The sequence below is a fragment of the Dipteris shenzhenensis genome, chromosome 23, assembly GCF_047967505.1.
Source record: "Dipteris shenzhenensis isolate YYH24624 ecotype China chromosome 23, Dip_SZ_1.0, whole genome shotgun sequence".
NCBI classification, from domain to species: Eukaryota; Viridiplantae; Streptophyta; class Polypodiopsida; order Gleicheniales; family Dipteridaceae; genus Dipteris; species Dipteris shenzhenensis.
In genome coordinates, this window is record NC_141618.1 from 946,605 (window position 1) to 1,018,693 (window position 72,089).

At 41.3% G+C, this 72,089-nt stretch overlaps 3 protein-coding genes across 3 annotated transcripts in view; all 3 read right to left on the reverse strand.

The window, feature by feature from the left end:
• Positions 1–21,341: 21,341 nt before the first annotated feature.
• LOC147886834 (replicase polyprotein 1ab protein) lies at positions 21,342–30,588 on the reverse strand. The gene is made up of 4 exons (XM_087394891.1): positions 30,000–30,588; positions 29,264–29,317; positions 29,002–29,127; positions 21,342–22,251 (listed from the first exon to the last, which is right to left on the reverse strand). The coding sequence occupies exons 1-4, from the start codon at positions 30,531–30,533 to the stop codon at positions 22,102–22,104; spliced, it is 864 nt and encodes a 287-aa protein (XP_087251017.1). The 5' UTR covers positions 30,534–30,588; the 3' UTR covers positions 21,342–22,101.
• Positions 30,589–34,815: 4,227 nt separating this feature from the next.
• On the reverse strand, positions 34,816–38,105 carry LOC147886835 (pentatricopeptide repeat-containing protein At5g27110-like). The gene has a single exon (XM_087394912.1). The coding sequence runs from the start codon at positions 37,650–37,652 to the stop codon at positions 34,968–34,970; it is 2,685 nt and encodes an 894-aa protein (XP_087251038.1). The 5' UTR covers positions 37,653–38,105; the 3' UTR covers positions 34,816–34,967.
• A 33,456-nt stretch (positions 38,106–71,561) lies between these two features.
• The window catches only part of LOC147886836 (aluminum-activated malate transporter 9-like), a 4,436-nt gene continuing 3,908 nt past the window's right edge, over positions 71,562–72,089 (reverse strand). The window contains exon 7 of the mRNA XM_087394410.1: positions 71,562–72,089. This exon is cut by the window's right edge and continues 303 nt beyond it. The gene's annotated coding sequence lies outside the window, so the exon portion shown is untranslated.

The following is a 72,089-nucleotide window of genomic DNA, read 5'->3' on the forward strand; positions in this document are numbered from 1 at the left end:
TTTTGGATGATTTGCATTCATTTTCCATCTAAAGATAAACAAATATTGCCATGTAATGCCATTTTTATACACCAAAAATTGGTATGTGGATGATAGCTTGGTGGAGGTTACCCATCTAGTAAGGGAATTTGACTTGTTGTTTCTCGAGCAATGAGACAAATAAATACCCTAAAAGGGTACGAACTTGCCAAAGTAGATGCTGTTTGACACCAAAGAATGATTCGTGAGGAGATTTGATTGGAATCGAGATGGGAAGAAGAAGTGAAAAGGGATTTTTTTACATTTTCTTTTCATTGAGTTCAACTCACCCTTCCTTTATAACCCCTTTCCTCCTCCTTTTACACTAATTAATACATTTATATCAATTTTCCATGTCGGGCCATGGATTGTGGTTCAGTTCAAGCATTAAGTTGCCTAGTAATATTTTTTGTGTATTCAAACTACAATACCTATATTGGATGAGTTGTCCTTCCAAGCATACAATGTTGGAAATAATGAAGTTTATGGAGTAACACTATATTAGGGAATTCCCAAAAGATAAAAATTTGGCTACATGGTCAAATCTGAAGCCCTTACTTGAAATTGTAATATGCCCTAAGCATTATATTTAGGAATCCCTACAAGTCCCACTTTCAAATAAGGGGTTAAAATTTTAGCCACATGGTCAAATCTTCAACCCTTTTTAAAATTGGGACTTGGGAAATTCCCAAATTCTCTAATATAGTGTCGAGTGCACAATATCTTGATGAAATTTTGGCAACGGTCTTTTTCTAAGCAATTGAATTTATATGCTATTTGGATGCCTTTATGAAATGCATATTATCTTGATGATGTGTGATAGTAATGATGGCCACATGGCTACTTCTCATTGTGGTATCAGGGCATCATCGACATTGGAATTAGTATTCTCACAAATTTTTTTACTTTTAAACCATCCTCATTGAGCTTGCAATCTTGTCATTTCTTTATGGACATTTTGGGTAGCATAGTCAGGCTAATATGCATACCCAAATACATTGACCAAAACAACACTCATAGGGAACTACCCATTTGCCAACGTACATTTGCATGAATATTCATTCCATCCTCATTAAAATTATTCAACAACATTACAATTGCCTAACATTCCATGACAAAAAACATAGGAGAACTATAGAGGTTCCAGCTATGTTATAGTGGCCAACCACTTGAGGAACAAATGTTGGATGCTACCATTGTACTTCTAATAAATATGCTAACCTTACTACATATTTGTGCACTAGCTATGAAGTTTCCATAAACGCTAGAAAAAAAAACAATTTCCTAACCTAATAGAATAAACTTTCTGTCACATCATGGTAAAGATTTGACTTGTCCAAAACTTTGGACTTAGCCCATCACACCATGGTTAATTTTTATAAGCTTGCTTGAAATTTGATAACCAGTACCTCAGACAAGATTGCACAAGTGCACATGGGCACTGCCTCCTAGTAAGTGATAAAGCAAGCACTTTCAGATGCAAAAGAGAAAGCAATGGTTTTGTAAAGGGCATTGGGCGATTAGAAGGAAAATTTTTATAGGATGATCTCCATAAATGGGAATTTGAAACAAGAAAGTTGATTAATTCTTTTAAATATTACACATGGAAATTCAAAAAAGAGTTTTAATCCTCCACTATAGCACTACCTCAAACGAGGTAGTGCTAATAAAAAAGATTGGTAGCTTCACCACTAGCCACACTGTTGGCTTGCCCAAGGGGCAAGGGATAAGCAAAGATTAGACTTACTCAAAAGGAAAAACTAGTATATTTCGAATTTAGGCAAATTGTGATTTCTAATTTGCGAAATAAGGTGGCTCTAGTTCACATTTATGATTGCAAAATTATAAGGGCCTATGTTTTTAACTGGCGAAGTCTTCATTTAAGTGGCATGGCAGACGGCTATTTTGGGCAAATTACTCGTAGGGACCCATTAGTCTTTTTAGTGCAGATTCAATTTGTGATGGATTTTTGCATGTCATTGATCAACCTTGCAAAATTTTTGGTGTGGCTACCGCTGGCGGATTAAGATGCAATAGCAGAAGTTGATCTTCTATAGTCAAACATTGATGAGCACAGAATGGCGGGCTGATTTTCATTAGGCTTTGAGCTAGGTTTTACACATTGGAACTAGGACCTTCAGCTATTTTTTCCATGCATGTGTATTAGTTTTATTTGGTGGTTTTAGTATGTTGGTTGCTGGTATAGAGTAAGAAAATTATTCTTATTTTGGGTAGAAAATTGATTTGTATTTGTATTAACATAATATTTGTACAATGAAGTTCCACATAGCCTTTATATCCTAGAGGATTCTCAGTAGGAGAGATATTTTAAACAAAATTGTGGAATAGAGAAGACAACTATCTGTGACAGATTGAACAAGTAGTCAGTCAAGATTTCAAAGATTTTCTTCTTTGATAGGAAAATAGGGGAGATGTCTTCATTTTGGAGGCTCTCAATAGGCACTTTGCAGCTGTTAAACGCTTTATGGTGTTCCTCCACCTCTTCCTATAATGGGCAAGAGCTTCAATGTAGCTGTTAAATGGTTTATGGTGTTCCTCTAGCGAGGCGATGACAATGTGGCAAGAGCGAGTTACATCCGTTCAGTGGTACGCAACTCATTTTGATAGTGTGTTGGGCATCTCCAACCCTGTCGAGGACACCATCGCCGAGTTGTGGTCAATGGACTGGCCAACCCATCTAGATAGATCACCACTCGACATCAACTCACTCTACCTGTGGCCTCCCCTTGAGCAACGGCAAAGGTTCAACCCCTTCGACCCTCCATCTCCTGGTCCACCTTCCTCATGAGCTCTTGCCCTTGATGAGGCAGACCTGAGAGTGCTCTCAACGGAAGTAAGAACGGAAGAAGGAGAGAGAGAAACAGAGAGCCACACAAGTTTTGGTGGGTGGAGAACCACCCTAATCTTCTTTTTCATTCATTTATATGTGTTTTAGTATTGTACATAACCGGGGTAAAGGTACAGTGACCTTTAACCCCCACAACCTCCCACTTAAAGGACAATGTGCCTTTAAGGGAGAACAACCCCAGTGAGCATACTATCCAATGCCCATCAATACACAACAATACTCAAACCACTGACTAGGTAGACTCTTCATCAGCATATCTGCAGAGTTATCATCTGTATGAACCTTGACAAGCTCTATGCGCTTGTCCTCAAGTACCTCCCTGATGAAATGGTACCTGACCTCAATGTGTTTGGTCTTTGCATGAAAGGCCGGATTCCGTGCTAGCTGAATAGCACTCATGGAATCACTATGCAATGTCGGTACACCTGTATGAATCCCCAAATCTCCCACTAGCCGATCAAGCCATATAGCCTCCTTACAACCCTTTGTGGCTGCAACATACTCAGCCTCTGTGGTAGACAAAGCAATGCACTTCTGTGCGCGAGACATCCACGACACTGCACCACCTGCAAAGGTGAACACATAACCAGAACTGGATCTCCTACTATCCACATGCCCTGCATAGTCTGAATCTGTGTACCCAAGTACACGCATGTCTCCTTTACCAAAGCATATGCACATCTCCTTGGTACCCTTCATGTACCTCATGATGCACTTAACTGCCTCCCAATGCCTCTTTCCTGGATTAGCCATATATCGGCTAACAACTCCCACTGCAAATGCAATATCTGGTCTAGTAGCAATCATAGCGTACATAAAACTCCCAACTACTGATGCATAAGGAACCTTGGTCATCATGGCCCTCTCCTCATCTGATTTGGGACTATCTATATGACTCAGTTTCACATATGGAGGCAATGGAGTACTCACTGCCTTCCCCCCCTCCATATTGAAACGTTGCAATACTTTTGTAACATACTCTTTTTGTGAAAGCCAAAGGAGTTTCCTACTCTGATCACGCGTGATGCGCATACCAAGAATATGACCTGCAAATCCCAAATCCTTCATATCAAAGGCCTCATGCAACTTGGCCTTTAATGCATCTAGCTCATAAGTATTCTTGCTAGCCAATAGCATATCATCCACATATAGTGCCAAGATTATCAAGCTATTATCCTTAGCCCTTTTAGTGTAGAGGCAGTGATCAATTTCACTCATTCTAAAACCCTGGGACTAAATGAAAGCATCAAACTTCTGATACCATTCTCTAGGCGCTTGCTTAAGACCATAGAGACTTTTCTTCAGCTTGCAAACTAAATGTTCTTTGTCCTTTTCTTCAAAGCCTTCCGGCTGCACCATGTAAATTTCCTCATGCAAATCCCCATGCAAGAAAGTTGTCTTAACATCCATCTGCATAAGCTCCATATCCTCTACTGCCACTAGTCTAAGCATGCATCTAAGTGTGGTCATCTTCACAACCGGAGAGAATATCTCATCAAAGTCCACACCCTTCTCTTGCTTGAACCCTTAGCAACCAAACGGGCCTTGTACCTAGCCACATCATCACCTGTGACCTTCATTTTGTAGACCCATTTACATGGCAATGCTTTCTTTCCATGTGGCAAAGAAACCAAGTCCCAAGTCTTATTCTTCATAAGTGAACTCATCTCTAATTGCATAGCATACTTCCACTTGCATTGATCCTCATGCATCATAGCCTCTCTGTAGCAAGAAGGCTCCCCGCAATCAATAAGCATCACAGAGTCTACCCCTGGAACAAACCTATTAGGCGGTCTAGACACTCTAGATGATCTTCTCAAGGGCATTTCAGCTTGCTGTCTTACCTGCATATCAGCCACATTTGGCTCATCATTTCCACCAATAGATGATCCATCATCTACCCTTGATTGTATACCTGTAGGAGTACTTGGTGGTACCATTTCTTGCACATTTGGTGCATGGACAACTTGCTGTCTATCAACATATGCAGGTGGATTCACATCCTGGAAAGTGATTCTCCTCATTTTCACATCCCTCATGGGTGCCTTATGCATCTTCTTCTCATTGAAGACTACATCATGGCTGCGTATGATCTTCTTTGCTTCTGGATCCCAGAGACGATAGCCCATCTCTACACTTTCACCATAACCCAGAAAGATGCATTTCCTAGACTTAGGATCTAGCTTCTTTCGAAGCTCTTTTGGCACATGTGCATATGCCTCACACCCAAATATACGCAAATGAGAGTAAGAGGGCTTCTTGCCACTCCATGCCTCTTCAGGAATACCACCATCCAAACTCTTACTAGGTGATCTATTAATCACATGTATTGTAGTCTTCATTGCCTCAGCCTAAAAACCACCAGAAAGACTTGCATTGGAAAGCATGCATTGCAACCTTTCTTGAATGGTGCGGTTCATCTTTTCTGCAATTGGATTTTGCTCTGGAGTACAAGGGGATGTGAGCTCCCTCTTAATCCCACGTGTATCACAGAAATGCTGAAAGTCATGAGAGAGATACTCTCCACCATTGTCAGTCCGTAGGCATTTAAGTGTTCTACCTGATTGATTCTCAACCAAGGCCAGCCATTTCTGAAATACCTGGAACACATCACTCTTCCGAGCTATAGCATAAGCCCACACTTTCCTAGTTGCATCATCAATGAATGTCACATAGTATTCAGCCCCGCCTAATGACCGTGTAGGCATGGGACCACATACATCTGAATGCACCAAATCAAGCATTTCAAAGTCTTTCTTTCCCCTTCTTTTATGGGCTGATTTAGTCTGCTTCCCATAGAGACAATGCTCACAAAATTCAAAATCAGAGAAACTCAAATGCGGTACATAACCCAAAGGGCATAAGAGTTTCATTCCATTCTAGCTCATGTGCCCCAACCTGGAATGCCACAAAGAAGTGCTTGGCTGCTCGGTTATTGCAACGACATGATCAAACACCCCTAATACATGTAAGGGATACAAAGTCCCACACTTGGCACCCCTGGCCAAAAGCATAGAGCCCTTCTGAATTTTCCAACTCTGAAAGCCAAAAGTGGTGTGAAAACCAGCATCATCTAGCTGACCCACTGAAATAAGACTCTTGGTCAGCTTAGGCACATGTCTCACATGTTTCAAAACAAATGCAGACCCATTTGCAAAAGAAAACTTTATGTCACCTGCTCCCACTATGTCACATGCATAGTCATTTCCAAGATGCACACAACCTGTCTTTCCACTGTCATAAGTGGAGAACCATTCCTTATGGGGAGTAACATGGAATGAAGCACCAGAATCCAAAATCCAATCCTGGGAATATGCATCATCTGAAGGGGTAAGCAACTCTACAGATAAACTAGACATGAAGAGAACATCATTGTCACTATCATGTGTGACTGCATTGATCTCCTCGATCTTCACTTTTCCTTTGTCCTCCCTTGGACTCTCTTCCTTTTGATTTGCACCCCAATTTGCATTCTTTTTCTTATCCTTTTGCTCTCTTTTCAGCTTGTAGCAATCCTTTTTCTTGCCACAGTGGTAACACTCAATGTTCCATGCCCTGTATTTGCTACGAGACTTCCCTCTTTCTTGGGACTTCCCCCTGAACTGTGATCTGCCCCTTTACACATTTAAGGTTGCATCCTGCTTGTTGCCATCCATAGACTTCTGACTAATCTCCTCGGCCAACAAGCTACCCACAACATCATCAAATTTCAGTACTCCACCAGGTGCAGAGTTATTGACAGCTGTACGGAAGGTATCCCATGAGGATGGCAATGAACATAAGAGAAATATTGCCTTAGTCTCCACATCAAAATTCATCTTCTGAGCCTGAAGCTGGCTGAAAATAATATTGAATTCATTCAAGTGAGAAGCAATGGAGACCCCTTCCTTCATCTGCAGCTCAAACAACCTCTTCATGAGGTAAACTTTATTAGAGGCAGTTTCCTTCTCATAAGTGGCACACAGTTTCTTCCACAAATCTTTCGTAGTCTGCTCATTTACTACTGTGAAATAAACTGACTCTGCAAGATGAAGTTTAATAGTAGACTTTGCTAATGCATCCAACTCATTCCAATCATCCTCAAACATATTTGCAGGCTTAGCTTCAATCCCTGCCAAGGGTTTAATCTGCTTCTTTTGAATAAGCACATCCCTTATTTGTTCTTTCCACAAAGAAAAGTTTGTCCCATCAAACTTTTTAATGCTGAAAAACTCCTTTTTAGACATAAAAGAGGATGCCATGATGCAAATGAAACAAAATCCCAAATGCTAGTGCCTGCAAGAGAGAATCACACCAAATACCAGGTGCACCCAAATGTGTATGCCACAGTAGAGTGAAATATCACCAAAACTCAAAGCTCAAAGCATCGAAAGATGCATCTAACTCATGTGCATATACTATGCATCCATATGAGCAAATCTGGCCCAAAAGAAAATGCCAATAAGTGCCAAATGACTCAAGCATAAACATCGTCCACTAGCATATGCATCAATAATATCTCATCCAAGAGAGAATAGCACTATCAGTGCATCACCTGCAATGTGTCAAAGCTGTCCCTCAACATAAAATAGCATCCATGTGCAAAGCGTCCATAAAAAATAGCATCCCATAAGGCAATTCGAGCCTATTAGCGCATCCAATAAGGACCGCAATGCTTCCAAATGGCCTATAAATCATCCACTGCAACCAAATGCACACCACGAATGAGCGCACACACTGCTCTGCAACCAGAGTGATCTGTCGGTTGTGGCACTTTGGCATGGTAACTTCCTTTAGAACTTGTCTTGTAATTTTAGTGTTCATGATAATATCAATGCGCTTCATCTCCAAGTCATGATGTTTCAAAATGGAATCCACAAACATTTTGATACTTGCAACCACTTCGTATTGTTGATGTGCTTCTTCATGACATTGGGTTTGCGAGTAGCGCACCGGGTATGGGGCACCTTACCAACAAATGTGCTCATTTCATTGATGAAGCAGTGCACTGCAAGCAACAAGAAGCCATAGCATTGTCTCTCTATGAGACTAGCTTTTCTTTTATTATATATATTAATAAGGTTTTTTTACAAAAAAAGCAACAAGTTGTTCCAACTGGCGGCCTGGATTTAACCTGTCTATTGGCACGCTAAGAACATAAATTAAGCTATTTGAAAATTAATTATTGATATGGCCCTTGAGGGGATCCCTTTAGGAGCAAGGGCTGTATCGACATGCCACTTGGCATGTGTGGCATGTCTATATAACCCTTGGCCCTAAAGGGACCCCTCAAGATCCATATCAACATGAAAGGGGACCCCTCAAGGGCAAATGATGCAAAATATATGAACAAAAACAAATACATTTTTCTTGGTTTAGGAGTAACTCGTAACTGCAACCACCACTAGAATAACTCTAGAACCAGCACAGTGGTCGCTCCAAAGCCAAACATCACCACCCTGTCAGCACTATGGTTGCGAATCTAGATCTTCAAGGATTTTTGTGAGTCAAGACTAGCACGATGGTTGTGAATCTAGATCTTCATAGATTTTTGTGAGTCTAGACCTACATGCTCGGATTTGCATGAGTCTAGACCAGTGTGGAGGTTATGTTCAAGTTGAGGTAACGTGACCTCGAAATGGTTAGTGGACATTTTGCTTAGAGGATAAATGCTTGTATAATATTTTATTGGGCTTCATGTAAATGGGCAAAGGAATCAATGTCAAGGTCCTTGATGAGGGTTGCACGGACTAGATGGGTCTAAGGCTATGGGTCTTAAATGCATTAAATGTGTAAATGTGCCTAGGGGGCAAGTGAATTTAATGTGCTCCCAATAGAGGGGTCAAAGATGCATTTAAGAGATACCCTAGAATGATGAAATGTGGCACACTAGATCCATCTAGGGAATTGGGGATTTGTGGATTAGCAAGCAGGAGCCTTAACGTGGAACTAGGTTGTGGTAGGCAGCCTTTTCGTCATGGAGGAAATTATTGGTAACTCGAAATTGAACCTGAATCCTAACATTTTATCAAAATTTTAAAGGAAAAAGGCGAATGAGTAAAGATGTGGACATGAGACACGATGCAGGGTCTGTTAGGACCCGATCTTCCCTACAAATGTTAGGGGTGGTGATTTATTATTGACTTGGCCATATTGTTTGTGCATCTTGGGAGTTTAAGCCACATAATTACATGAATAAGGTGATGCTCACAAGAGCTCATAGCTAATCCTCATTGCAATATTGTCACATGGATTACAATCATATGAATAAAGGTGTTGATATCTTTCGATCTTGCTTCTAGCTTAGATCTCCTTACTTCCTCGCATCGAAAACATGCATCAAAAGAGAGGAATGTTGTAAGAATTCAAATTAGCAATTTTGAATGGACCACTAATTCAAAATATATGTATGATAATATATAATATATAATTATTATAACCACACATAGTGTGGGTGGGGAGGCGGTGTGCTTCCTTCCCCAAAGAGTTATAATCCAAGGGAACGGGCCCTTCCCCGTGCACCAATAATATAAACGCCGAGAATAAGTCTTGCGAATGGATGAGATACTAACATATTACCTGAGTGTCAATAGTCATAATCATAGTCAAATGTGGTAAGTCCAGTGCAAGTTCCCTTTCTCCCGTCTTTTTGTTGAGGTTTGAGCTCCAGTTCCCTCCACCATGCCATCAATGAAACTTGTAAGCTTTGAATCGATTTGCAATGTCTGGATTGATGGAATACTGAATATCTGTGTCCACTTAATGAAGCAATTAAAAGGCATAAAGTTCTTCCAAAAGCAAAGGATAATCTAGAAAAAAAGCAAGGATAATCTGTGTTGGATTCTTTTTGAACAGAATAGGATTTGTCCTCGAGATCTTGCTCAACCCATGATTTTGGATTCATTACCTTATAAGTCTTAACTCTTTAGCACCACTCATCCCTTTCCTAGCTTCTTTCCTTCATCACTCATTGCTCCCTTTCCTACCAAGGCATACTATTGCACAATGGATTTGTAAGCCTCTAGGAAGGCATCGCGTGGTGGTTAGCAGATCGTCAAGCCTCTAAACAACCATATGCAATATCAAGATTAGAATTGGCCCTCTACAACACCTCTATAGCTGCCCTCTTCTCCCTATGACAATTGCATCTAAGTACACAAGCTTCAGGATCATATGAGCTGCACCCCTGACACCACAAGCGGTATCTCCGTCTGAGAAGCGCTGCATTAGAGAATCCTTGGGTGGTGGATCGAAGGATATGTAATACATGATCACACTATGATTTTCTTTGCTAGGGACTTGTAGATTGAATGCCCAAACGAACGGCAGCCATCATGCACGCCTTTGCATGCTATATTTGATGGCACTTTACTTGTACCTCTCAGGAGATCTACGGTAATCTATAGAGATTCAAACCCTGTTTTACATGGCACTTCTATGTGCAAGGTTGATGCTCAAGCTAGAGGGTGGTAGAAAGGAATTAATTAAGACAATCAATTGACTTGAGCTTCCATATAAGATCGTATTTCTGGCTTGACTTTGAGCAACTGAAGATTTTAAATCCTGCTCTAGAAGGGCACGAATGAAGGATCTGATTGGATGTGATGCCAAAAAATTTAGATGGAGTTATCAGAATGGAAGAGGTTATCGTATGTAGTCAATCAATACAAAGAAACTCAACTGCTAAGAAAAATTTCAATGGATATGTGAACCTACTTAATTGTTAAGCAAAATTTCAATGGATATTCGAACCTAGACCTGTAGACTATTGTTGTTGCTACACCTTCTCCCATAAATTCTTGATACGGTATTCTTCACTATGAGTCAATGAAAACGAGTCAGTCCCCATCAAATCTTGTACGAGATTGATGCCATCTTCAAACTTTGGATCGTGCCACTGAAAAGCCTGCGACTCTGGTTGCAACTCAAGAGGAGCATGTTTCTCGACTGTAAAGAATCAAAAGTATCGTGCATGAGCTTATCCAACATCATCTATTGTCAATATGCCATCGAGTTCACCCGACAAAGCCGATCCAAAAGTCTCTCGTAGATGAAAGTTTCTCTGCCAACATCTCTCATAGTTCAAAGCTTCGATATAAAAGCTGGTCATGGAGCTGCAAGAAGCAGCCAGTCATTGATTTCTCAGGTTCGATCATTGATCAAGCCACGAAATCAGGTCTTTGGAGCTCCTTTGCATCATACTCTCTATTCTCCCTAGCTACTTTTATCTTAGCCTTGGCTTGGTTCTATTTCACCTGCCCACAACTTTCTCCTAGTCCTGCTTACCTAGCCGTCGGGCACTTGCACCTTGTAGGCTCAATGATGAATGAAATTGGGGGTGCTGCTGGGTAGCAATATTTGAGGTACTTAAATGGAGGGACTAGGGGAGTCTCACGCTCTTATAACACTTGAGCTGTATATAATGGGGCGCCTTGAAGTATGCTAGATCTCGACCTTTGTCCCAACCGAAGAGCTTACAAACGAGTGCAAAGTTGCGACCTCATCGAAATTCCTGAAAGAAGACAAATCCCTCTCTCAACATCATTGCAATGTTCTCAACACTTACTCAGCCTGACGTTCACGCGTGGTTGCATGATCGAAGGCCGTCCACCTCTGAGTGGCAGGAGCCACGCTATGAGCAGCACAAGTTGGAGAAATGGCAGAAGTCCGGGCTGCTTTGGAAGGATGTTGTGGAGCCTGAATTGGAAGAACAAAAGCAATGCACAGTTAGGAATGCTGGACATGTACGCGAGAGAACAAAGTATGATGGAAGAAAGGAGATGGAAAGGTGAGAAACTCACCTTAATAAGCTCTGGCGAAAATATGGACCCATTTTGTTTCTTCGGTTGGGAACCGCACCTACTTTTGTTGTCTCTTCCCTTGCCATCGCCAAACAATTTCTTGATGTCCATAACGTTGAGTTTGCGAATAGGTCACATCTAGAATTTGATGATCGTGTTTTCTACAGAAGCCAAGGTGTCGTAAGGTGCCGCTTTGTTGGAGGACAATGCGACTTGGAGGGATATTTGCAAGCTGTATGTGCAAGAGATCTTGTCCTCCAAGAGCATATGACTGCACTAATGCCTCAGAGACGAAGAAATTTTTGTTCTCTTGCAGGATGTCAAAAAGCTGTGTGGTTCAGTTATACTGGTTCGGAAAAGTGTATTCCAATGGATTATAGACGTCATGACACGCATATTGTTCAATGAGTGTTTCGAAGGGTGACTCTTAGGTTTTGTAGATCTGATTACGCTCTAGCTTCAGAGTTCAAAGACTTATATCGATTTCTTATGAAAAGCGTTTGTATTTAAGCATTTTATGTTGTATAGTTTAAAAAGCATAAAACCTTCATAATTGAGATTAATTATAATCAATTTAATGGCTGAAATCAATCCAATCTAAGGGCTCATATTCATTACACGTGGGTAAACGAGATGGAAGAAAACAAAAACGTCTCTTTAGGCTGCCTGAGCTTACTGACACAGAGAGAGGTTGGGAGGATCATGATAGTGCAATAATCGATGATACAGAGAGAGGCTGGGAGGGTCATGATAGTGCAATAATCGATGAACTGCAAGATAGAGGTCTGAATTTTGTTTTTATTGCGTCATTTGGTATCAGAGCACAGGGTAGTTACTAGTGCTTGTGATGCATAGCTTGACGGAGAACACACTGGATTTGAGCAGAACTCCATAAAGTTGTCATCATCGCTCAAGGTCTCTATCACGGATAGTAGACGCGAAGGATGACGACGAAGGAAATTATAGTAGAGAAGACTACGTAAGGGTGGACGGAAAAGGCTATGGAGTCAAAGCGGGACGACGATGCTCTGCTGATCAACTTTCTTTCGGTTATCGTCAACTACACTTTCGTTATTCCTGACGAGTTGGCTGAAGCAGGAGAGGCGTTTTGAGTGCCCGTTCACAGATCTTATAACAGTACGTAAGCGTACCTCCAGCACTGGCTACGCGACCTCAATGGCAGTTTTTTTTAAAACGTGTCTAGCGTCGGCTACGTTGTCTGTTCTGTGTGCAAAACACCTAGGTGCAATTTTTTTCGATCGATTCGTCTATCATCTCTCAACTAGGCGTTGTCATAGAAAACTGTAAGATCTTAGAGATCACATCGTCGTGAGAAGCGACGGGGCTATGGCAATCATATAAGAAAGTGCAGGCTGCTAGAGCACGTGCTGGCTGGGACAAGACCGAGTCACCATTGAATCTGTCTGTTTTCTCTCCGCACAGGGTGGCTGCTCCGGAGGGACTGTCAATTTTTTAAAAAAAAGGGCTTGGACCTTGTATGCCAACTGAGTTACTGGGAGGTGGATTAATTTGCAAGGTGCTTTGACGACATACTTCACAGGCTGTAGAAGGACGTTTAACGCAGATTCAGTTGACGGGTGATTTGGTTGATCTTGGGCCGGCTGGCTGCTGTGCACGATTGAAGACTTTCATCCATTGGAGCTAAAGTGGAGACTGGATTAGCGTTTTGAACGTCCTTCCTTTTGTCGATTATGTTCAGGATTCATCCTATCACTTACTTCCTTTTGTCGATTATGTTCTTGTCATACTTCAATTCAGGAGATTTGGGGTTTTGCTTGAATTTGAGAATTTGTCATCTTCTAGAAGTGAGCATTGTATACTTCAGAATTTCCAGATTCATGTGGGCAGTTTGGGATATTAGCAATTTTGAGTTTGCCGGAATTTCCCTAGCATAGGGAAAGGTTTTGCTAATTTACACTTTGCACTTTGGAGTTTACAATTTATATTTGGAAGTTGGGGTTTGCAAGTGTAAATACAGTTTCAAGTGTAATTTCTTTTTTTTAAAAACCATTCGACCTATATGGAAGTTGAAAAGAAAGCTTCTAGGGTGGATCCCGTAGAATTGGGAGTCTAGCCGACCTCGTAAGTGTCTCGCCCAGCAAGCCATACATTGTCTGGTAGAATTGCATTATTGAAAGATGCCTTGCAAAAGATTCTAGCTTAACAATTGCAAGCAAATGTAGGACAATCCGAGCTCATGAAATTGGTTCACAGTATGTCTACTAGACCATCTCATGAAGAGAGGTAAAGCTCCAATGGAGCGTGAAACCAGTGTTCATACGGTTGAGCCTAAAAGGGCTAAGGTGCCTAATATTGGCAATTATAGGCCAAAAAAGTATTATGGTCGAATATCTGACCGTAGTTTCGATATCATAGAGACCTGGTTACACAAATGGGATAAGGCTTTCGCCATTTGTGATATAAGGAATACTATGAAGAAAATCTGCAAGGCCACCCACATATTTAATGAGGCAGCAGATAGATGGTGGATAAAACAACTGAAGGATGGAGTGGCATCCATTACTTGGGATGGGTTCAAAAAACAATTTAGAAAACACTTCTTGCCTCCTAACGAAGCATCCTAAGCTTGAGATCAATATAGAAACCTTTGTCGGAGAAATTTATCAGTGGCTGAATACACTGATAAATTTAGAGAAAGTGTAATGAAAGTTTATGAACCTCTACCTCAGTTAGTATAGGTAAAAGATTTTATCTTCGGATTGAACGATCAGATCAAGATGGAAGTTCAAGCTAAGCATGTGAACACGCTAGATGAGGCAATTTCCATAGCCTTGAACTATGAGGATGCCAAAGGAAATAGACCAAGTGGGTTTGTGCATGTCGGTTGGGACTCGATATGAGTATCCGAAGAAAACTAGGTTTAAGAAGAAGTGGGTTAGCAAAGGGAGTGCATCATAACCTAGTGGCCAAGCCAAGCAGGAGAAGCCGATTGAGACTCCTTCTAAACCAAGTAATACCATTGGAGTGAAAAGAAAAGTAACGCCAATGGCAGCACGGGCTTGGTCAAAATCTTCTTTGACCCCAGAATAAAAAGAGAAAGTGAGGAGAGAAGGCTTGTGTTTTGGATGCCTTTAGCCTCATCAATGGAAAGATTGATCACCAAATAAGAATCGTCGGATGGCTGAGATGGTGATCTCAGAATATGACGTGGAGATGGGGGAAAGTCCTAGAGCAGAACAGATGCAGATTCAGCTAGTAGGATCTTCTCAGAGGTCAATACCTGTTTTGTTGTGTGTCTGTTATTGCTAAGGTAGTAAACAGTGACTCTGATAATATCCTATCAAAGCCCGCAGCAACAGGGTATACGACCTTTAACGATACGGAGTTAAGTAAGATGAAGGAGCAAGTAGCCAATCATGACATCATTGTGTTGTTTGACTCGATGTCAATGCACAATGTAATTAACTCCAAGTTTGTAAAGAGGTTGAAATTTAAGACTAGCCCATCTGATTATGCATATATAGTCAGGATGGTAGACGGAAGTTCAACTGAAGTATGGGACCAAAGGGTTACCCAGTTGGAACTTCAAATTCAGGACTATGTAGAGAAGCTTGATTTCGAAATGACACTTCATGTGGAGGATGTGGAGCACATTAAACGACGCCAATGCAATGAAGAGATTCTTGGTGATTCTCTATCAGGTAGTGAGAAGCTTGGATGAAAGAATGTCATTTGCAAATTTCACATTATTACTTAATGATTGATGACTAATAATATAGAGTACTCACGCAGATACAACCTTGGGTAAGGCTTGGCATTCCAAGAAAAAGCACATTTATCAGTTCAAGATGAATGATGTGTTATATGTCTTACGAGGTGAAAAGGATATACCTCAGGGACCGTTGGTTTCCGTGATGTAAGTTCGAAAAACTCAAGAAGAGTTTTTGTTTCTTTGTACAGCATCGGTAGAGCCAATTGATGATCCTTCAGCTAGCATCGGATGTTACCCAAGATGGGCAGATGGCCAAGTTGGCTGATCAAATAGCACAGGAGTTATCTGATTGTTTGAGGGATGAGTTGCCTCATGGGTTACCTCCAAAGCAAAATGTTCAGCATAAGATTGAACTAATCCTGAGAGCAAAACCTGTAAATAGACCTCCCTATAGGTTAAGTTTTACCGAAAAAGCAGAGGTGCGAAGACAACTGGAAGAATATCTCATCTTGGGGCATCAGATTCAGCCCATTTTCTCACCTTTTGCTTCTTCAGCCACCCCCTCAGGAGTAATAATGAGCCCCAAAATATTCAAGTCTTACCATACATAGTACAATTTTTTTAAAAATTTACATAAAGACTGGCTTTCCTCAAAGTGCTAAACACTATTCTTAAGTGTTCGTGATGCTCAGCAATACTTTTGCTGAAAATAAGAATGTCATCAATAAAATGTACTACAAACTTCCCTATATATGGGTGTGGTAAATCATTTATAAGCATGACAAATGTAGCAGAGCATCGGTAAGTCCAAACGGCATTACCAAAAACTCATAATGTCCAAACCTGCTTCTAAAAGTGGTTTTATGCACATCCCTAGCTCTAATACGGATATGATGGTAGCCACACTTAAGATCTATCTTGCTGAAAATTGTGGCCCCCTGTAATGCATCTACCAAATCATCAAAGGATGAAGGGAGGAGGTTCCAATCCTTTTTCAAGGCTAACCCATTTTTCTTCTAGCTTTCGTATGTGCAAAGAAAGTGGTGGTGATACTGACTTGGCCTATCCCTCAGAGTTTGACCGCTTTGGGATCATTCTTGGGATTTGGTTTTGTCTATAAATCTTCCATTTCACTTTACTTCTCCCCATATTTAGATAGAATATTTCTGGGTTCATCAAAGTTAGTGAAGTAAAAATGGGGACTTTCTATGCTATGACAAATTTGGCCTTCCCAAGAACTTGAAATTCACCGAAAAACATCATCTCACAACATTTTTCTTGAGATTTTCTTGCACTAACACCTTTACAATCCTCTAAACTAGCTTCTATTAAGAAAATACTAAAAAATGACTCACATTCACCTCAAATTCTTCAAAAACAAAAAATAACTTTCTTCTTTCTTCTCCTCACCCACTTGCTACTCTCCAAAACCAGCCCAATTTTATCGAATGCATATCAAAGGGTATTCCGAGATAGTATCATCACCATTGATTGATATGACCTCAGATAAAGTACCTTTTATATGGGGATAGAATCAATAAGAGAGTTTTAATTCCATAAAACAAGATGTGGTCTCCGGACCAATGTTATTAATAGTTGATCCCCAGAAATCATTTTTCATTGAAACCGATGCAAGTGGCATTGGGGTAAGAGTAGTTCTCCTCCAAGAGGGAAGGCCCGTAGCCTTTGAAAGCAAGAAGCTTTCTCCCAACACCTCCCCCATAGATGGTGACCTCCTGAAAGTGGTCCCCATCTAACACCAAACTTGCATGTATCCATTCACGAACCTAGCTCCAAGTTGGTGTGAGACCGATGATGCGGTTCACTAGTGCTCTACCCTACAAGAACTAAATGGCAGTCTTCACCTGTTGTTTATCCTCGAGAGAAAGTGTACTCCAAACGACTGTGGGGATCAAAGGAGCTTCTATGAGATCCCCTCCCTAGAGAGTCACAAAGAAATATGTAAGATCGGACTTGCTATATAGGGTTTTTACATAGTGAACCCCCCAAATATGGGGTTTTTACATAGTGAACCCTTGAGAGAAAGTGTACTCCAAACAACTGTGGGGATCAAAGGAGCTTCTATGAGAGCCCCTCCCTAAAGAGTCACAAAGAAATATGTAAGATTGGACCTGCTATATGGGGTTTTTACATAGTGAACCCCCCAAAACCCAGATCAAAAGGAGGTGACCACCAAGATTTCTTCCTCGTTATTAAAACAAATTATTGCCCCTTGCTAGCAAGGAGGGGAAAGAAACGGGAAAGGGATAAGCAAAGAAATTATTTTCCCTTAACAAGATACAAGCTAGCCAAGGGGGCTAGAGCTCTAGCGGAGTCGCATGATGACAAAGCATAGTGCAAACTCATGCACCAACAGGGCAAGGTGGCAACGTGCAATCATGTGCTGCAGGCAAATAGGAGCCAAGCACAGGGAGGGGGAGGTGATGGCAACAACAACAAGGTATAGGCAATAGCCAGGGGGGAAGACGATAGCAAGAAGTGGGGAGATGGTGGCAATAGCAAGAGGTGTAGGGGAGGGAGACCCAGGGGGTTTGGGGGGGGGTAGCAGGGGGGGAGCAACAACAATGAGCACCTTGGTCATTGTAGTTATGGGTGTCCTTTGAGTGCGAAACTTGATGATTTTTCATATAAATGGCCATCAAAACCACACTTACTATCCATGACATAGGTTTATGGTCTATTGTTGGGATTTTCATTGAAAGCTCGATAAGGAAATTATATTTCAGCATATTGGACAAAAGGGTGATCATTGTCTTCTATGCATTGTTGCTCACAAAGAAAAAACCCAACACATAAAGTATCTACTTGATTAGTTTGAGATAATGGATTTGGACTACAATTCCTTGGTATAGAGGTTTGGAGAAATTCTAAGAATACTAACATGAGGTTCTTAAAAAATAGGGGACAAGGAGATTGGAGACTCAAAATTGGTTGATAACACCAAGTATCAATAATTGGTGGGTAGTTTGCTTATTTGACCAGTACCAAACTAGACTTGGTGGGATTACGATGCTAGTCCTCATCAAAGCTAAGGGCAACTTACTATTAGGTCAACATGAGCGAACCCAAGTTATATGCAAGTATGGGATCATTTAACATGTAAGTACCACTCTCATTGATCATCTGGTTCAAATTACACTAGTGATTAGGAAACCAAGAGCTTGCAACAAGTTCATAATTCTTAAGGACTATCTCATGGCTCAATAAGAAGCAACGGCCAAGTCTGCAAAGCAGATTGCACAAGAGCTCAAGAGTTTACATGGTTCATATGGATACTTAAGGGCATGGACACCCTTCAAAAGATGCAACAAGAACCCTTTACAACAACCACAATTGCATTGCAATTGCTAAGAATTGGTGCTACATGCTCGAATGAAACACATCAAGATTCCATACCATTTCATAAGAACAAACGAGCAACAAAAAACGCTCCAACCTCTACACGACAAATGGAGCATTCATATGACACATCTAAGCCCACGGGATGTGATTGAGGAGGAGTGTTGAATCAATACCCCACCTCTGAGTTTCCATAAGAGTACATAGGAATATGTGAACCAAGATGGACATCTAGGGTAGAGAATTCCATTGATAAGGGCTATGGATAGGCAAGGACGGCACTTTTAAGTTACATGGGTCATCTGCCAACCAGGCCACATAAAACTTGGTTGGATTGAAAGGAAAGAAAGCCACCCTTGGATCATTCCAAACATCCCCAATGCGTATGTAGCCCACCAAGAGAGAAAGGAGGAAGAGGAGAGACGACGACCACCTGCATCGCCTACATGAGACAAGGAAGGGGGGGAGAGTAAGTCCAAAAATCAAGCGACTATGTCCGAGGGAGGCTAGAGTTTTGAGCGATGCTCATGAGGAACTGTCTTAAACTATAGTAGCAATCAATTTTTACTTATTGATCACTTCATGACCATGATGCCAACTAATTATGGATCACCTTCATATGACCATACACCTCTAGGATGGAGGGAAGAAACCAAGGGCCACAAACTTATCTTAGAAAAATCCATGGTCATAAGAAAATATAAAGGTTGATAAGATCTAGCTCAAAGATAAGTGCAGAACTTTCTAAAAGCTATAGAATTTTGACACTCTAACATGAGAAATGGTTCCATTCATATTATTCCGACCGTGTTGACTACAAACATGACCATATTCGTAGGCCTATCGCCAAGTTATGGCCAAAATAGGAGGAGCCTCCCAGGAGGCTGCGATGTCGCGAACTCCTAGGAGACTCCTCATATTTAGTACCTTGAAAATGACAATGGTACAAGGAAATTCTGCCAGATTTTGTCTTGCACACCTCCTTCCTTGACTGTTGAAAAAGCATTGCCAAACATTACTTTTTTAAATTGTTGTTTGTATGTAAGACAACCGATTACTCGCAATATCATGTGTAGAACAACCCCATAAAAGTAAGCAATGCATGCTACTTTTGAACATAAACCAATATACTAGAATGTCAAAATTTACAAAAGTCCTTGCTCAAATGTCAAAATTTACAAAGCCCTCGCTTGAACCACCGCCTCACTCGAACCACCGTCACTCCTCGAGGAGGGAGAGGTTGGGGGAGGGGGAGAAAGAATGGGGGAGGGGGGGGGGTGTGGGGCTGTTTGATAGGGATTCTCAAGTTTTGCACGAAAACAACAAACATTACAAAATGAAGTCAAAATGAAGTATTGTGTCAATATGGCCATGTCAGCACATAATACATCTGTAATACTGTGTTGCCAATAACAAGAAAAGAGCAAACGGAGAAGATAACGTCCTCATAGAACAAAATGTTCACAAAGGATAAGGGACAAAAGAATAAACATAGAATAAACCAACCTCATACGTTCCAGTAGGAATGACATTCATTGTACTCCAAACTTCACACACTTAATAAAAAATGTGGCATGCATATATACAATATGAGTATGATCCTTAAACTCCAATCGACGAGGATTCAAAAGAACCTACATTGAGAATTACAAACTTTGAACCTGCAGTGAGAATTACAAACTTTTTGGAGATTGAAGCACCCAATAGAACCATCACTGTTGAATGATACACAAACTCATTTGAACATTTAGTAAGCATCACCAATGAGAATATACCTATGTGAATCCAAGAGCATCACCAATGAGAATAGACCTATGTGAATCCAAGAACATTCCCAAACTCATCCTCTAAAAACAACATAGTAGTTTCAATCTCACGATAGTCGCTCATAAGATTGAAAACCATAAACTCCATCACACATAACAGGGACTAGCAACTAAGACAACCCCATTGACGTCGTCACCGCCCAACTGTGGGTGTAGACCATAGTATAAAAATATGCTCACACATACAGATCCACAAACCCACACATACTTGAGCATCCATTAATACAAAGTCTTCGTATTGAGTTTCTGTCAACACTACGAAGGTGAAGGGCAAACTCAGCCATGACGAAGGCTAGCACTTAAGGAGAAGGCTAATCAAAAAGTAGTCCAAAATCTCTTCATTCAAGCTACAACTGCTCGTGAAGTCTAAACGATCCCAAACGAGCATCTAAATCTAGCTGATAGGGCAACACACCATTTAAGATAGAAAGAATTATCGCAATACTAGCAGGCCGCAACTTGGATGAAAACTTCACAAGGTGAAATTTGCATGTCCGCTAATACGGCAGAAGCATATACGTAGATGAATCCAAGAACATTCCCAAACTCATCCTCTAAAAACACAACATACTGCAGTTTCAATCTCACGATAGTCACTGATGAGAATTATACAATGGAGGATGTAAAACCCATTAAAAGAATGAAGCAACATTCCTATCCGTATCCTTTTTCCACAATTCATGGCACCTATTTTCACTACAGAAATCCAACCTAAACCATGAAAAATATTAACCGTGTACGAAACAATACCATTGGAAAAGATCTAAACCCTCTGAAGAACTTGAATGCTAAAATCTCACAAATATTTCAACAATTCCTTAAAGAGTTGATACTCTGTAAAATATACATCAAGCTCCTTACACCTGATTGTGGGCAAAGTATCATCCACTATCAAACAGCGGATACTTCCATTACAAGCATATACCTCCTCTTCACATATTATATCGGCTGCTTCTCGAGAGACACCAAGATAAGACACCAAGACTCACTATGTACACTTATTGGGCATGCTGATTACAGTCATTCGAAACGAGGATCCATGTCAAAGAATAAAATTGCCAAGAAGGCATTTTAGAAACACTGCTCGTAAAAATGAAACAATCATATGTATCCTTCAAAACGCAAGACTACTTAATGTATGCTTCAAAATGCAAGGCTATATACAGATAGGTTCTCCCACCAAGTGCTGGCATTTAGAACAATAGAAACCTCATCCAACCATCTGACACATCATGCAGTAGCACCTTGAATCACACCATCAGGATAACTCTGTGACCTGTTACCTGAAACTCCATAGATCCTCAGGCAAGTTTCAACAATACCAGCATCCTATCTTATGTGATCAAAGTAAAGTATCAAAGTAAAGTATCTCCTGTACTCGTACACATGCACTCGAGCTGTTCTAACTTGTGCCTCCAGCCATTTTAAATTGGGTTTCATTGTATCTGAAAATGCACATGGTGTGTGGCAACCATGTAACTTGCTTGTAACATCAGGTCAAAAAAGAAAATGGGATCCTGTCAACCACAGCAGATTCGGCACCGCTAAATGCACTTATTCTACATCAATATCAATGATCGATGGGTCAGATTTATCCCTTGAAAAGTCCTGTCGAGGTTGCCACACCACAGCCTTGCAGTAATTGCATACAACCATTTGATTGCGATTGCCTATAAAGCGCCTTTTGCAAGATGGACAAGCACCCTGAATCAAAATATCAGATATATCAGGAGAGTTTTAATTTTTTTTAAAGGCCATCTTTTTGTCCTCCAAAACTTCATTGAAATCGCCAAAGGCATCAAAAGAAAACAGAATATTCTAGCAGGAGATGCAAGATTCAAAGATGTATAAAGCCTCCAAATTACATGCAAATGAAATGGCACATGAAATCACAGTGGTGCACGCTATTTCATTTTTTTAAAACCCTGTTGTTAGATCTCCACACACCAACATCAAGTCGCAACGCAAAACTTTTTGGATCTTGAAATGAACTAATCATGAACATTCAATAACCATGAGCTGAATAAGTGCATCAGCACCCAAGAAATTCAAACTTTCTTATCATAGGATTATCCTAAGCCGACTTTGCAAGGAAGTTAACCAACAAGCTATAGGAGTATATAAGCGAGTATGTGAGCTCCTGCGAATCTTAGAAACCAGTCGAACTAAACATATTAGTCGGAACAAAACCACAAGATTGTGCTTCTTTGAGTATCCTTAACCAGATACCTCATCTGTCATCTCTGGCCCTTTCAGGAGGAGCTGATATGTCATCTTCATCTATGGCCTCTTCATTACCCTCTCTCTTCTCTTTCAGTGTCTCTTCGCTTGCCAGAGTCCATAAATATTGAGACAGCTAGCATAGTTCTTCATCTCTGGACTCTTCATGACCCTCTCTCTTCTCTTTCAGTGTCTCTTCACTTTCTAGGTTGGGAAAACCAGAGTCCAGAAATAGTGAGACAGCTGAATATTGTGAGAAGTGCAGCGGAAAGGAATGGAATTGAGAGAGAGACATAGCGCACCTCACACACACACACACTGAGAAGGAGAGAAAGGAGAGAGAAAAGGCACAAGAGTGATCTCTGGAGAAAACCCCGCTACAACCGGGGAAAAACAACAGAAACAACGGACTGCTCGAGAGCTCGTAACACACAGCTCAACAGCCAAGTGAATAGGGAGCATGAGGGAGTGGAAGGACTGCTCCACTACCCTGCCCCTCAGGTGATGCTGTGGTTAAGAGAGGCCAAATTGTATGGATGACAATCACATCCACCCTACAGACATTCAAGCAATACAGTTATTCCTTGTTCTCTGCTATCTCAGTCTCTTTTCTGTTCCTTAGCACAGTTCTAAATATAGTAAATCTAGGATTTCTTACAGGAAGGACGAGCAATGGGTGTAGAGGCTTCTGAACGCTGATCCATCTCGGTGAATAGCAAACTGAAAAACTAAAGCAAAAAAGATGTATTGACCTCCCTTGCTAGCCTGAGCTGAAAACAGAATCACCAGCTGCCTCGTAAGTCTACTTTTGCATATTCATGTCTACCATGGAGTCTGTGGTATCACTGTAAGCTAAGAGGAGGAACCTTAGATGTGGCATCATCATGGGGGTTTGACGGAAACAAAGGCATCAAGCTGTCAAAGATATATGTGGCATCAATGGGGCTGTTTTTGATAGTCCAGCAAAGGCATAGATGAAGACTCATATAAAAAACGACATCCCTACTAAACAAAACCTTGCTCGTGTGGGGTTGGTACAGCTTGTAGCCCTTGCTTTCTGAGCTGTACCCAATAATATTTCGCAGCTTTATCATCCAACTTTGTGCATGTCTGAGAAGGCACATGTACATATGCCAAGCAACCAAAAGTCCTCATGTGAGAATTTATGGGCTTGTGACCTATCCAAGCCTCATAAGGTGCAATGGTTTTCAAAGCCTTTGTGGGACATCTGTTCAAAATATAGTTTGCACACATAACGGCATCCAACCGCAAATTGGTAGGCAAGTGCTTGCCTTTTAACATACACCAGGCCATCTCCATGACTCATATATTCTTTCTCGCGACCACGAGATCCTGTTGAGGAGTCTAAGGCAAAGTGCATGCCACGTGAAGACAAAAAATCAGCAAATTCCTTTGACATATATTCACCACCCCTGTGTATATACATTGATGTGGGCAATTTTCAGCACGCTTTCATTCTCTACCAAGGCAATCAAATGTCTAAAACATGCAAAGACTTCAGATTTGGATTTCAAGGCAAAATTCCAAGTATATCTAGAAAAGTCATCAATTAAGGTGACAAAATAGTAAAATCCCCCAATAGCTGCAACCCACATGGGACCACAAACATCACAATGAATCAAATACAACTTGCGAGATGCAACAACTCTCCCATCCCTAGGAAATGCAAAGCGGAGCATTTTTCCAAGAAAACATGCTTTTGAAGGCATATCCATCTTTGGAAGATCAACAACCATATCATCTTTATGCAACTTCACCAAATCTCTATAGTTGAGGTCTCATGCCATAAATGAGTATCTACCATGGTAGAAGCATCTGCATCTGCAAGTCTAGTATCATCCAAGCATCTGCCATATGTGTTGAGTCTACAGAGTCCTCTAGTCACAGTGCCAATCAGCACAACCCTTTTCACAAAATGAGCAATCAAGGTGACCTCATTATAAGCCTTTTCACTGAAACAGCAATCAAGGCATGTGCTTTGGCATCATGTCCATCCCACTTAATCTACTCTTGAGCAGGAGGCAAAGTATTTGTAGTGGAAGAGGTAGATGCACCAGAAGTAGCATTAGGCACATCACTAGAGGAGCCTGAGGCAATACTAAATGTCGACAGGGATAGAATCATATCCACCTTGTGTCATAGGCAAAGCCACTATAAAGTCCATCGAAATGCTCTCCCAGTATCTCCAAGGGCTGCAAAAGGCTAGGTAACTGCACCCGCTCTGCCTTAGTCACTTGACACAAGTAACACCGTGTCACATAAACGTGAATATTCTTTTTCATACTCCGCCAAAAAACATCTTTGTTTAACGAGATCATATGTCTTCTCGACACATGGATGTCCCACATATGGGCTATCATGGCACTGTCGAACGACCCTCTGCTTGAGATCATTTTGCATACCATCATTTATGATATATCTTGCATAAGTTTGGCCTTTTCTAGGTGCTAGGCCTTCTATTACTCCAATATTGTGAAACTCTGCATTAGCGACCTTTTGTTTCTTTCCTCTTTGGTACTGAATCTTCATATTAAACTCGTGTATGAACTATGCCCAGCCATGTATAACTATGAACCATGAAAGCTACTAGCCTTCCCTCTTGGAGAAGAACTGCTCCTAGCACAATACCACTTGCACGGATTTCTGATCAACGAGTGTAGGCCATTCTATGGGCTATCCATAGGTGCCACTCATTCCTTGGTATGTGCCTTGTAGGCCTAATTAGGGACAATTAGGACACTTGGTACAATTAGAGCACATGTATCAATTTACAGTTAGTACCAATAGGACACCCTGTCCTAGGGTTTCATCATATAGAGTGGGACAGGGTTTCATCATATAGTGTACTTTGTACTCATTTCATCATTGCAGCAATTCATTACAACAGCTTGTTTTTTACTCCATTGCTTCATTTCTTGAGCACCATTGCTTGCCCTAGTCTACAGTGGTATCAAAACAAGTCAAGGAGCTTTCCCCTCAGCCATTGGCAGCCTCCCCGAGCTATTGGCTGCATTTCTGTCTATTGCTGGTCGGCTCATTTCTCTTGCTGGTCGGCACATTCCCAAGGCCTGGCTGCAAGGTGTCGTCACCTGAGGCTGTTCCAAGCAATTCCATCGCCGGAGAACATCTCTTTGGTGCTTCTCCAGCATAGGCAACTCTTGTGGTGCTGTTTTCTGCCCTGCTACAGCATTTCAGAGCATTTAATGACATGTACGGACCATTTATTATAGCTGCCTCTCCCACGTGTAGTCCGTACAGCTGTACGGAATACCCTACTTGGCTGACCTGCACATTTTGGAGCTGTTTCAACACACCCCTGAGCTGATTCAAGGCCTACAGCAGCCGCCTTTTTACATGTGTGAATTTCGTCACATTCTGGAGCACTTGTAGGGCTGACTTGCTGATTTCATGGCCTTCTGCTGCATTTTGGATAGCCTACACCCACCGACTTGAGCTTTGGAGCCTGCTGCTGCCATCCAGAGACCTCTCTTGAAGCCATCTTGCTCTCATTTACTGTTTCTACATCTCATGCTGCGAGCTTCTCGCCTCTGGTTGCTGCTGCACTCATTTCGAGGTCTTCTCCTGCTTGTGAGAGGACATACTCTTGCTGCAAATCCATTTTCCAGCCTTCTTTTGGCACCCTTCATTGCCATTTTCTGTCCATTTCACCTCTCCTCCAAGGGTAACTACCTGTGCTCGAGTTTGGAGCCATTTTCTTGCTGTAATTTTGGTCTACATCACTTGGTAAGCTCCTACTGCATTGATTCTTTTCATTTCCAGCAAAACAGTCCTTTCTTTGCTTTATTGGCATTGTGGAAAGGCCTCGCGTTGCCTTGTGGGAGTCTTTTCATTTCCAGCAAAACAGTTCTTTCTTTACTGCATTGATTCTTTTCATTTCTAGTAAACAGTCCTTTCTTTGCTTTATTGGCACTGTGGAAAAGCCCCGTGTTGCCTTGGGAAGCTTGGTGTTGCCTTGCAGGAGTCTTTTTGCAGCAAGTACACCTTGTGACATCCACACATTTGCAGTGAAAAGCTTTGAAACTTGTGCAACAATTTGCCTTTTGGATTTGGGAGATTGCACTCCTCTCATTTGCATTGTCAATTAGTGCTTTTGCCTTGCATTTGTGCACTATTGCTGGCACTAAAAATTATTTGTTTGGAATGCTTGGGTCTGAGGACAAACTTGATGGCACAAATTTGATCATCTTACCAAGGTGACTCACATCATTCCAACTAGGGGTCCCTTACTCCCCCGCAAGTAGCAGATTTGTTTATCAATAGTATATTTCGTTTGCATGGATTCAGAGTGTCGGACAAGGACTGCAGTGTTTGATGCATTGAGGACTGAGCTAGGAATGTGTAGTGGGGATCATTCGGAGAAAAATGGTAGCTCGGAGAGAGTCAACCAAGCTTTAGAGGATATCCTAAGAGCATATGTATCATTCGGGCAACATGTGTTAAACAAATGGTTGCCATTCTTGGAGTTCACCTACAATGATAGAAAACATTCATCTACAAGAATAAATCCATTCGAGTTGAACTATAGTTATAGACCAGCGAATCCAACTACAGTTGGAGCACGTATGGAAGTACCTAGTGCCACAAACTATGTTGTCAGATGAGGGAGTCACTAGCACTTGCGAGAGCTAATATCCGCCAAGCTATGGATAGGGCCAAGACATATGTGGATGGAAACAAACCTTTCAAAGGTTTAAGAAATGAGAAAAAGTTTTTCTCAGAATCCATTCTCAATGCAAGTCTTTTGACTCCAGTAGAGTATACTAAATTATCACCCCGATATTGTGGGCCGTGGTTGATTCCAAAAAGAATAGGCAAGGTAGCCTATAGGTTGAATTACCACAGGGTTGTAAGGTGCAGCCAGCATTTTATGTTTCTAATTCAAATCGATTTATGCACCCAAGTGACTCACTAATCGAGGGTATTGTTTTCTTTTAGGAGATAGAGGATAACCCAAGGCGCAAACAAACAAGAATCCTTAACCGAGGAACAATGCAAGTATGCAATCGAAAGATACCCACAGTGTTGGTTGCATGGCATGGTTTACGTCTATCAAAGGAGACTTGAAAATCCAAGTACCGGATGTGAAAAGTATTTCTAGATTTCATCATCAAGGACAGTAATGCCTAGAGAGGGAGGGAAGTTACGCTCTCACTGAGATAATATGACCTCATAAGGGTCAATGGGCATTATCCTTTAGAGGACCAACATTTATATGGTATTATGTCTTGCACTTTATGCATATGGTCAAAAAGGTTATAATGCCAAGGTCATTGGTGACAGTGATGGCACTAGCTAGATAAATCTAAGGCCAAACTTCAAAAGCCTTGTGAAATGTGCCTAGGGGTAGGTAATTGTGAAATGTGCCTAGGGGTATGCTAGATGAAATTCGTAGTATTGATAAGAGCTCAATGCTGTATGAAACCTCATCTACATTTCCGGCTATACCCAGTGGCAGTGTGGCAAGAATGCTGAGTCCGAAGTGCAGAAAGGTATAGGTTCTATAAATCGCTGTTCTCTTGAGGATCGATGTGGACATGCAATTGTTGGCACTGAATATACTTTGAGCCATGCCTCAAGAGCTTGCCAGCAGCTCGGAAGCTTTATTGTGTTTCATAAAGTATTTTGCAAACATAAATCAGGTATTCAAGAAGGAGATGGCCTGATGCTGATTGACAGTGCGAAACACTCACAGAAATGACCGCAAACCTGCAATTTATGGGGGAACCAGAGGAGCATGCAACAAACGTTCAGTGCAACATGTGCAGTCTCAAGGGATGTATGCAACTATGAATGAGAAGCCACTACAACTGTGGACAAAGCCTCCCTGGTTCCCTACCCTTGGTCGTTCTCAACATGTGCCCACATTTTCATATAATAATAGCTTTAAACAAGCAGAGAATAAAGTATTTATATATGATCTTTCCCATGAGACAAAGTCACACACAACCCTCGCAAGAACTCTATTTAACTTTTCAATCTGCTTGCATAGACCCTATTTCGAAGCTGGCAAAACAGCCAGAAATTCATTTCAAGATTTCCAAAACGCAGCTCCACCTACAGTGTAATGTCTATCCAATTATGCCAGCTCAGAAATCCATTTCAAGACTTGCCAAACACAGCTCGGATTACAGCATCCATGCGAAAGACCTTTTGAGAACTGTATGGAAAAGGCAACAGAAAGGAATAATATACCTCCACAATCGCATTTCTAGCAGCCGTGCTGATAAGCAAAGGAGCGGCAAAGGGCAACACCCACATAGAAAAGAAGATGATTCTGAACAACCAGCCGGATAGAAGAAACCACAGAAACACTAGCGTCTGCAAGAAAAGCAGATTGCTAAGACAAAAACAACAAACATTTCTAATCTACAGCAAACACTTGTGCCCAACTTAAGTCTTACTCCATCACCAAGCAGAAAATCAAACGAGGTGCTAAACATAAGACGGCATTTACCGTGAACATTTTCCCGAGTGGAGTCTGCAGAAATTTATCTAACTGCCTTCTATACTGCAACACAAAATCAGGGATCGTAAAGTCAACATTGAGAGAAAAAACAAACTTAGCTTGGTAAAAAGAAAAACTATGTCAAGCATAATCGCAGTTAGTGAAATCACGTTCCATTCACAAACTAAATGTCTGCTTCCACTTTCTTATTATCCCTGCCGCTTCCAAAACTATGCCTCTTCATCATTTTTTCAAATACAATGGAAGCAGAACCCTCTGAAAATATTTGATTGAATGGAAAAGGTACCCTATAGAAGAGGCTACGGGCTAACTGAGGAGGAACTCAAAATCGAGAAAGAGAAATATTAAAAAGTCATAACCAGTCACATCGTAAAGTACAAATGTTTTTCAAGGGAAAAGGCAACTTGGCAAGCAAAGATGAGAAACACTTGAGAAAAGAGAAACGTAAAAAGTCGTGCATCCTATGCAGCAACCCAAAGTACAAATACTTATCCGAGGGCAAAAGGTTATAAGGCAAGTAAAGATGAGAAACTCTAGTACGAAATAAATGCCTTCCTCGTCCTGTGTTTTGCACGGATCACTGGCTTCTCCTTTGACGGATCACCTAATTGATATTAACTTTTGAAAGGGTAAGCCCGACAGCGGGGATTAACTCGAGCTACGGCTGCTACTAGACCTTTTAAAATTTTACAAATAAGAGATCTCGCATTGGATAGTAGCACACCATGGGCCAATTCCGGCGAAAGTCTGAAGAAGCGGACCGAACTTTCTGAACCACCCCAAACTGCTCGTCAACATTCCTAACTTGCTGATTAGCGAAATCCACGACCTCCTGCGCCTTCTCAGAAATCTTGTACCGGCGATCCATTTTCTCCGCGCTCTTCCTAACCTCATAACTCACCTCCTCGAATTTAACGTTGGCTGTGGTGAAAGCTTGCTTGAGCGAGCCTTGAAAATCACGGGCGTCGACGAATTCCAAGGCGCGAAGCCGAGCGGACTGGAGGGCGTGCCCTGCGGTCTGACGGAAGGAACGGGCAGAGTCGAGGAAGGAGGTGGCGAGGTCATGGAGGGGGTTATGGCCAGGACCACTGGTAGCTTCGGCAACGATGGGGAGGCGACTGAAGGGACGAGAGCGGAGGGAGAGGTGCAAGGGAGGGACGGGGGGAAGGCGAGGGCAGCCATAGCCAGAGGTGTGAAGGGAGGAGGTTGTGCGTTGGGGAAGAAGAAGGGCAGCTTGAGGGGAGGCCATAGCTACCATGTTCCAATTCTTCTTCTGCAATTTCAGCAAATTTCAACAATTGTTTCATCCACTCTTTAACCACCTCGCCCTTTGGACTTGCTCACACATTATTCTCCTCACACGTGTGTCCACCACCACCACTCCTTCTTTACACTTGTCTCCCCTCCCCCCCTCTGCTTCGGCCCCGAAAATATCGTGCGTGCGTGCACGCACGTGTTTGTGTATGTATGCGTGCATATGTATATATATATATATATATATTTGTGTGTATGTATGTATGTATATATATATATCTATATATATATATATATATATATATTTGTGTGTATATGTATATATATATGAGTGCATATGTATATATATATATATATATATATATATGTGCGTGTGTGTATGTATGTATGTATATGTGCACATGTATCTAAATATATAAATAAATTTATTTGTTAGCATTGCCAAGCTCCAGCATAGACAAACATTCTTTTTTCAGAGCCCTTGGAAATCAGAACAACAGGCACTTTACATAGCCACTTGGTTGGATATTTTTTTCAAGGGGCAGTGATTGCAAAAGCCAAAGTAGGATTCTCAATGCTTCCTAATCAAACAAAATGGAATTTTGAAAGCAAGGAGAGAGATGGCACAAACCAGGGATGAGTTGTTTCGGGCTAGTTTTGTTAATAAGAGAAAGTTTATAAGGCTCTTGAAAGTTTGTATCCCTTATAAAGTTAAAATCTTGGTACATTTGCCAAGATTTGAAACTAAGTTAAAAAAAGAGGCTAAGGTTAGACTTCAATAGTATAAAATTATAAATAAATTCCATGAAAATGTCGCCAAACTTTTATGTACTTTTTTGTGTGGAAATTTTGCTATTACATTAAATATAGATTTTGAACTTTGCTAGGTCTATATGCTTAAAAACCCAAAAAAATTTTGCACAACCAAGTCCAATATGCTATTCACTTTCTTAAATTTTTTGTAATGATAATAATTTGGGATTTTTATCTATAATGAGCATTAGATTGTCCAATCTTGCACAAAAACAAATACAATGTAATATTTGTTGCCAATGTATCATGGATAGTACAAGGCACTCAATCCATATATGCTTGCAAGATTTTAAAACAAAAAATCCAATGCTTGATTAGGTTGTAGACACTTATACTGGACCTTAAAATTTTATAGCTACAGTAGTAGATAATACTCTAACACCATGTGCTAAGTGTCACCATGTATGTATGCAAGCAGGGATGGATTTTCGTGCTAGTTTTGTTAATAAGTGAAAGTTTTACGTGCCTTGTGAAAGTTTATATGCTCCTATAAAAATAAAAGTCGAGTACATTTGCCAGGATTTGAAATCAAATTTAAAAAATGCGCTAGCTTTAACCCTTAGCCATATGAAATTATAAATAAATGCTATGAAAATTCCCCAAAGCTTATATAACAAATACATATATTTGAAAGTTTGTTGAGTGCATTAAATATACTTTTAAAAAATTAGGCTCGATATAGAAACTTAAGCACCCAAAGAAGGCTTGCACAATCAAGTACAATTTGTTTATTCCATAAAATGATCAATATAATGCACTTATTACTAATATATCCTAGGAAGTGGAATGGAGAGCTTCCTGAACCAAAACAGAGAGAGAGAGAGAGAGAGAGAGAGAGAGAGAGAGCACACGATATAGCTACTTGTACACTATATTGTATGAACATAAACATATACATGAGTACCCCTTAGGGTTAGGTTTAGGGTTTGCCCCTAATGCCTTATCTAGATGGTGTAATTTACACCATCCTAAACAAGTTCAAGTATTGGAAGTGCCAAGTGATTGAATGGAGGTGTGAGGTGCATTAAATGCACACCCACTTCCCTTCTCCTAGACCACAATTCACTCCCCTTTAGCCTATGATTTCGTTCCACATTAAACCACCCTTTAACCCAATTTCACATGAGTTTGTTCCCTCAAAATCACTCTTTTAGTCCTAGCACACAATTTCGATCAATGTGAAAGCAAGGCATAGTAAATTGAAGATCCTATCTCAACTCGGCATTGGCCCACAAATTGGAGCACGCATTGGCCCACCACAAAAACATGAACTGAATTCCCTTTCAAGACCCCATATCTTCGCTAATTCGACAACCATAGGTGAAGGTTTTAGAGGGGGGGACAAAACATATACTAAGCCATGTGACTATCATATACTAGGGCTCTATGATATCCATGACCCAACTTAACTGCTAGTCTACTCAATTGCCCTCTGGTAAAATTGCTAGCTTAGTGTGCAAATGTAACAGGAAGATAGCCTAACTCACTCTCTCTTGCTCACTTCTACCTGAACTGATAGAATAATGCACTCAAAGAACAAGTGGAACTATGGAGGCAGTATGAGAGTCTGAGGGATGAATGTAATGAGCCTTTGAAGAGGAAAAGAACAAAGGATATAATGTCTTGCCCAAAGGGTTGAGTAAATAATTGAAAGGACTAAGTACTGTATGGAGGAGATGAACCTTCACTACAAAAGAGGAATGAAAATACTGTATAGAGGGACTGGACCCTCACTATTAAACAGAGGGCTGATGGAAGGAGGGGAGTGATGTGATGCATAACCCTAACTACTACTGTCCGGACTAATCTGGGACTATAGAGAAACCTGTAGTTGCCAAGACTACAGTAGATCTACTGCTCCTTGTTCTAGGCCTAAACTGCTAGTTGATCCCCTGCTGCCTGCTGACGGAGGTGTTGAAGCCCCAAATTGCTCTCAAGATGGGATGCAGAATGAGGCCAAGGGGGTTTCCTTATATAGGATGTTAGGGTAGATTGATCGACCCTGGTCAGTTGGTCAATGTCGACTGTTGGCTTATTTGATTTAAAGTCAACGTCGACCAAAATGACTTTTTTACAAAAGGTCCACTCTATATTTTTTGACCTACGACGTCTACTATGGTTGCCTAGCAGTATTTGATGGGTGTTGCAGCTTGTAGGCAGCATGCCATAGGTTGTGGATGCCTGTGTGACACCAAACCTTACACTAGACCATAGGGTAAATTGTTAGAGGGACCAAATGAATTATTGGGATGGGGCCTCACATGGACCAAGTGGACATTGTAAACTCACTCTTAATCCTCAATTAGTGTTAAAAGGGCCAATTCAATGTGCAAACCTTACAAATAGATCATAGAGTAAAGTTTTAAAGGGAGTGGTCTCTATTGGGATAAGCCCTTGTTCGAAGCTTTGTACCCATCACGAACAAGGGCCTTACCAAGTGGGTACATAGATCAAGTGATCAGATTACAACATGCAAACATGGGTTAGCATGGAATCTCATGGCACAAAATCTCGCCTAAAATAGGTTTTTAAGGACACAAACCTCTCTCAAAAGATGAAACTTTGATATTACTCATAATAATAGCAAGCATATTAACTATATATTGACTCTTTCCCATGTTGTCATTCTATAAAATTTCTTCCTACATGAAACGTTACAAAGATTGTACTGGCCCCTTCCAAGGTAACTGAAACATTACAAAGAGGGGAACACAGTCATGGAAGTATAGGTCATTGGGCGAATCTTTTGCACGATAGAGTTATAAATATTAGGCCACGCTACTATTTTCAAGGCTTCAATGGATTTATGTATAGTAAAGTTCATACACAGGTTTTTTATAAGCTAAATTTGACAATTCTAACCTTATAGATGCTTCTAGATGACTTATCCCAATCGATTTGAGGACTTGGAGGGCTAGATTTGGAGCTCATATGAGGAAGTTATGTTAATTTTTGGGCAAATTTATAAAATTTCGATCTCTGAATATTAGCGCCCCAACTTGGAGAAGCTTCTAGATTAACCATTGGGCATATATTTGCCCTTAAAAATTATCTTGGCCCTTCTATAAGAACTAACGAATACAAAGATAGTATGAGCCCCTTCCATAAGAACTATCTATGATAAATATACAAACACCACCACCAAGTCCCCACAAGGCTTCCCTAAGAGCTTTTTTAGCAAATTTGATTAAGTTTGCCGATTTCTTAACTTTAAATTTTGTCTTTATGTCTCTCAATTTTTGGCTGAAAAGAAGAATGAGAAGTCCTACCAACACCACCATGCAAAATTCTTGTTCTTGGCAGCTTGTCCTCTACCACGATGCTCCTACTTTATTCTCACAGATTTTCCAAAAGCTATAGCTAGGACAAGTTTGGGGGCAGCTACAACAGGGTTCATTTGGAGCATATGGATGGGGAGTTGTCTCCCACTTGAAACCAATGTCAATAAGATGAAATTATTCTAAAGTGCCATGGTCTTGTTCTCTACTACGATGCTCATAATAACTTATTCCTGAAGAAATTGAGAGGCTTAGCTAGGACTGGTTTGAGTTCGTCGACATAATAGATGTTGAATGTATATACATTTTGATTTGGAAACGTCTACCTATGCCAACATAGTCCATCTTTATTTGCGCCACCGTATATGTCCCATGGCACAATGCAAATCTAGGACATATCCTTCCTCATACACTTTGAGGGAAAGGCCCTCTAGCCTTGCATTTATATTTCTCCTTTGGGAGTGTTTCGTATCACCAACAACAAAGGTATGCCCCATTCCATCCACATGCCCTAGCTTCTTTGTGTTCTCCTGCATGTGAACATCTGCGTAGATGTTAGACATCAAGACATGAGCTGCAACATCCCTTTCATCCAATTGCACTGCCTGTTCAAAGGCCTGTCTTCCAAGCTCCACATGACCCCACTTCCGACAAGAACCCAACACACTATGCCACACTGCAAGAGGTTGGGAAGGCATTTTCTCCACCATTGCTACAGCCTTGTCTAATTGGCCTGCACGGCCAATAAGATCAACCATGCAAGTGTGATGTTCAATAGTTGGAGGAATGCCATAGTCTTCACTCATGATCTCAAAGTATTTCTGGCCCTCGTCCACAAGACCTTCATGACTGCAGACAGTAAGAACACAAAGGAATGTGACCGCGTCTGGCATTATGCCTTCACCTGTCATTCTCTCAAAAAGATGGAGTACTGTTTCAATTTCTCCTAGCTGGGCATATCCTCCAAGTAGTGCATTCCATGAGACTACATTTGGAAAAACACCCTCTAGGCCCATCTGTTTAAAACAGTTTAGTGCTTCTTCACCCAGCCCGTGTTCTGCATATCCTGCAATCAGCACATTCCATGAGACCACATCTCGAACTGGAAGGTTGTCAAACACTTCAATTGCTTTGCTCAGCAAACCACATTTGGCGTACATATCGACCAAGGTGCTGCTGATGTAAGGATCTCTTTCCAATCCCTTTCTGGATATCTCCATGTGTATTTCTCGACCCTTGTCTATGGCTTGTATGCTGCCACAAGCTTTTAAACTGCATGCAAATGATACAGCATCTGGCAATGCATCCATCTGTCCAAAACAGGTCAGAGCTTCCTCACTAAGTCCATGTTCTGCATAGCCTGCAATAAGAGCATTCCAGGAGACCACGTCTCGACTTGAAAGCTTGTCAAACACTTCCCGAGCTTTTACAAGAGAGCCACATTTTGCGTACATATCAATCAAACTGCTGTCAACAAAAGGATCTCCTTCCAACCCCTTTCTGGAGATTTCAGCATGCATTTCTCGGCCTTTGCTCAAGGCTCCTTCCCTGCCGCAAGCTTTCAAGCAGCAAACAAATGTAACAGCAGTCGGAGAGACACCCTCCCGTAGCATTACTTCAAAACAGTTCAGTGCTTCCTCACAAAACCCATGTTCAGCATACCCTGCGATCAGTGCATTCCACGAGGTTACGCCTTGGACTGGAAGCTCATCAAACACTTCCCGTGCTTTTGCAAGCGATCCACATTTAGCATACATATCAACCAAGGTGTTTCCAACAAACGGATCTCTTTCCAACCCCCTTTCGGCAATCTCAGCATGTATTTCTTGGCCCTTGTCTAAGGCTGCTATGCTGCCACAAGCTTTCAAGCTGCAAACAAACGTGACAACATCGGGAGACAAGCCTTCCAGTTGCATCTGTTCAAAACAGTTCAGTGCTTTGTCAGCAAGCCCATGCTGCACATATCCTGCTATTAGTGCTGTCCAGGAGACTGCATTTCGAACTGGAAGTTTGTCAAACGCTTCCCTTGCTTTTACGAGCGAGTTACATTTGGCATACATATCTACCAAGGTATTGCCAACACAACAATCCCATTCAAACCCCTTTCTGGCAATAGCAGCATGTATTTCTTGGCCCTTGTCCAAGTCTGCTATGCTGCCACAAGCTTTCATGATGCAAACAAAGGTGACAGCATTCGGAGACATGCCCTCCACTTGCATCTGTTCAAAATACTTCAGCGCTTCCTCACCAAGCCCGTGCTCAACATATCCTGCAATTAGTGACGTCCACGAGACTACATCTCGAACTGGAAGCTTGTCAAATGCTTCCTTTGCTTTTAAAAGAGAGCCACATTTGGCATACATATCAACCAAGGTGCTGCCAACATAAATATGCCTTTCCAATCCCCTTTCGGCAATCTGAGTATGTATTTCTCCGCCTTTTTCCACATTTTTCAGCCTAGCACAAGCCTTTAGTAGGGCAACAAACGTATGCTTGCTAGGATGTACACAATCCTCTTGCATTTTCTGGTACAGGTCAAGGGCATGCTGTGATTTCCCACATTCAATATAAGCCATAAGAAGAGAGGTCCAGGAGTATTCATTTGGATCAACCAACCTGTTAACGACCTGCAAAGCATCGCAGATGCTTCCGCAATCCGACAACATTGGGACAAGGTAGTTTCCGAGAAAGTCATGAGCCTCCAGCCCATGGTTGCACATGTAGGCATGCAAGCGCTTGGCATATGCTCGATTTTTCTCTTTTCTGCACTTCTGCAAGATACATGTAAAGTTCTCAACCGAAGCCTGCTGGGGTGTCCGATCCATAGAAGTGAATGCCTCCTCTAAGCTTAGAACCTCCCAGCCACTTTTATCTCGCAGCTCTTGTGTTTCAGATGCGTCCATTTGCAGTCTAGGACTAATGCTGACCTGGCAATTGCTGAGACTCTCCATCAAGGCATGGTCTGCAGAGTTTGCCCCGGCATGACAGTGGATTGGTCCCGTGCATACCCTTGTTTCTGCTATCTTTTTCATCGACCATGTCTTGAACCCAACCTGGATTGTGAAGGCCGTCCATCCATGGCGACTCCTCGGTGATTTTATGTAGCCAACATAAGACAATCTTACCTGGGCAAATCATTCGGTGGCAGGCTTACTTTGCTCTTCCTATTGTCCAGATGTTGGCAGGGATCTCTTGCCATTGGCGGTCTACCCTTAACCTTGACAAGCATGAGACCGAACTTTAAGTCTGTACGGAACTACCTGGACTGGAACACTTCGAATAGAGAGCCTTCCACCGCCGGTTTGAAGATGGTATCTTGCCGGACCATCGCTCCAATGAATGCCTGCGTGCTCCAGGACGACACCATCTCCAATTGGCTTAGGGACTGTTTCCCCACAGCCCGAGCCCGAATGCGCGCATTCGGATGCGGGTGCGGACAGCCCTTCAGTTCACGCGACTGTTTGAACTCTAAGACCATCTGTCCCCACGGGGGCTCGCGGCACCCATTTGCATCGCATTTGCCTAGCGTGGAAACAGGCCCTTAGACACTCGTGGAATTCAGAGCACTAAGAGGGCATTCCCACGTGGGGGAAATGCTCTCCCTATTTCCACGTTGGATGGATTTCCCATGTGCGTAGTCGAAACTTTAGGCAAGGAATTAGGGAGCTTCGTTAACATCGGGCCAAAGGTCGATGTTAAGCTTGAATTTCGCTGTTTTGTGCATCTCGGCCCTCTCCCAGCCGTTGTGAAAGAGTCTCATCAAGCAATTGCAAGCAGTTTCCCCAATCAACCAGTCTGATGCATCACCGTGAGGATCGGAGGGTTCAACGTTCTCAAACACAGGAGAACGTATGCGAGAGAATTTCTGCTGTTTTCTAAGTGTGGGGACCATATATCCCAAGACAGGCGTGGGAATGCCCTCTAATAGGATAAACCACCGCTAGTTCGAAATCTAAATCCCTCAAATTGACAAGAATTCAACAAGTTGAGTTTGCATTCAAATGGCCTTATCTGGAAGAAGTTTGAGAACACATGGCATGACGTAGCGAGGTGTGCCTTAAAATAGAATAGTTGGAAAGAATAGAAAGAAAAGAAAAAGAGGGAGAAAATGGTGGAGAAGAGAGAGAACAACCACTCGCACTATGGCACGTGTAAGAAGAATCTTTTAACATTTCTGAGTGGAAACTTTAACTATAGCCTACCCAGAAAGGGCAAGTTAAAAAGGTATCAAATTGGAGAATAAGAGAGTGATTAGTCACTCTCATTAATGAGTGATTAATGAGAAAGTCCCTTCACCTATGATGGAGGAAATAGAGGCCATGGGGACGCCTTTACCCCATTTGAAAGTGACGAGCAGCGAAACCATGAGTTACTTTCACATGGGATAAAGGTCAACCAATGGCTTCTACTAGTTGTCAATGCGGCAAGGAGGGTAAATCTTTTGTGAATTTACTTTGATGTGAAGGGCACGTGTGGACATTTCTAACACGTGAGCAATTATCGAGTTTTTTAACCATGATGTGATTGATGAGTTTGGAAGTTTTGGACACATTAACCATGTCAAAGCGCCCACCATTTTGTGGATTTGAAAGGGACTTGATAGAACAACCGAGATTGAGCCTCCGAGCCCCAACAACTTTAACGTGAGGGGGGCCCTCCTTATTTATCACGTAAGGATTTACAATCCTTTCACAATATTTCATTAGCAATATCTTCATTTAACGTAGCGGAAAGTTGGTATGCACAATTAAAAGATGTCTTGAGTCCATATCCCCCCTTGAATAAAATTTTGAAGCTATATCTTTGACCTTATCTTAATTGAGATGTCTCTAAAGAACCTAAGAATTCGTTTTAATTTCCCATTGAAAAATAAAGGCCTTTTCAAATAGTTTTCTATCGATTGTCAAATTCCCTTTGATTAAAAATATTTTGGCCCTAAACCTTCCCATTTCCCATTTTCTCCTCTTTGTCCTCTTACGAGTATTCCTTTTTATCCTTTAGATCTCCTAGCAAAGAAGTATGAACCTGACATGAGTTAGTTTTGAAGGTACAATAGAAAGAGAGGGTGAGTATCTTAGGCAAATTCATATCAGTATCTCAAAAGAAACTCACGTAGCCTTTCTAAGAAGAAAGGATCTAAGAAATTTCTCATGATCTCTTAGGCAAATTCATGTGGGTATCTTAGAAGCAACTTGCATGCTTTTCACTTGAGGAGTTCCCAAACAAATTCACCCATTGCAAGACCTCCTAGATCAAAGGTAGCATTTCAACCAAAAACTTTCAACAAGTTCAAATGAACAAAACAAACTCAAGAGGTTTTTAGCAATTCTTGGAAACTTGCAAGAATGCTAGTGATCCAAGATAGGCTTTTATTTTGAGCATGGCAACTTCCTTGTAGGAATTCTTCTCATAGTTCTAGCCTAAAGGGTTGAAAAAGAAGATATTGAAGCCCAAAGTTGTGACATGAGTATTTCATGACAAGCTTGTTAAGCATTAAAATTTTGGTGGAAATGGGAGTTCATGCCTTTGTCAAACTTTACCCATTATTGTGGGATTATAGATATTGAAATTGATCATTTAACTCTTTCGTCACACAAAAATTTGGCAAGTTGTTTGTGTAGTGCTAACACATTAAGATGAAAATGGTTCTACCAAAGGTATTTTGTGTGTAAAATGGTGATGTTTATTTACTATGTTGGATACTTTTCCATCCATCATTTTTTAACGTTTAGGTTTGACAAAATATGAAGAGGGGAGAGGAGAAGAGTGGAGATGAGGAGATAGGGCACAACTAGATAGCACACCACAAATGACTAACTGTACTCTAGATTTAGTTGAAAAAATAGAATATATACAAACCCTTTTAGGGTTAGGTTTAGGGGATCTAACCCTTTCCTTTATAGCACTCTATAAGGTTAGTGCTATGCACATATGATCACGTGATGGTGCTATGCACAAATGATCACATGATGTTGAGCATGAACTCTCAACACCTTCCCTCAAGATCAACATCATGAAGTAGGCCTTCCCTCAAGATGATGATTCTGGGGAATCGAAGAAGGACTGAGCATTACATTCCATCACACCCCTTTAATGGGAATGTCCTTTCTCTGCGTCAAACCAAGAGCTAGTCGGTGTTTCTCAAATAGCTCTTTACTGAGTGGTTTGGTAAAGATGTTTGCAACATTTTCTTTGCTATCATAATGCTGCAGTGTGATGTCACCAAGTAACACTCTTTCTCTGATGAAGTGCTCTCTAACATCAATTTGCTTTGTCCTGGAGTGATATACTAGAATTTCGGCCAATGCTTGAGCTGATTGATTATCACAGTATATTGTTGTTGGCTTTGACTCATCAAAGTATTATGTTTCTGACAATAGTCTTCTAAGCCATATAGCCTCACATGCACATGTAGTGAGTGCTCTATATTTTGCTTCAGTCGAAGACAAAGAGACAGTTGGTTGTTTGTTTGACAACCATGATATAGCACCTTGACCAAGGAAAAATGCATATCCCTATGTCGATCTCCTGGTCTCATGATCTCCAGCATAGTCACTGTCACAGTTGTTGGAATACTGAAAGGAAAGAGTAGAGTGGACACAAAATCAGAATACTTGCATATAGAATGAAGAAGAAAGAGGTCCTTAAGTAGGCACCTCATACAAGGTCACTGACATCACTGATGACCTCAAAGCTCCACAATCATCTCCTCAATCTGCTCCTAGATTCACTCAATCATCCTATGTGGCTCTCCACCACCTAACTGTGCTTGTGGGCACCTAACTGTGCCTCTAGCACTCACACATAGAAACATAAGGGGTGCCTGAGGCATACACCTTGAGATATTCCAACAAACCCCCCCTCAAGGAAATGCCTCAGGCTATGTCAAGGATACATCTAGTCTCATAGTTTCTCATGCCATCTCATGGTGGTCAAGGATAAATCTATGGCTAGGTTCTCATGCTAGCAAGGGTTCCCTTGGGTGTAAGGTAAACAGAAAGGGATACAAACAGACCTTCCAATGGTTATCTCCCCTGCATGTACATGCACACAATGTCTGCAGGAGGTACCATGGAACAAAACATACACATGGCCTACATCATAAGGTGACCAGAGGTGTTTACAAAACACACAAAACACAATAGTTTATTTTCATTCATTTTGGAGGACTATCCAGGCTGAGTACCTTGACATAAAAAGAGAGATCTGGAGCATACATAGAGATGTGTTTAAAATGCATAATCTTCAAAGGATGCCTCATCTTGTGGAGGCTCATTAACTGTAAGTAGATTTGCATTTTCTGTCTTTGTTTTGGCTCTGCAAAACTTCTCATGATGGTTGTTCTTGCCACAGTGCTTACATGGATTAACTTTGAAGCAGTCCTTTGAAAGGTGATTTGTCTTTCCACAGTAATTGCAAGGAGTATACTTGCCCTTCTTGACTTTTACAGCATAAGCAGTATCATTGCCTTTCCTTAGCTCCATATGCCTTTCTTCTTCTTGGAGAGCAGAGATAATGCCTTCAAGGTTAGGATTGGGAAGATTCTTCAAAGTGCTAACAATGTGATCAAAACTTTCAGGCATACTCTTAAGTAACACTGCCATAGCATCATCAGGAGTGATAGGAGAGTTGATAGAAGCTAATTGAGTCATAAGACTCCGCATATAGTTGACATGAGCAGCTAAAGTAGTATCACTTGCCATCTTTAATTCAAAGAAAGAGATTTTAAGTGATAGTTTAGAGATGTGAGAGCTTGCACCAAAAATCATGTCTAGCTTCTGCCAAGCTTCTGAAGGAGACTCCAAATCAGAGATATGGTGTATATAATCATCACCCAAAGCAAGAGCAATGATACCATATGCCTTTTCTTCTCTTGCTGGATCCCTTGCTGGTCGTGTCGGTGTTGAGGATTCTCCAGCATTGGAGGCTGTAGAAGAAGCAGTAGGAGTAGGTTTGACAAGTCCCCATAAGTTCTCCCGCATCAATGCAAATTTCACCTTCATTTGCCATGTATGGAAGCCCTTTCCATTGAACTTCTCAAGATTATATATGGTAGCCATGAGAGGGTCTAACCCAGATATTGGGCGGTGTCTATCTCTCTTACAAGGCAAAAATAACTGAAAGACTTCCAAAATATGAGCACTTAATGTAGCAAATAGTAGTGACTAGATTTCAAACAATGATGCTTCTTCTTACATGCTTCATAGAAGTGGATGAAATAAATATTTTCCAATCAAAACCAGGTCTAGCAAGTCAAAACAAAGCTGAATCCACACTTGTACTGAAGTTATTGAAAGCTTCAAAAAACCAGAAATGCTAGAGTAGCATTTTATGTAGCATCATCTTCAAAAACTTGTCCAAAACTGTCAAAACTGAAAAGCTGAACTTGGAGGGCTTGTAGCTCACTCTTCAAAGCAAGGAAAAGAGGGCTTTCTGAAGCAAAAGAAAGCTCATATACCAGAGAAGGTCCAGCACACAGGTTGGACGAAATGGTGCGCACTTTTGCCCGGGAGAGTTGCTACAGGCTGAAACTGAGTTTTGACGATTTCTCCCTTGTTACTAAACCAAATGACCTAAAAAATGGCTCAAAATCTTCGTCTTGAGGTCGCCCATCTACTCCTAAGAGGGCTCAGGCAATGGCGGAGTAGGCAGGGAGTATTGAGCAACAGAAGAAATTCGCTGTTTGGAGAATGGCAGCCACCACAGACGTTTTTTCTTCAATTGCTTATAGGTGGAAGTTCGCCCATACTAGAGGAGTTTCCAGCTCAGAGGGTTTTGGCAATGGCTATTTGTAGATGGAGAACCAAGCTCTCAAAGATTTTGGGAAGAAAGAGGAAAATGGAGAAGAAGAAGATGATGATGTGGCAGAAATGGGCTCAAGGGGGATCAAAGGGCTCTGATACCATGTTGGAATACTGAAAGGAAAGAGTAGAGTGGACACAAAATCAGAATACTTGCATATAGAATGAAGAAGAAAGAGGTCCTTAAGTAGGCACCTCATACAAGGTCACTGACATCACTGATGACCTCAAAGCTCCACAATCATCTCCTCAATCTGCTCCTAGATTCACTCAATCATCCTATGTGGCTCTCCACCACCTAACTGTGCTTGTGGGCACCTAACTGTGCCTCTAGCACTCACACATAGAAACATAAGGTGTGCCTGAGGCATACACCTTGAGATATCCCAACAACAGTATCCATGCAACCGTGGATGACTTCCTCTATATTCTATCCCAAACTGTCTTGTACCTCTGATGTATCTCAAGACTCTTTTGGCTGCATTCCAATGAGACTATTTTGGATTTGCCATAAACTGTGCTACTGAGCTTACTACATAACAAATATCTAGCCGTGTGATTGTCAGATATATAAGAGATCCGATGAGATGCTTGTAGTATCTGTTATTGACTGTAGGCTTTTTTGAATCTTTAGTAAGTTTCAAACTTTGTTCCATGGGAGTGGCTGCAATCTTGCAATCTGCCATATGAAACTTCTTCAAGAGACTGTCAACATACTTGAACTGACTCATGAATGTGCTACCTAAATCTCTCCAGAACTCAATTCCAAGACAATAGTGCATAAGTCCAAGATCTTTCATGTCGAACTCTGCAGATAAGTCTTGTTTTAGTTTTCTGATGAAGCTATCCTTGCTTCCTGAAAGTGCAATAATAATGTCTTCTCCTTGAACTTTGTAGTAGAGAGTATGATCTGCATTGGACTTCATGTATCCCAGATCAGCAAAATACTTGTCAATTCACTTCTGGGTGCTTGCTTCAAGCCGTAGAGACTTTTCTTGAGATGGCAAACCTTTTTAACCTTTCCTGGTTCAACATAACCTGCTGGTGTTGTTGCATGTAGACTTCCTTGTCTAGATAACCATTGAGAAATGCATTCTTGACATCGAGTTGATACACATTCCATTTACTGAGTGTCACTAGTGATATCAAGAACCATATGGAATCCATCTTTGCTACTGGAGTATAAGTCTCATCATAGTCTTGACCATATTGTTGTGCAAATCCTTTTGTAACTAATCTGGCTTTGTATCTCTGAATACTACAATCGGGATTGTACTTCACTTTGTATACCCATTTGTTGGCTATGGCCTTCTTTCCTGGTGGAAGGTCACATAATTCCCAACTATCATTCTTATACAAAGCATCCATTTCTTCATTCATAGCAGTTTTCCATTCTAGCTTGTCTATTGCGTCTTCGAAGTACAGTGGCTCTTTTGTAGCCATGATGGTAGTCATAAGAGCATATTGGTGGTTTCCACCTGAATTGCTTTGCCTTTCTAAGCATATATCAATCTGGCTGGTGGTCTGCTTTCCCTAGTAGACCGTCTGAGCTGCTGTGGCTCTGCTTGGGGTGTTGCTGGCAATTCTTGCTCTTCTTCATCAACTTGTTCTGTAGATAATTGTGAAGTCGATGCTTCTATCTCCTGTGTAGGTGAGGTTTTCCATTCTGATTCCTCATCAAAGATTACATCTTTGGAGATAATGAATTTGCGGTTGATGGGATCATACAATTTGTATGCTTTGCTTTCTTCACTGTAGCCAACCATGATGCATTTGCGTGACTTTGCATCCAATTTTCTACGATGATCATCATGTATGTGGGCATATGCTATGCAACCAAATATGCGGAGATGCCCAATGCGTGGCTTGTGTCTAGTGAATGCTTCGTAAGGAGTCATACCTTGTATCAGTTCGGTAGGAAGCCGATTAAGCAAGTAGTTAGCTGTAGCTATTGCTTCTGCCCAATACTGATTCAGAAGATGCTTTTCACTAAGCATTGCTCTAGCACTGTCTGCTAAAGTCCCATTCTTCCTTTCAGCTATTGCATTCTGTTGAGGAGTATCTGCACATGTGAATTGCTTCGTATGCCATGATTTTTGCAAAAGTTCATGAATGCTGAAGACATATATTCACCTCCTCTGTCTGATCTCATGACCTTGCTTTGGGATTGAAATCAGTGTCTAGGTATACTACTGTATCAGTCTGATGCAATTCCTCACTTGCAAGAAACATATTTTCATGTTCATTTGCAAAATGACTGTGACTAGAATGTCCACCACGATGATTTCCTCTTCCTCGGGAATTCCCTCGATTACTGCTAGATTGACCGCCTTGGTCGTACTGTTTCTTGCGGCAATCTCTTTCATAGTGTCCAAACTTGTGACAGTAGTTGCATTGAATGTTTGACACATTGGTGGATGCATTCCCTCGTCCTTGAAATCTTCCTCGATTGGGATGATTTCCTCTTTGCTGACTCTGATGTTGCTGAGGATGATGCTGATGCTGATGTTGATTCTAACTTTGATTTTGTTGATGATGACCACTTTTTTGGTATGATCTACCTCTTCCTCTTCCTCTGCCTAAAATTCAGAGTTCAGAGGCATTGCAGATTGATTCAGTGGGCAGATAGCATTTGATTTCACACACACATGTCACCATTGTAAAGCCTATTCGGCTATCTCACGGCATCGTGCACATCATTTTAGCCTTGTAAAGCCTCTTGGCTATTCCCGGCATCATTGCCACAAGCCTTGTAATACAGATTAGATTTTATATATAGCAGTTCTATCTTCACCGACGGTTCAGAGATTTCACTTGGCATATTCAGTGTATTTGCAGTTGATTCATATAGAGATTTTCATGACACTTTTGAGTACATTTCTTGCACCATGTCGACCAACAACCTCAATCTGGAGGCATCTGCTAAGTTAGACAACTCCAATTATGGTACATGGAAATACCGAATGGAGACCATTCTTGTGCTTCAAGACAAATGGGAGTATGTCGATGGGTCTACACCTAGACCATTGGTCGATCTAGCCACTAGTAGCTCTACTCCATCTGTTGTCACAGCACCAGCAACGGAATCTACATTGGGATCTACATCTACACAAACAATTTTCGCACGAGTAGCAGATCCTGCCATTACTCGAGCTCAAGCAGAATGGGATAAGAAAGACAAGTATGCCTATCACCTGATCAAGCAAAATGTGCAACATGTCATGCTAGGACAACTCAACACACTCAAGATATCAAAAGAAGCATGGGATATGTTTGCAGCTCTCTACGAGTCCAAGAGCACATCCAGGATTCTCACCCTGAGAAACCAGATCAACCAGATCAACCAGAGTTTCTACAACAGCAATGAAACCAGTCATGCTTATGTACTCTGCATAAAAGACTACAACAATCAACTTGCAGCAGTAGGAGAGACTATGAACCCCACAGAAATGGTTCAAGTAATCCTAAATGGACTAGGAGAGGGATACGAGAATCTAGTCTAGAGTATTGCCATCCAATGGCAAATTCCGACATTGGAAGAACTTCAGTTAGTCCTACTTGGTGAAGAACTCAGGACTTAGGCCATTCAAGCACGCAACATCTCTGCTCACTGTAAACTTACGAGTAGAAGGGTTATAGAATTTATACCCTTTCTGCTGCAGAGAATAACCAATAAAGATGCACTTCTCAGCTTTTGGATCCAACTTAGACCCTCAACTCATCTGGCACATGAACATAGGCAATGCAACCAAAAATTTTCAAATGAGAAATATCTGATTTCCTACCAGTATACATCTCCTCTGGTGTCATGCCATGTATTGCTGCAGTGGGAGTCCTGTTCATTATGTAAACTGCTGTAGCAACTGCTTCAGCCCAATAATAATCTGGTGGGTCTTTTTCGTTTACCATGGCCCGAGATACCTCTCCAATATGCCTGTTTTTCCTTTCTCTGCAAGTCCATTTTACTGTGGGGTATGACTGCATGAATATTGTTGCTTTATGCCATGCTCCTATAGGAACCTTGCAAACTCATTTGAGAGGTACTCTCCCCCTCCGTCTGACCTTAGGCATTTTAATTGCAGGCCTGTTTCCTTTTCAACCATAGCTTTAAGAGATTTGAAATGCCCAAACACTTCACTTTAATACACCCAAACTTTTCTGTTGTAGTCATCAATAAAAGTGACAAAATAATGACAACCTCTAATAGATGCAGCTTTAGTAGTCCACACATCAGAGTGGATTAATTCCAGTGGCTTCTTACTCTCTTGTAATAATGTGAAACCGTATGTGAGCGTATGGATTGACTCCGACTAGGTACTAGTCAGGAATTTCGGGCATGGCTTAGATTAGCAACTTGGGGAAATTCAAAGCGTCTCCTCTATGGCGATCTAGTCTACTCTGATCTAGATCTAAACCAACCATCGATCAATGACAGAATAGCAAATAATTTATTTTCTTTTGTTCTTTTTAAGTGCTAGGTCAGATGCGTCGATGTAGAGGCAAATGTGCATGAAGGAAGTGGTTTTATCGGTGAGGCTCAAATGTTAGTGTAACTTGCACCAAAATGTGAGCATGATGTGACGAGCGCGTAGAGCATGAAAAAACAAGCGACTTTTCTTTTTAGAGCGCCCTCAAATTCTTCCTGGATCAAGAGATACGACTTGATCTATGTGGAGGGGCAAAAGGAGTGCAAATGTGCTCAATGATGATGTGTCACTGTGAGTCACATGCAATGATGATGTGGCACTATGCCTAGCAAGTGGTGTGCCTATGAAGTCCTATGGTGAGGTGGCAGGAGTGGTCACATGAAGTGACTGTGAAGCACTGTGCGTGCCTGCAGAGGTCAGTGCTAATTGGACTATTGAGGTGGCACTACTGAGGTGGCAGAGGTGACATGGCAGTGATGATGTGGCAAGATGACGTGATGTGGCACTGATGACATGTCACTAATGATGTGGATTGTTGACATGGCACAGGTGATGTGGCTGTCGATGATGACGTGCAATCGGTGATGTGGCAGGATGATGTGGCCTACTGACGTGGTTGTCGATGATGATGTGGTAGTCTATGATGCGGCAAGCTGATTGCCTTGATGATGTGGCACTTGAGGGTGATGTGGAAGATAAGATCTACCACGTGTCAACTTGCAGTCCACTCCTGGGGTAAGTGGTGACCCTGAGGATAAGGTTGGGTTGAGTGTGGGATGCCACATGGCATTACATGGAGGACCGAAATCTCCCCAAGATGCCGACGAAATCTCAGGATTCCGTTCAAGATTCCGTCCTTCGTCGTCCTCTCTCCTGTTGTGGTAGATGGCTGTCCGTAGGAGTCGTTGCAGCTATTTTTGAGGTGGTTTGTGGGGAGCCGTTTGGCCTATGCAATAGTGTTTGCGTTGGCGCAGGCTGGAGGCTCTTTGTTTGCTGTCACTTTTCGATCCATCTCCAAAGTCATGGATGAGCTGCAAGCTCAAAGGAATGCTTTAAAGATCGCTCCAAAGATAGCCGGATATTTGCTCATTGGCCAAGCATGACAGCAGTTGGGCATTGCTAGTTTCTTCGTTTCTTGAGGCTTAGAGGTGTCATTGTAGAGGGTGACTGTCGAAGGGTCAATGACGTTGGAGCTTGGGAAGTTGCAATTTGTTGCATTGGGCTGCTATAGTAGCTTGGAGCTTCACTGTCGCTGACGATGGAGGCTGTGGAGAGCCGTTTGGTTCTAGAGCTTGGTGATGGAGAGGCTTTGGAAGCTTGGAGATGTCAGTCGACTGGCTGTAGAAGGAGCTGCTGTTTGGCCATCTTGGAGAAGTAGCACTGGCTCACTGGAGGAGCGCTTGGATCACGAGCAAGGCTTTGAGTGAGGCTGTTGCTATTGCCGATGATTGCAAGGATGCCGAGGCAAAGTTTAAGAGCAAGCTTAGAGGCGGCTGGAACAGCGGATGGAGTGCTCGTTTATGGCATCCGAGAGTAGTTCGTTGTAGCCCGCGGCTTAGTAACTAAATGGAGCCGTTGCTCAGCTGCATTCGAGGACCTTGGAGGTGGCTTACAGGGGCTGTCGGCTGTGATGATTAGGTAGTTATGCATGCAAGGTAGCTGCGTCGTATCATATTCGCAATCCTGCGGACTCACACTGAAGCTCTCCAACGATCCCAGGAACAAGAAAATGATGATGGCTGGCTGTTTGGTGAGCTTGCAGATAAGCTATAGATAGCCTCTCAATCAACAAAAGAATCTCTTTCTCTCTCAAATCTCTTGGAGTGAACTCTGAAGGAGATCTCTCACACTATGAAGAACCACTCACTCTCACGGAAGAATGAACGGAATAGAGAGTCGAATGATCTCTCAAATGGACATAATTTCTCTATCAAAGAAGAAGTTCTCTCAATGGAAGAGAACACTCGAGAACTCTCAATCACTCTCTCACACTCTCAAGGATCGCAATGCCTCAGGGGAAGGCAAGGAAGCTTGGATACCATGATAAAATATGAAGAGGGGAGAGGAGAAGAGTGGAGATGAGGAGAGTGGGCACAGCTAGAGAGCACACCACAAATGACGAACTGTACTCTAGATTTAGTTGAAAAAATAGAATATATACAAACCCTTTTAGGGTTAGGGTTAGGGGATCTAACCCTTTCCTTTATAGCACTCTATAAGGTTAGTGCTATGCACATATGATCACGTGATGGTGCTATGCACACATGATCACATGATGTTGAGCGTGAACTCTCAACAAGGTTGACACTACTTTTTGCATTTTTAAAAATTTGGAGGGTCGATGATCGCCCTCAATTGGGACTTCTTTCCCACTGACCCTTGAACTTGATGCATGTAGTTATTGACAAAAATCAACTTTGCATTCACATATGTTAGATTTGACCTTATGGGGTCCCTCATTGTTGTGACTTCTGTAATTCGTTCATGGGGGGCCAATCCATATTTGAAATTTATTCATCCTCTACTCTTGGATGACTAGGTTAACCTTCTCAAGGTACAAGTTAATCTTTGAGGCAATGGTAAGAGCCATTTATTTTTAGCTTTAAAATTTGTATTAATTAGCTCTCACTGGGGGGGAATACACAATAATTAGTTCTCAAGGAGAGAGGGAAATACACATTAATTTAATGTGTGGGGTTAAGAGATGGGGGAGAGCATCTATCATTATGTTAACATAACTACTTAAACTATATTAAAAAACAAAATTCCATTTCCATTAGTACCCATTACATTATGGGTCTTAATAAGAAATATCATATTCTTTTTTGCACAAAATGCTATAACTTTATACTTTAATGTCCATTCTTTGAGCTTACAATTACAATGGCTTCTTCTTTTCAAAATCTTTCAAATGAGTATCCATATTGTATAGTTTTGATTTGGCCTTGACCTTAAAATATAATTAATAGAAATATTAAGTAAAGTAGCATACCCACTGTCCATCAACCCTTTTTTTAAATATTGGAAGTTGATTCCCTTCACAAAAGGTCCTTAAAGTACGTATTTTCTTAGGGGTTCAATTCTAAGGCCTCTTTAACATGCTATAAAGAGTTTAGCACAATTGGACCCCTTGAATTACTGTCTGAATATACAAAATCCTTAACTAGTTCTTCTTACGTGGTATTATGAAATATTCTTGAACTTTTTGCTAAGGTAAACTTTACAGCTGATTAATAGAAATTCACATTTATTTACACCTTACCATATATCTATTATAAAGGCCTTAAACTCCATTAATATCAACAAATCATTCCATATATATAAGTTGAACTAAGTTGAATTATAATAGAATGGGTGATGCAATAACATGGCGAGTCCAAGCCATACTTAATCAAGATAATAAGGTAACAAAACCAACAACAACATTCAAATAGGTTCTTAAATACTCTGGCACTAAGAACCCTCATAGATACTTCTAGTTATGCAACATGAATCAACTCAACGGGGATGCTAACAAACAAAGATGGCATAGAGTCACCAACTATCCTTTAAGCCAATCTAGCTCTCTATAGTGATTCACAAGTGGGACAATTCCTATAAACTTGCCATATACCCCTTAAAGATCTAGGTAGGTTCATTTTACCCTATATATAGGAGTGTCAAGTGGGACACTTGATCAAGGATTTCCCACTAGGATCAATGCACGATCGGGTGTAACTAATCACAAAACTATCCTAGGGGCGGTTTTGGGGCTATGATGCGACATGCTGGTGGGTGAGATTTTGAATTTGTGGAAAACTAGCACTCTCGCCAAAATTTCCCTCGACATAATGATTGTCGCACTAGTATAATAATGAACACTGAAGATACATTACATAATAAATTAATTAAAGAATGAATATATTAATTAAAGAGGGTGGTAAACCACAACCTAGAATCGATTAAATTAATGAGCTAATTAATTACTTAAGGGGGGTAATCCTCATGCCTATTAATTGATTAAATTAATGAACTAATTAATTACTTAAGGGGGGTAATCCTCATCCCTATTAATTTTATCAAATAAGGGGGGTAATCCACATCCCCTAAGGAAAGTTAATGAAGGGGGATCCACCCCAATCCTCAAGGACAAATAAATGATGAATGATTGACCACTCTAAACAATGAAAATAAAAATTAATTAAAGAAGCACAGGGTTAGTCCACAAAGTATTAAAGATGGGGGCACCATGAGAGGTACTTGAGAAAAAATAAAATATTATAAAGAGAGACATAGTTGCCATGTATCAAAGCTTGAAAAACCACTTAAAGGGATAGTTAAGAGAAAGTAGAACACCAAGTTATAGATATCTTCTAAAACATGTATGCTCATATTTAAAGGGGTAGTTAAGAGAAAGTAGAAGACCAAGTTATAGATATCTTCTAAAACATGTATGCTCATATTATAAACTAAAAGTTTAACTCATGCCAAAAGTAGTACAGAATCTGATAGTAGTCATCCTCGAAGTGGGAGAAAAGGTTCTCTCAAAGTCAATACCCTTCTATTGTGAGTAGCCCTTTGCACCAAGCTAAAGCAGTCCAACGCATGTGCATGCATGCGTGTGTGCGTGCTTTAGTTAATTCATTCTTAAATGGTCTTCACTTTTGGGTGGGTGCATTACTCCCCCCTTTCTTTTGGAACTGGGTCATCTTTTTTTTGCATGTCATTAGAATCTATTGGGCTAACCTTTTTTAATTTGGTGGCAAACCACCCCTTTTGTTTTTTAGTTAATTGAAATTGATAGGATACTCTAGAGTTGAACACTTGCAAGTTCCATAGGATTGCTAGAATGTCGATAGTCACGGACCTTATGAAATCAGTCATCATCAGTCAAAAGATGAAGCACGAATTGATTTTCAAATAAATAAACAAAAAACTAGAACTAGATTGATTCTTCCTCGTAAAGCAAAATGCTATAAAATGGTACTCAAGCAGGAGCTCCACCTCCTAAAATAGTAGTGGTAGTGGTGCTGGTAGGGGTAGGTAAAGTTGGCCTCACTTCTTACTCCATTAACCACACACTAGATGCATTTTGCAACTAATATGTTATGCATCATATAAGACCACAATGGGTAATTGGTCCCACCAAGTTTATCCTCTGGCACAAGCATTCCAAATCATCATTATTAGCCATTTTCCATTAAGAAAAATGCACAAATCCCTAAAAAATCAATGAGCTTTGCTCAAAGGCAATTGAACCAACCATAAGACTTTGAGTTGCTATAGGTGGTGCATAATAAATAGCTCTATCTACAACATTAAAGGATCCTCCTAATTAGGAGGTTAAGATGATCCTCAAATAGGAGCTCTACCTCTTGAAGCACTAGTGGTAGGTGAAGTTAGCTTGACTTTAGCTCCATTAACCACACACTGGACGCCTTTTACAACTATATGTGATGCATCATATAAGACCACAACAGGTTCTTGGTCCCATCAAGTTGATGCTTTGGTGCAAGCATTCCATCAACGGTTTGTGATCATATAAGAACACAACGGGTGCTTGGTCCCATCAAGTTTATCCTTTGGTGCAAACATTCCATCAATGGTTTGTGATCATATAAGAACACAACGGTGCTTGGTCCCATCAAGTTTATCCTTTGGTGCAAACATTCTAAATACATCATTATTGCCCATTTTAATAAAGAAAAATGCACAAACCCCCAAAAAATCACTATGCAAGAGAGAAAAGTAGATAGTATGGAGAATAAAAAATTTGATTACTATAAAACTGATACAATAGATGGCATTGCCTCCCAACCGTACGCTCCTGTGTGAGAAGCTTCGATGGCATGCTGGAAACAGTAGAGGACGGAGGCTAGATGCTAAGGAATTAGGGTTGCCGTAGCCACTGATAATGATGGGCTTCATGGGATTGCTCTTATATAGCCACCAATCATAGTTGGTTACACCCAATTGGGAGACCGACCCAGTCGGCCCAAAATGACCGATTGGATATCGGTCACCGACCACATGTTAGAATTGTGATGCAGAATAGAGCAACTAACCTACAGTCTCCGTTCGGCCATCCGGGATCATCAGGGGCTCCAAACAAGCCCCTGCAACTCAAGAGTGGGCTGCCCCGAGAAATGCTCCATCTACCCTCAGTGCGGTCAGTCATGGAATGCCTTCCTGCACTTGCATGTAGCCTAGTTCGTAGTGTGCCAACTCTATTTGAAGCCATCCAGCCATCAGGCCACACATGGCCCCGATCTGGTGTCCAACAAACCAGGACCTACCGGATAATCAAGCTACTTAAATGCCTTCTCCTCATATGGGGGGCTTACAAGTAGAGTTAGCTGGTTCCCACGTAGTTACATGAGAGTGGAGCATTGATATCTAACCCACCTCCCCTCAGTGTCCACCCGCAAGTGAACTTACTTTTTCGGCCCAATGCCAAGTCGCTGAAGATGCCTCTCTAGCAAGTCTCTTCCAAGAGCCTTCGTGAAGATCTCTGTAGCATTCTCTGTAGTCGGATAGTACACCAAGTCGACCTCTCCATCCATGATGAGCTCGCGTACAAAGTGATATTGAATCTCAATGTGTTTTGTGCAAGCGTGGTACACGGGGTTCTTGGCAATTGCCATGCAACTCTAGTTGTCACATGATAACTGTGTAGGCTTGTTCTTCACTGCACCCATGTCCCCTAAAATCCTCCTCAACCACACTGCCTCACAAGAAGCAAAACATGCTGATTTGTACTCAGCCTTAGTAGAAGAAAGAGCAACTATAGGTTGCTTCTTGCTGACCCATGACACAGCTCCAGATCCAAGTGAGAAACAGTAACCTGTCACTGATCTCTTGCTGTCCACATCTCCTACCTAATCCGAGTCACAGAATCTGGTCAAGATGTCGCCCTTGGTATAGATGATGCCATAATCACCTGCATCCCTACCCTCCAATGGTTCTCTTGGGGCTTATTGGAAAACCTTCTTAATACACCAATTGCAAAGCTGATGTCCGGCCGCGTGTTGCACAAGCAAATCAAACTGCCCACAAGCCTTCTATACTTCGCTTCGTCCACCAGTGGTGATGAATCCTCGTTTGAGAGCTTCACGTCAACCTCCATAGGGGTGCCAACTGTCTTGCACTTAGCCATGCCATATGCCTTCAGTATCTCTCGAGCATACTTCAGTTGTGAGATGAAGATCTGTTTTGGCTCTTGCCAAACTTCAATCCCCAAACAGAAATGCATCAGTCCGAGGTCTGGTCATTTCAAACTCTCTTCCTAGCAACTGCTTCGTCTGCGAGATCTTTTCTTCATGGTTCCCTGTTATGACAAGGTCGTCCACATAAAGGACCATGATCATACACCTGCCTCCTTCTCTGTAGATATACAAATTTGCATTGCATGGGCTCCTCCTAAACCTGTTTTGCAAAAAAGTAGGCATCAATCCACTGGTACCATGCTCGTGGGGCCTATTTCAACCCGTAAAGTGCCTTATTTAGTTTACAGACTTTACCTTCTGAACTGGGGATCACAGACCTGGTGGTTGTTTCATGTATACCTCCTCCTTGAGATCAGAAAGGCAGATTTTACAACCATCTGAAACACGGGCCAGCTACCCTATGCTGCTAAAGCCAAAACACTGCGAATTGTGGTTAGTCGAGCTGTGGGAGTAAAAGTATCCTGATAATCAAAACCATGTACCTGTGCGAATCCTTTTGCCATGAGCCGAGCCTTGTACTTATCCAACATGCCATCGGACTTGTACTTGGTCTTGTACACCCACTTGCTGCCGATTACCTTGCGTTTTGGTGGTCGATCCACAAGGTCCCAAGTGTTGTTCTTCATTATGGAGCCATACTTCGACTGCATAGCCTCCATCCACCTATCATCACCCTGTGCCTCTTCAAGACACTTGGGTTCTTTAACATGGATCACCTCTGTCATCAAAGCATAGTTGGACAAGTGTTCCTGCCCCCTTCTTTGCTCCTCTAATCTCTTGGACTAGCGGTGTTTGGGTGGTTTCTCCTCAATGGCTGGAGGTTCTTTGCCATCCAAAAGCTGCTTTACCCACTTCGGGAATGGCTGTTGCCATTGTGGTTTTGCATGCTCTTCTTCCTCTTCTTTATCTTGAATCCTCCCAAGCACCATTGGGGGAGTTCGGTCTGTTGTAGGTGGTTATACTGGATGGATATCCTGGTCCACGTTGTCTGGGAGAAAAGCATCCTCCTCCAATTGATGCGGCTGTTTTGAGAAGACCACATCGTGACTTACTATTACCTTCTTGGTAACAGGATTATAGAGATAGTAACCCTTCGCCTCTTCACTGTAGCCCAAGAAAATACACTTCCGGCTCTTCGGTTCCCATTTGGTCCTGTTAGCATCAGGGACATGCACAAAACAGTCACATCCAAAAACTCCTAAAATGTGTAGCTGAAGGTTTCTTACTAGAAAAGTCCTGCAGTGGAGTCATCCCATTCAGAGCCTTCATGTAGCTACGATTCAAAATGTAAACTGCCATGTTACATGCTTCAGCCCAAAAAGTCTTTGGCAAATCTTTCCCTTTCATCATACTCCTGCCCATTTTGTAGATGACGTGCATCTTGCACTCTGCTACTCCATTTTGCTGTGGTGTATGTGGCAGGGGTCTCTGCCTCTTGATCCCATGACTTTTGCAGTAACTTTTGCATTCACTTGATGTGAACTCTCCACCTCTGTCTGATCTCAACTTCTTCACCTTCCTCCCCGTTTCTTTCTCGACCATTACATGCCATTCTTTGAACTTACTAAAAGCCTTATCTTTAGTCTTCAGGAAGTATATCCATATCCTTCTACTGTAGTCGTCGATCAGTATCATGAAGTAGTAGGAACTACCCAAAGCTTCTGTCTCCATCTTTCAGCAAAGGTCCATGTGAACAAGCTCTAGAGGAGCTTTGCCCTATTGGCCTCTTTAGGAAAGGTCTGCTGATGCTATTTGCCCATCATGCAAACCTCACATACATCAGAGGCAGATCTGTAATTTCTAGTAGGTCTGCAATCATTCCACTTTTATGCATCTCCTTTAAAGAACTAAGGTTTAGATGACCAAACCTCTCATGCCACAGCTTAGTGTTGCTCACATTGGCCCAAGCACTGAAAGCTGAGAGTTCGTAGATGTTGTTGCGCATGTACCTTTACCAATGACCTTCCCTTGAAGATCAGAAATCTGTGCACCATTCTTATTGAAGTGAACTTTGAGGTCCCGATCCGTGATCGCAGAAACGGACAACAAGTTCCTCTTGATATTTGGCACATAAAGAACATCAAACAACTATTTTACAACTCCATTTGACTTGAGAGCAATCGTACCTTTTCCTTTTGCTGGACATTTTGCATCATTGCCAACTGCTACCAAGATGTCATTCCCTACCAGATGTAGAGAGGTATACCAATCCTTCCGACTGGTCTTGTGGCACGATGCACCACTGTTAATAATCCAAGGTTCATCTGTAGGTACCTCATCTGCAATCTTCTTCCGGCACTCATTTTGCTTGTGGCCTATCTTGTTGCAATAGAAGCACCTAATCTTCTTCTTTCTCTTTTTATCATCAGAAGAAGATGGGTTACCAGAGTCCTTACCCTTACCTTTCTTTGATCTAGCCGAGAAAGTCGAATCTTCTCCAGTCCTCGTTTTTTGACGCATCTCCTCCTCCAGAAGCATCGTTCTGAAATCCTCAACATTGAGGGGCGAATTTATGTTCTATGTATTCAGCGCTGTAAAAAGACCGTCGTACTTTCTTGGGAGAATTCGTATGCACCTTTGTGCTAGATTCTCATTGGTGATGGTGATGCCAATCACAGTCATTTGATCGCATAGATTCTTCACCCTAGTGATGAACTTCTCTACAGTTTCAAACTCAGACAGTTTCTCATTCGCGAGTTGAGTCTCTAGATTTTGAATCTGTGTCCAATTCATGGTCTCGTACTGATTTTTCAAGACCGTCCATGCCTCCTCTGCTGTAATGACATGTTGAATTAATGCCATGACAGAATCACTTACACTGCAGACAATAGAACACAATGCATCTGCATTTCTTCTTGTCTACGTGAGAATCTGATTCACAGTTGGTACTATCTGTTGTCCTGCATTGGTTGGATTCAGTCTCGCAACCAGCTTCACATCCACCCTAGTAGCAATATCCCAAAGCTTGTATGCGCTTAGGATGGTCTTCATCTTGAACTTCCAGAGTGGATAGTTAGTGCCATCCAACTTTCCGCTTTCACCGAACGGTGGGATTCGCAGTCTTGCGGGTTGGGCCATCTCTCACAATCTGCTCGCAAATAGAAACACACTACCAAATCTTCTTGCTAGAGCCCAAGCTCTGATACCATGTAAGAAAACAATACAAAGTATGTGCTCAACAGATAACAGGATCTCGTATGGAAGAGAGAAAAGCAAATAGTATGGAGAATAAAAAATTTGATTACTGTAAAACTGATACAATAGATGGCATTGCCTCCCAGCCATGCACTCCTATGTGAGAAGCTTCGATGGCATGCTGGAAACAGTAGAGGATGGAGGCTGGATGCTAAGGAATCAGGGTTGCTATAGCCAGTGCTATAGCCAGTGATAATGATGGGCTTCACGGGCTTGCTCTTATATAGCCACCAGCTATAGTCGATTCACCCAATTGGGAGACCGACCCAGTCGGCCCAAAACGGCCGACTGAAGGTCAATCCCAAAAGACGCCACCGACCACATGTTAGAACCGTGGCACATAATAGAGCAACTAACCTATGGTTGTCGTTCGGTCCATAGCCATCCGAGATCATCTAGGGCTCTAAATAGGCCCCACAACCTGAGAGTGGGCTGCCCCGGGAAATGCTCCATCTACCCTCAGTGCAGTCAATCATGGGATGCCTTCTCGCACTTGCATGTAGCCTAGTTGGTAGTGTGCCAACTCTATCTGAAGTTGTCCAGCCATCAGGCCACACATGGCCCCCATCTGGTGCCAAACCAGGACCTACCGGATAATCGAGCTACTCAAATGCCTTCTCCTCATATGAGGGGCTTACAAGTAGAGTTAGCTGGTTCCTGCGTAGTTATACGAGAGTGGAGCATTGATATCTAACATATACAAATCTGATCAAATGAAGTTTTTGCCCACAATTGTGACTGTGAATCTGCAATGGCACAGTTGTGACTATGTGAATCTGTAATAAAGTGCCTTAGGCATGAGGCCCTTTTTTGGATGCAAAAGGAGAAAAAGCCCCAAAATTAAGAGGGCAAAATACCAAGTTAAAATCCCCAAATGTCATCACTGAGCAACAACCTTGTAGTTGAAATCCCTTCAAAGTATTGATTAATACAACACATAGTTGATTGTAATTGAATGAACAATCACAACCAGTTTGAGATTTGACCTATAGCTGATTTTCTTCACCAAACCTGGTGGCTTCTTTAATTTTGGCTACGATTGGATGCTTAACAAAAATTTGCTCCAAAATATAGTTACTATGCCTTGAAAACAGTATGCCTTGAAAAAAGTACCAAAGATGTGTCAAAATGGCACTTAGAAAAGGAATATTCAATTTTGAATTTTGTCATCCAAATGTATAGAAACCATGAGCCCGTGGCAAACCATAGCTCTAGTAATAAATAAGAGCAGCTTTAGTCTCATACAATCACCAACAAGAGTAAATCTCTGCTTGTGCACTGCCTTTTGCAAAACGTGTTTGAAGCTGCCTAATAGTGTTGCTATGATGTTTCATTACTCTACATTAACGTTGTTTGCTATTGCTCTGTAGTTGGATGCACTCGAAAAGAATAGCAACTATCTACTTTGTAAGCATTAAAAAGACAAGCTAGGCTACCAAAAACAGCCTAGAACTTCTCAGGAAATTGTAAAATGCTTATTGTAGTAATCAAGCAGCAAAAAGACCAAAGTTTGAGCTACGTTTTAGGGAACATTTCAACTATATCAAAGTAAATCTATTGGTGTGGCATTAGTGTTGATGGGTAGAGATAGCCACATAATTAAAAAAAGTATATTCTCTTCTTGTAGCAGTAACCTCTTTAATGGTGATAACCAGGCTCATATACTTGACTAAAACCACCAATACTAGGAAGCAATGCAATAAAAACATATCACTTGATAAAGAGGTGGCAAAAAATGCTATAGAAAATTCCACTCCAAGAACCACCAAATGTGATGAATGAGTTCAGCAACAAATAGAACCTAAGGCTTAAGAAAAGATTGTTTAGATTTTATACTAGCTGATTGAGGACTGAGTGCTGGTCTTTTTTTTTCTAGATTCAAGCTTTAACATATAATTTAAGAAAAGAGTTTCACTTTGGAGGAACAATAATAGGCGGCAGTAGCAACCTTGGAAGTATAATCCCTCAAATGTGGTGGTAGCTATAATGCAATAGAAAACCCACAAAAAGAATAGCAATGTCTTCTTGAGCTGTGAAACTGATCTTAAGCTACAAAATTAGTAGCATCAATAGCAATAATAGCAATGGCAATTCTTTCTTAAGCACACAAGCTAGATGGGATTGATCGATGGGTTGAACCACAAAGCTTTAATACCAATGCTTGGTGCAGAGAGAAGCAAGGAGCAAGAAGCTTGGAAAGTATGAAATTTGATTAAGAGAGTAAGAGTGAGTAGCAATCATGGCACAAGTACACCTGAGGATAGACCTCGTAGCAAACACATGGTCACATGAAGTGTGTTAACCAAGCACTAATCGATAGGGGCAAAAAAATCCATTAAGTGGAGTTAAAAGTGCCCCTCTCTAGGTCATGTTGCTTGGCACTCCAGGAATACGTGCTTAAAACAATTCCATATTATTTTTTAGTATAATTGCAAATGCTTTAGGAAAGATATTATAATTACAATTTAACATTGTTGGTGGTCTTTAGTCTCTTAGTTTCTCCTTTGATCTCTTTTTGCAAATCAATTTAATAATCCAACAATTCATATGCTTTAGCTGAATGCTTTCTTAGCAAACCATAAGTAGTTTTAGGCCTATAAGGTCCCAAAATTATTTAGAAAATTCCTAACCCATTCCATCTTCCCTTAGGACATTACCATCTACCATACCATTATGTACTTCTTTAAGTCATCTAATTTTAGAGTTTTATCAATTTCTTGAATTCCAAGGTGTGAAAGAGATTAGATCCTAATCTAACAACAAAAATGCATATAACTACTAAGGCTTCTTGATGTAACACATTCTCTTTTTCCAACAAATTTACAAAGTGCTTAGAAACATACTCTAAATTCCATTTTTCATTATTGGATTTGATCCCATTAGCTTTAATTAGCAAGGGATCTCCTCATTTTTGTATTTTCTCTTTCTCAATTTGAAACATTCTTTGGTGAGATAATTACTTTTGTACCAATCACTCCCTCAAGTAAAAATTTTCTTGCATTATATGTATAATCCAAAGTATTTCTATTCAATTGACTTCATTTTTTATTTTTTATTTTGAAAAAAAAACTTCATTTTGGATGCATTTGAACTACATAAAACCTCTAGCCCTAATTTAGCAACAATTTTCCTTAACTCATCACATGTTGTGCTTAGATATAGGTAGACTTCTACTCGAATATGGGTAGATTTATTCCTTATATTCCTTAAGAAACCTTTTTTTCATTGTAGTAGCCTCTCACTTTTGAAAATTGTAACCCTCTTCTCAAAGGCCTTTTCCAAATATTGCATAACTTACCCCTTAAATTATTTACTCTCTTAATGAGTGAAAATTTACGTGTGGAGATAGTATAGGAAAGAAGGATAATTTGGTAATACTAGAAACCTATTTGAACTAGATGTGCTCCATAAGCCATTTAAACAATTGTCCCCAAAAAATAGACTAGAACATTTAAAACATTAAATTTCATATCAAGGGCCTCCATAAAAAACATATTGCTCAAAAAGTTAGAGAAGGCTTTAGGGGTATCGTGATACCCTTAAAAGTTTATGTATAAATACCAAAAAAGTCCAATAGAAAAGATAGCTCCTTCGAAATCAATAGCTACAGACTAAATTTGCAGTTAAAACCTTGGAAGGTAGGAGGAAAGTGTGCATTTCATAAGCTTGCAATGAAACTAGTCCAAATGTCAAAAAATCAATTTTGAACACCACTATGTGGACTTCTAAAGAAGGCCCAAACACTTTGAGGGCATGATGGTGGTAGAGATCCTTAATAATAGTAGCTTGGCCTTTTTGGATCTTTGACAACCATGTGAAAGGCCTTACAAGGTACTTCAAATTCTCTGTATGAAATTTGAATGCCAAGGTTGGTTTTCTTTGAAATCCTCATGCCTTGATCAAGGTAAAGGTATAAAATGTTGTAAACGAATCTTTAGTGTTGTTAAGTGCAAGCATAGATTACTTGACATTTACAATGCATCATGAAGCTTTATAAGTGTGTTTAATTCCTCTCAAGACATGATGGATGTTAAAATTATAATGGCTTCTAGAGAAGATTCCATATATTTGGGCTTGTATTTGACTCATATCTAGACATAGGATTGAAAAAAAGGGAACTTGTATAAAGATAAATAGAATACAAAGATTTCTTCATATCCCTAGCACTTTGTTAAAATCCATATAGCTTATGAAAATAGGCATTTATATAGAATACCCCTATATTTTAAATTGTACATTTTTTGTACAAGTATTTACCCCCTTCCCATGAAGCATGTCTTTAGGTACTTTAAAGGCACTCAGCATTTGGGCCTCCTTTATGAGGCTTATTCTTCACTTGTTATGTATGGATTCACTGATAGTGATTGGGTTGGCTGTTCGAACACCCATGTGTCATAGTGGCAATTGTTTCATGCTTGGTACTTCATGCATCTCTTGGTTCAGAAAGAAGTAGACTATAATTGCTACTTCTAGTTGTGAGGTTGAGTACATAGCAGCTTTTATAGCTACAACGAGACTCGAGAGTGTGTTTGGGTCTGGAAGTTACTTGCAAGTCTCCATGCATGTCAGACTACTACTACCCTCATCTTCATTGAAAGTCAGAGTGCTTTGGCTGTTGCACAGAATCCAGTTTTCCGAGGGAATAAAACAAGCACTGGATATCACAAAAAAAGGGAAGCAGCACATGGAGAAGGCATCCGTGATCTAGTACAAGCAATGGACACGAGGTGAACCAAAGCACTAGCCAACAAACAAATGAAGAAAGTGAGGAGACGATGAGGACTAGGACCAGAGGGAGAATAGCGAGATGGTGAAGAGAGTGACGTGAGCCTTTCAAGAGCCATGGGTATGCTGAAGGAAGGGGATGGGGAGTGAGACAACTAGAGGAGGGAGAATTGCAAATGGCAGAGACAATGAAGGAAGGTGGTGAATATATACCAAAGGGTACACAAAGAACGTGTGTGGTGCTACATGTGTGAAAAAAAGGGGTGGGGGTTTAGTTTGTGTGTTAGGTTTGGTTGAGTTAAAGAGGAAGGTAGCAAGAAAATTAGGGGAGGGTTGGGGGAAGAAATTAAGGGGATTTTATTATTATTAGGAACAAAAAAGATTGCAAGATTGGATGAGTAGATTTGAGGGAATTTTAAATTTTGTATTATAATAAAAAGGGGGAGGGATTAAATTAATGTAAAAGCAAATAGGGATGCCATTCAATTAAGAGAACTCAACTAAATTAAACACTAGCAATAGAATTAAGGAGGATCAAATGCCAAGAAAAGGAGGTCAATACAGTTTATTGTTGTAACTGAGTACCATCAAATTAGTATTACTTTTATTATTAGAGAAAAGGGGGGCCGGGGATTTATTAATAATGAGCTTCAAAGTACCAATATGGAGTTATTATAATGATAAGTGTATTATAGAATAAGAGTGGGGCACAAAAATACTTTCAAAAACGTTACAATATGGATCTAGAGCCACAAAATCCTAGACATAAAAGAGGGGAGAACCCAAATATTAGTAGCCACCATGTGTCATTCTTCCATCAATGAGATAGTTCCTTGCAACCAAGCATAAAATATAATTGAAAAAGTTGATGTCTATGTGGTTGTGTGTCAAATTGTTGTTTGTACAAGGATATAAATAAATTATGTGTGCATATGCCCAAGTTACATGTGATAGATGTGTGTGTGTGTGTGTGTGTGTGTGTGTGTGTGAAACCTTTCAACAACATGGAACATGAAGCTTAGATAAGGGTGGATAAGAACATTTCATTATATGGTTGCATATTCAATATGTAAAAATTGGTACAAAAAGTGTTGAATCCATCAAGAAGTCCCAGCTCTAAGATTAGGTCCACTTACTTGCCACCATCCAAATAGACCATATGTTAGAACAATATAGCTTAATTTGGGAAGACACGTAATGTATGTGGGCCCTAGCTTGTTATTGCTTTACCCTGGACCAAAGACAACCCTATAGATTCTAAATAATTCTAAAAAGTTGACCAAATACATAAGGGGGGTAATCTGCCCCAAAAGAACCACAAAGTTTGTGGCACTAGGCACTTTTTGAGGTATTCCAACTGTAGTTGGATTTGCTTGTCTATAACCATAGTTCAACTCAAATGGACTGATCCCTGTAGAGGAATGTTTTCTATCATTGTAGGCAAATTCTAACAATGGCAACCACTTGTGCCACGTATGTTGCCTCAATGAAACATATGCTCTAAAGTTTGGTTGACTATTTTCATCTGACCATCCATTTCTGGATGATCCCCACTACTCATTCCCAACTCACTCCTTAGTGTCTCAAACACTGCAGTCCAAAAATGACTGGTAAATTTAACATCCCTATTTGACACTATGGATCTAGGGAATCCATGTCGATGAAATATATGTTTAATAAACAAATCTGCCAATTGCAGGGCACTAATAGACTCTCTAGTCAGAATGAAGTGAGCCATCTTGGTAAGACGATCAACCACCACAAGGATAGAATCATATCCACCTTGTGTCGTAGGTAAACCTACTATAAAGTCCATGGAAATTCTCTCCCACCTACCTAGCGGTATTTCCAAGGTTGTAAAAGTCCAGGTGGCTTCACCCATTCTACCTTACTTGACACAAAAAACGTGTCACATATTCATGTATATGTTTTTTCATTTTTGGCCAAAATAAATCTCATTTCACGAGATCATATGACTTTTCGACTCCTGGATGTCCCACACATGGGCTATTGTGACACTGTGTTGAATTACTCTCTGCCGCCTGAGATCATTCTAGTATACCATCCCTTATGGTATATCTTGCGTAAGTTTGGCCTTTTCTAGATGCCCGGTCATTTCTTTTCAGCATACCATCCCTTATGGTATATCTTGTGAAAGTTTGGCCTTTTCTGAATGCCAGAGCCTTAAGCCAAAGGCTCTGGACGAAACTCGTCCACCTTTTGAGTTTCTTTAATTTTGATCATTAGAGCACTCTTTAATACCGTGAAACTCATATTATGCATAATGCATGATAAGTTATGATAACGCATCAGCAACTTTATTATCCTCCCTCTTTGGTACTGAATCCATCAAAGGTTGAGGTTTCAAGATAACCAAGGTAGTGATTTCATTGAAGACAAATGGGACACTTGGTGAGAGCCTGCTTGTGCAATATCGGTCAAGCTGCCAGTCAACCATAGCCCTACTTAGGGTAGTGCAGATAGATTGCCTTCTACAAAGAGACATCTTTTAGACCATGGAGTAGTCTCCGCACTAATATAGAGGCATGTGCATGAGCCCTCTCACTTGAGGGGTAGGAAAGCATATGCTAGAGATAATTACTACCATCTTGAGTCTTAGAGGGATGGTCTACATAGAGCATCAACTCCCCTATGTTGGTATGGATAGATTTCTAGGATCTTGAGGATTCAATATTTGCACCACGCTCTTGGATCCTTCCACTCCAAGCACTAGAAAGAGGGGCTAGGAGGTCTTTTTCAGTCAAAGGGAGATGGGGGCCAAGAGGTGGATGCAACCTATTGAGTGACAAAGGATTATAGTAGTGGGCGGTTTGGGCAAAGAATGGACCATCAACCTCGTACGAGTCCCTTTGGGTCAGGCAAGTCACGGTGGTGGCATTCTAGAGGTGCAATGCGACCAGGGTGAGTGGTTGTGGCCTTCTATAGTAGCATGCTCGAATAGGTGTTGAGTTGGCACACATTATTAGTGGCCTTCAGCTGGAGGCAGTTGCCTTGACATCTTTGTGAAAGTGGCATTGGATCGCATAGTAGGGTGCCTTAGGAGATCATTTCAAGATCTTGGTTATAATAAAATTGAAAGTGGGCACTCGTGTGTGTAACAAGCTGGCACAATTTGAGTAACAAAAGCATGTCGCTAGGAATTAACCCCCCCTAGGGTACAACAAATTGAGGTGCCGAGTATCATGCAAATAGCAGAACATTTGCTTCACAACCTACCATTGATTGCTCCCTGGGCTACGCATAAATCTACTCAACTATGACACTTCGTACTATATGTATGACCTCATGTTGCAGAAATAGAGCGAATAACCCTACTAGTCTAAAGTTTGATCAAATGGGTCTCCTAAGTCCTCAAGACTAGACCTAATACATGTCTCCACAAGTGTGGCAATCGGCCTGTAGTTCTCAAAAGAAAATCGTTAGAGCAGCTTCTATATATACTTTGTTTGCATTAAGATGGTAACATCTACTCGCTGTGGAAACTGTATCCCCAAAGAGAAATGCGACGAACCTAGATTATGCATTTCAAATGAGGCATGTAATTTGGCCTTAAAGGCTGCAATGTCCAACTCATGGAGTCCAATGCATAGCATATCACCGACATCAAGTATGATGACCAAAAATCTAGCTCCAACCTTTCTAACATAGAGAGTAAACTCACACCGAAGCCATGTGCAACCAATTAAATGTGTATCTTGTTGTACCATGCTCTAGGTGCTCACTTAAGGCCATATAGAGATTTCTTCAGCCAACACACCTCATGCTCTTGCCCCTTCTACAAAAAAACATGAGGAAAATCTATGTGCAAGAGTGCATCCTTTATGTCCAACTGAAGTATATTCAAACCACGATGAGTGGCCATAGCAATCATGCTTTTGAACAAATCAAAGATCTTATTGTTTTCTCTAGTAAAGGGTCATTCATGGATCTAGACTTTGGCCATGTGCCTGTCTTTACTCAACACTCTAGCAATTATTCTTTTTCGCTCCTTGAAAGCTGCGAATTTGTCTCTTGGTGCCGCCACACTGTCAGCAACTGTCGACGCACACTTTGCTTCTAAACCATGGATTCTCAGGTTCAATCTTTTCTTTAAGCATACTTACTAAACCAACAACCCCCCCCCCCCTTTTTCTCCCTTTTTCTCTGTATTTATTTTCATTATTTCTTTTTTTCCTCCCCCTTCTCTCTATATACGTAATTTTTTTCTTCCCCTCTCCATTTACGTAATTTCCCTTCATAATTTCCCTTTATGTTTTCCCTCTATGTCTTCCCTTTATAAATCCCTTAAAAATTATCCCTCTATATATTATTACTTCGATTATTTTTTTTCTATTACGCCTCCCCTTTCCCTTTATATTGGTTCACCCCACCATGTTCACCTCAAGTTGGTTCACCCCACTGCACAAACCCATCTATTTTACACCTCTAATGCTACATCAAGCTATTTAAGTTTGTGATTAAACTTCTAATTTGTTGTGACCCCGATAACAAGGGAGGGGTGTTTATGACACTTGTCTTCCCAATCGAAGTTAAGCTGGTTCTTACCATGTTTTCTTGTTGGATGGTGATAGGTATACAAACTCTCCTCTTCAAAAAAAGAGATGCTTGTCAGGACTTCACTAGCTTTAATTTTTTTATTTTTTTACAAAAACATTATTGGCACTTCTTATCAAAACTCTTACATACTTTTTTATACAATTTTGTAGGTGCTTTACCTACATACTCAAACTCTTCCTCAATTCTATAATGTTCTCTTTCTACCCTTTTCCCTGACTCTCTTTTAACTATGCAAAAGGGGTTGTTGTCTTGCCTTCCACACAGATGTCCTTTCCCTTGCAACTCTAGATGGTTGCACATAGTCCACTTTAGTCATCAAGGCTTTTTAGCCTCTTGACTCCTTTCATTAAATTGTTTTTTCTTACATTTTATACAAATCTTGTTACTAATTCCTTTTCTTATCTTTGCAGAAGTACTCTTGGGATACTACACTTCAGTCCAAGTCACTCAACACTTCTCTCCCATGTCTCAAGCGGTATTCTCATGTTTCCAAAAACCTAATTTCTTTTCATTCATTAAAGCCTTTAAGTAGCACCGGCAGCCGCTGCCAGCAAGCTTTCCAGAACTAGATGGAGGATTGCTTACTTGTTTGTGGTAGCTGGACCTCGCGATCAGCTGCACTAAGCAAGGAGTCATTTATCGAGACAGGCCTTCGAGTAGGACCTCGAGACATGAGGAGTTGTTCCAGCTAACTCAGGTGGCAGTATGTTACTAGTTTTATTTTGTTTGGATGTTATGACATGGCAGATCCAAAGGGAGTCTCCTAGTGTTCTGCTGCAGCTATTGTCTGATGCTGCTGGAGATCCGAATGGGTCAATAGATTGCCAATGCGGGAACCCACAGTTGATTGATCCTTGTGAGCTGTTATATGCCCCGTTGTCATTGGAGCACTAAAGTTCATTGATTTGGTGACAATATACCAATTTGGACTTGAGAGGGGGCTTCAAAGGGGGCTATCTAGCTCTGAGATACAGGTGCCCAAGTAGGGAAGCATACCTTGCACCGGAGGCAGTATCAATTGGATTATTATACCAGTACCTTCTATTGGAGTCATGTACCGGTACCAGCAATTGATTGTTGTACTAGATGACCCAGTGTATCATTACTAGACCAGAGGAGTGTACCTAGCACCTGTGGCTTGAGAGCAATAGTTCTAGGGTTCCAATTGATCGTGCTGAGGTAGTTCGTGCCAAGAGGGGGCTTCTTTGACAATACCTATGGCAGTCTTCAACTATGGAGTATCACACGATGGATTCCTCCAGTTGTTCCAATGGCACACCCAACTCCTTGGAGTCTCTGTTCCATCCAGGAGCTAAGAGGAGGTGTTAGAGGTCAACATCTCTTGATGTCACCTAGAGAGAGAGTGCCTTGCTTGTGGGTGTGAGGACTTCTGTTGTGGGTGTGCCCGCCCCCCGTGAGAGTAGGTTACCATGGAGGTTCCCAAGTGGGGTGCGGAGGAGTGTGGGCAAGTATGCCCTGTAGGGCTGCCCTTTAGATGCCTCTTAGAGCCCCATTTATGGGCTGTGGAGCAGAGGGGCAGGTCGGCCACCTTCGTGGCTTCAGCCCTCCATGGGCTGAGGGCTTGAACCCTCTTTATAGGGCAGTATGCAGCCCATAGGTGGGTCTGCATGGGGTCGGCCCCCATTTCATGGGTTGGTCCCCTCCCCTCATTTGGCAGTTCTGTTCACTGCAGTTTGGTGCCTAGTGGAGCAGGATATCCAGCTCAGTGTTGCACCTCAGGAGCAGGGTAGTGGAGCAGTTCATCTACTCCCTTGTGCTCCAGTTCTCTTGGTTGTTGAGCTGTCTGGTTGAGCTCTTGAGCAGCCTATTTGTTCCAAGGTTTTCCCCCAGTTGTGGCGGGGTTTTCTCCAGAGATCACCTGCAGTTCTCTTGTGCCTCTCTCCCCTTCTCAGTGTGGTGTGTGTGTGAAGCATGCACTCTCTCTCTCTCTCTCTCTCTCTCTCTCCCCTGCTCGTTTTTGCTGCACTTCTCACAAGAGCTTATCAACTTAAAGCATGTGTGCCAAAAGCTAAAAAAACAATGAGAGAACCTGTGGATGATAAGTAGAAAAACTGCAAGAAAGCTTCAGGCCTCAGAATTCCAGTGGAAGGTTCCATGATCCTCAAAGGCCCTTATGGGTATGTGGTTGACAGAAAATTATGTTTTCATGTAGACTTTGTTTGCTGATCTGGATCTGTTCATATTGTTTGTTTTTAAAATAAAGGGAACTTTTATTGGGTATGACTAAAATACATGGAAACAAGAAGAATCCTGTTGGAAAAAAAACAGATAATAAATCGAGTAGAGAGAAGGGGAGGATGTCATAACCGTGAGGGCCCTATGGCAGCCTAAGTGGAAACAAACCATGGTTCCACTGTCTCATGAAGGCTGCTCTTCTGGCCTCGACTAGGCGTGATGAGCCCTGAACTCTACTCCCAGTGGTCATGAGGGTGTGCATGATATCCTACCAGATCACTGAAAGTGACCGAGAAGCTAAGGTCTAAGTCCCATCAAGGAGCTCTTTACATTTGGATCTCCAGATCTACAAGGCAGTGAGACGGTGATGATCTTCCAAGCCAAGTCTATGCAAGGGAGCCTGGCATTTCTGTAAGGAAAGCAGCTTTACATCTAGAGTAGTACTCTCTCTATCAATCTCAGGCCACCTCCCATCCTGGATGTCTGCATCACTGACCCAAAATCCACAAATGCTTGTGTAAGAAAATGAGCTTATGAATGATATAAATTCCAGACATGCATATGATAATTCATATAGCTGAGGCTTACTAAATAGGGTTGGATTTACATGTGCTTCTAACCCTAGCTGGTAATAATTGGGTTCCCTTCAAGACGACTTTGTCACAAGCCTTCTCAAAGGCAAGTAGAACAATGAGTAAGGACTGGCTGGTGGAATCCTTGGCCCAATCGTTGCTCGCCAAAATGAGAAGACATTGTCAAAGATGCTGCTGTCATGTATGGAGATGAGGGTGTTGTCTCATTTGATGGAGATTTGAGTTCACCTTGTTTGATGGAGAAAACACCTGATTCACAGGACCAAAAAGACGGCTTCTGTGCTAATATCATCATTTTGTAAATATGGAGCTAATATTCTGTATCATTGAAACATGCCCTGCAAAATAACAAGGGTGGCCATTCTGTACGTTAGATTACTTGAAAATAAGGTAGAGACGTTGTGAACCCCATCATGACTGTTGTATTCAAATAGTACCTTGCAAGTTGGATCCAGCCTTCAAGAAACGTCTCATTAAGTCCTGTTTTGGAGAATGTATTAGAAGCATACATTCCCAAAGTGGGATAAGACCCTGACTCCAAATTTTAAAAGGACAAATGCCATACGACACCATTTGCTACTAGCTCAAGACAACCAAAGACTTACATGGAAATTCCAAGCCCAGGAAAGGATGTCATTGAAACCATCAAGGACTAGAGCAGACATTTTTGCGTTTGGTCTTGCCACAGCCTGGTGTTATAGCCTGTAATGCCTACAAACTTTCCCAAAAAAGAAAACAAGATCCTCCAAAAATCAGTGAAAGGGGAATAGGAGAAGGCTGAAAAGGGAGGAGAGGAGAGGAGTGGAAAGGCAAGTTAGTAATGAGTGGGAGGTGGAGCAAATGGGGGATGGAGCCTCTTGTCATACGCTTATTAACCCCACATAATTTATTCAGTAAAAGCCCCTAAGTCACTATATAATCACTATATAATCACTATATAATCACTAACTAATGCTTACATTACCACTAACTATGCTAATTGTATTCGTCAGTAATGATAGCCCATTTGTCACTCAGGCCCAAACGCAACCAGCTGGTAGCTTCCCATAGTCCCTTAGCAGGGCCCTAAATGTTGATGCATGAATTATGTGGGGACTGATTCAATTTAATTTTGCTATTTTATGTGTTGTTTCCAGTGATAGCAAAGGTTGAGTATATATTGTCTGCTCTGAGAGTATAAATTTGCAATCAAACAAATTAAAATTCTATGCTCATACTCATTCAGATTTAAAACGTCCCACTGTCATGTGCATCTAGCAACAATGTTAATTCTACATGTCACCTTAATGGTCACCTTCCACATGCCTTGCAAGCGTCATGTGCATCTACAATTTCTTTGCTGAAATTCAGTCATATATAAAACATCCCATCATCCCATGAAACTAGCAAATGGTCCTACAGAAACAATATAGGGGCTGGATCATGCACCCTTGCAAGCCTCATGTACAACAGCTACAATTTCTTTTCTAAAACTCAGTTGGATATGAATCATTTCATCATCCAGTTCACCTAGCATTGATAAGGAGTGCCTTCACACTATATCATGCATCCTTGCCACTGCTGATTTCACTTTTACACTCTCCCAAAATATGACTGCTTTTACACTGTCATCATGCGCTCTTGCCACATCTTCATTTTTTAACCTGTAACTCTCACTTCTTTGGCACTGTTGGGAACTGATGTTGGAAACATTCAGGAAGGTAACCAGTGAGAGTTTATCAGCTGAAGTATCTGTTACAAGCCAAAAAT

Coding starts and splice junctions, on each gene's coding strand:
- LOC147886834 (XM_087394891.1), bottom strand. CDS start 30,533: ATGGTAGCTATGGCCTCCCCTCAAGCTGCCCTTCTTCTTCCCCAACGC. Junction 29,318..29,999: donor TTCGCCGGAATTGGCCCATG/GTGTGCTACTAT, acceptor TTTGTGTTGCAG/TATAGAAGGCAGTTAGATAA. Junction 22,252..29,001: donor CTAGAAATGCGATTGTGGAG/GTATATTATTCC, acceptor ATTTTGATTCAG/GGTGCTTGTCCATCTTGCAA.
- LOC147886835 (XM_087394912.1), bottom strand. CDS start 37,652: ATGAAAAAGATAGCAGAAACAAGGGTATGCACGGGACCAATCCACTGT.